This window comes from Etheostoma cragini, chromosome 19, assembly GCF_013103735.1.
Source record: "Etheostoma cragini isolate CJK2018 chromosome 19, CSU_Ecrag_1.0, whole genome shotgun sequence".
NCBI classification, from domain to species: domain Eukaryota; kingdom Metazoa; phylum Chordata; class Actinopteri; order Perciformes; family Percidae; genus Etheostoma; species Etheostoma cragini.
The window spans coordinates 2661510-2726434 of record NC_048425.1 but is presented as its reverse complement, the minus strand read 5'-3'; the positions used below and the strand labels follow the sequence as shown (position 1 = coordinate 2726434).

Genomic DNA, 64925 nt, shown 5'->3' with positions numbered 1-64925 from the left:
CACACACACACACACACACACACACACACACACACACACACACACACACACACACACACACACACACACACACGCAATGGTAACTATTGATCAGTGTTACTGTTTCTTAGTTTAGCAGTCAGAACTTATATAAAGAAAACACCTTTTACAGCAATAACACAAAAAACACCATGCAAACTAGCATGCACTGATGATAATAAAAAGTTTGATACTGTGATATTCTCTCTCTCTCTCTCTCTCTCTCTCTCTCTCTCTCTGGGTATCTTTGGTGGTAAACAGATTGATCTCCACAGATACAAACTGGCACAGCGGCTGTGCTTTCCTCCTTAAACCTGCCAGACAGCAGAAGACTTTTATTAGAGGTATTCTCTTGTACGTCGTGGGTTTGATTGAAAGCTGGAAGAATTTGACCTCTCTTAACAAAAGCCCATATACTCCGAAGGCAACAGAGAAGGAGAGAAAAGGAGTAGTTCACTTATTCTGTTGTTACATTAAAGTCCAACCAACAGTCTTTGGATTGGAAGTTAACCTAATGCACCAACAAGTAAGAAAAATGTCCAACAAAATAATAATAGATAAAAAAGTATGCATATGATCGTTTCCTGAAGCAAAAGTTTGAGATTTTTAGAGTTTTTTTAGACAGTTAAAGGAGAAGACCAAACCTCTCTCATATCTCTTTGTTAAATATGAAGCTACAGCCAGTAGCCTGTTAGCTTAGCACAAACACTGGGGAAAACAGCTATTCTGGTCTTTTTTGTTTTATCAGTGCAATAACTGAAGTGTAAATAAACAACTAAATGTACCCTTTTAACAAAGGGTTATTTTAGCAAAATCACCACAAATGAACATAAAACGTGCAGAAATGTTCCGTTTCAATGATTTAACTCTGAGTGCAATGAATTCAACAACACCTAATTGCTCCTACCTCGTCACATATGGACGCTTGGTCAGGACCCTTTGGCGTGGCTTTTCAACGTGCAAGGTACGGTTAGGTTTAGGCAACAAACCCACTTAGCTAGGAAAAGATCGTGGCTTGGGTATAAATAAGCAGGTTGTTTATTTAAAGCTGTAGTGCATACTTTCTGTTGCCCCCATGAGGAATTCTAAGTAATGACCACACTGTTGGTGCATCCACATGATACAAGCCCCCCCACAATTTGGTTGAAAGAAACCCAGATTTCTGACAGAGGAAGTTTTTGAAAATGGGTCAAATTTGACACAAGGACAACAGGAGGGTTAAGTAAGTTATGTACGCAAGTAAAACTAGGCCAACAACATTGATTTTTTGTTTCACACGGGACATGAATGGTGGTCTCCTGGGTTGAATTTTTGTTGTTGGGTTTGACCCATGCCCCCCCCCCTAATCAGGTTGACGGGGTTCAATTTTGATTCATAACAAGAAGACTTTTTATAATTTTTTATTTGATTGAATGTGAAGCTGACACTTCTCAAAGGGTAACTCAAGTGTAATTCTAGATTTTTATTCATCTTCAATACATCCCAAGTTTAATGTGTTTAATGTTTGTGTAGCACACTGATGAAACTGATGGAACAATCACATAAAACAGATTTATTTTTTAAACTGAAATAAGTACTGACTCCCGAGCAGAAAACTACAGAAGCACTCCTTTCTTTGACCTCCGTAATGATCCATTACAGTAATGTATGTGCCTGTGTCTGTGTGCGTCCGTGTGCGTCCGTGCGTGTGTGCGTGCGTGGGTGCATGCGTGTGTGCGTGCATGTGTGCGTGCGTGCTGACCTTTCCCCAGTGTTAGGCAGTCTGGGCCATCACAGGAGGTATTAATGGACTAATCACATTAAACAGAGAATCATTAATCATCTCCCCTCAACGCTGTCACTGCCATGTAACGCCTAATCAACTCTATTGTTTATACACACACACACACACACACACACACACACCCACACACACACACATACACGCATGAGCCTGGCACAAACACTGATGCACACACACACACATCCTGGACAGGCAAAAAAACACACACACTCTCTGGCATGAAACGTGCCATTTTGCAGCAAAAACACACCTCTAAAGTACTTAAAAAGGAGGAAATTATTTGACCTCAGTCTCTCTTTTCTTTCCTATCTTCTTCACATTTCCAATCGATTTTCTTAAGTTTTCTCCATTTTTTCCCATGTTGTATCCTTTTTCTTTTCTCTTTATATCTCCTATGCATCTTTTCTTTCTCCATCTTTCATTCTCTTCACTCTGCACACTGTTTTGCTGATTCAGCAGCGGTGTCATTAGGACACACAAACACACGCACACGCACACACACACACACACTGCATCTTTAATAATCACACTCAAAGCTTTAAGTGACACGATGCTGAACGAAGCTAAATACCCAAAAAGTTCATTTAAATTTTTATTTTAATCACATTTCCAACCTTGTTGCTGATTGGCTGTCATGTTACTGTGAGGTTCCTTGTGTTTTTGTCAATAAATCACTAAATGTGATTATATTTGAGCTGCAGTTTTCATGTAAAATAGTTATTGATCTGGTTAGAAAGTGAGATAATTTATACAACACGTGATACATATTGTATTAAACCATACATTAGAGATTCTATAATACGTTGTTGTGTTTTTTTTCTTAAAGAAAGAGGAATGTGTTGTTTTTTTTATTTAAAGAACAGCCAGTTAACACGGCTCATATATAACACCTCCTCTCACGCCCGTTTTCTCCTCCGCTCATCCAATCTAACCATCAGAGTCCTGCAAAGTGTGTAAATGATTAGACATGGATAGGGGGAGGAACGGAAGGAAAGAACAGGGGAGTTCCTTCACTGGGAACGCCGGTTGGTTGCACCTACTGACACAAACAACATCGCACAAGAGAAGAGAGAAGAGAACGAAGGAAGCAGGAGAAGTGATAGGGAAGAAATGAAGGTGACAAGAAAGAAGCTTTCATGGGAAGGAAAATTAAAGATTAAAGAGAGACAATAAAACATGTCAATTGGTTGCAAAAAAGAACATGTGTGACTGAATGGAAGAAGAAACAGAAGGAGGTGTGTAGGAAGCGGAGGATGAGAGACAGATTAAAGAGGAGTGCATTAAGAGCCGCTGTGTCTTTTAGCGGCTAACGTCTCATTTGTAAGACGAGAGACAGAGAGCTAACCAAGTGGAAAACACCATCTAGAAACTATGATTAAACCCTTCCACTGTAATGAGATCTACTCCAATCCTTTTAACACCATCCTTCACACACACACACACACACACACACACATTTCAATCCGAGATTTTTTAATATAAATTTATAAAATAAATTTAAGGTCAGACGTGTAATTTGTGTCAGTGTAACTGTGTGTTAATCACCTTAAGGACTCATCCTTCATAGTGTGCGTGTGTGTGTCTGTGTGTGTGTGTGTGTGTGTGTGTGTGTAAGATGGAGCTGTACACATCAAGTGAGGACATTTTCAGTTTCTAGGTTTGATTTTCCCGGTCTTTGTCTTGTAAGTACATTTACACAAGTAGGCCTACTGTACTTAAGTACAAATTCAAGGTACGGTACTGTACTTATTTTTATTTTATGCAACTTTAAACTATGTGCTTCACCACATCTCTGAGGTAAATATTGTACTTTTTACTATTTGTCCGACAGTTTTAAATCCTTTCCAGATGACAGTTTTTCCTCCCCATCCTGTCCAGTGAAAACCACGTATCTCCAAATGTGTTGATGTTGAATGTTTGTGATAAACTGAACGACGAAGCGTTCCTTAATGTGTTGAAACACGGCTGTTTTTCTGACACCAGGGAAATCTTTTCAGAGATGCGTGGTTCTACAGGACAGAGACACTACACACATATGATCATCTCATAGAATATGATGCGTGGCTGTATATAACTACCCCACGGTATATAAAGGAGTTAACATGAGCACAACCTTGATCATCTGCAGCAGAAAACGCAACAACACAAGACCATCGTTTTTCACATTTCACCCACTCAAGTTTTTTTTGGAGAGCTCGGCTAACAGTGTTGGAGAAAAAGCAGTCTTAAAAATCTGTGCCTCTTAATCTCTGTAATTGTCAAAGCGAAACCCTTTAAACAAACGTTTCACACCGACTTCCATTTTCTCGGTGTGAAATGGGCTCTTCAGTGGTCTTAACTGGCTTACAGCCGTCCTTCTGTTTCAAAGACAAATCCTATTTTCAGCTCTGATCAGTCAAGAACAGACGCGAGGATGTCTCTGTTTCAATATCTCATTTAGAGACACACAGACACACACACACACACACACACACACACACACACACACACACACACACACACACACACACACACACACACACACACACACACACACACACACACACACACACACACACACACACACACACACACACACACACACACACACACACACAGCCTGTTGCCACAGCTGCATTTGGAGACAAATCCCTTTTTCTGCTTTGCCCTTTCAGACAAAAACCACTCGTCTCATTTCCTAACCCTGCCTGTTGCACGAGATAAAGGAGGACTTTGGGTGCTCATTTATGTTCTCCCTGTTTCTCTTCACCTCCTTCCTCTCATCGTCTTTTTCTTTCACTCCTTTCTGCGTTGTCAAGATCAAATTATGCTCTCTGTGTTGGGACAGGACATAACACTAGTCTGCAATATGTAACTACAGCAGAAGAAGAGTAACACCTTTGGGCCTCAGAGGGACTGGAAAGTGTTAATACCAAGTACCTGATAAAAGGAATAGTTCACTCAAAAACAATATAAATGGTGCATAGTACTCACCTCTTCATGGTCCTGGTACATGCTTCTATCATCTGGTGTAAAGGACAGCAGTGTGCCCAAAAATGAAAGCATATCAGTGCAAACAGACTTCGATGGAGGCAGAACGAAAGACAGCAAAACAGGTTGTAAAACGGCCGGAAAAAAATCCAAAAATTCTAACCTGGTCTCACAGAAAAACAAAAGATGACCAAAAACTCTTCAAATCACATGGAGGTGGCATAATAATGTGTTAAAATGGCATACCAACGCCACGGAAACTACTTCTTCTTTGCTTCATAACTCGGTTATTTAGCGCTCTTTAAGAACAATTTTTAGTGTAATTTTGATTTGTGTATGGGACAAAAAAAATAGAAAATAAATAGATAAATGTAAAACATGTGTTAAGCAATTAAAACGATACATAAAAAATAATAATATTCAAAATAAAATAAAAAGGGACAAAACTACTTAGTTTTAAGCACCAAACTTGGTTAGGTTACAGTAAAGATTGTAGTCTGGGCTCAAATAAGTGTGTGTGTGTGTGTGTGTGTGTGTGTTACATAACTTAGGTTACATACTAAGTTAAAATAAGAACTAACCAAAATCAAACAGCGGTCTCCTGGGTGACAGTCCTGTGTTTGTTTGACCCATCCTTCCACTCGGACCTCCTCCCCACGCGGACATTGTTGCTCTTTGTATTAAGTCGCCTGACTGACTACTTTGACAGGACAGCTGAAGACATGAAAGGGGCGAGGGGGTGGGGATGACATGCAGCAAAGGGCCGCAGGTCGGAGTTGAACCCGGGCCTGTTGAGCTAAGGAGTAAACCTCTATATATGGGCGCCGGCTCTACCAACGGAGCTATCTGGGCGCCCCTGACTTCCTTTCCTTCTTAAGAAAGCGGTGCACGTCCTGGCTCACGATGACGTGGGGTTATTTGGGCTTCTTGAGGTACGAGTACGAACAGTGAGAACAGCTTGAGATCTGGACGTAAGGCAACGTTGAACAGGGGTGAGGCTAGAAGGGGGGCACGGGGGGGGGGGGGGGGGGGGGGGGGGGGGGGGGGGGGGGGGGGGGGGGGGGGGGGGGGGGGGGGGGGGGGGGGGGGCACCAACCTGACCGCCCCCCTGTGCCACCCCACTTAAAAACAAAACTGGAATCGCCCCTCCCATTGAAATGATATAATCCCAGTGTTCATGATTGGAGTACAGTATGACATCAATCAGACACATCTGTTACAGCTGAGACCAACGACAGCAAACAAGTCCTGAGTCACTGATCAGATGTGATTGGAGCGTTGAGGGAAAGCTAGTCGCATGATATCTGGTTACACAGCACAGAAATTACACGTTAAAACTGGACGTGTGTGTGTGTGTGTGTGTGTGTGTGTGTGTGTGGCTGAGGGCGAGGTGTGAAATAGAGTGGCACTTGTAAATGGATGTAACTGAAGCAGGTGATTAACCATCGAGCTTCTCGATGCACTCCCTCAGTACTGCAGCCGGCGAGGGATGAAGTGGATGAGAAGAGGTGGAAAAGGGGGAGGGGGAGAGAGTAGAGGGAGGGAGAGGAGAAGTAGAGAGTACAGAAAAGGAGAGAAAGATGGAAAATGAGAGTAGGAGGAAGCGAGAAAGGAAGAATGAGGACAAGCCGCAAAGATCGAGGAGGATGAAAGAAATAGAGAAAGATGAGATCATATCACGATGAAATAAAACTAAGACAGGACAAACCAAAGTAAAAAGAGAGAAAGAAAGAAAAAGAGGGAAAGATATAGAGAGAAAGGCAAATACTGAACAGAAAGAATGGGAAAAAGAACGAGGGGCGTGAGCAAAGTGGAGGGAAAATGAAAAGATCAGGAAGAAGGAAGAAGGAAGAGAGGAAGGAATGAGGGAGTGAAGACAGACAAATAGGAAGATGAGATGGGGAATGAGGAGGGAAGATGGAGAGAAAAAAGAGAAAGGAGAAAGAAACAAATACTGACAATGAAGGAAAGCAAGAGAGAAAGAGGAAAAGATGAAGGGAGAGAGAAATCAAACTGGAAAAAGGAGGGAAGGATGCAAAGAGAAGAGGAGATGGAGGTACTAAGGAAGAAAGAAAGGAAGGAAGAAAAAAAGAAAGAACAGAATGAGTAGAAGAAGATTGGGATGGAGTGAGAACATTAATGAAAGAGAATGAAGTTTCCAAAACAAGGAAAAAGAAAGACGGATGTAAAAAAAGAAAAAGAGACAAACAACCTGAAAGACATTGAAAGTGGAAGAGAAGAGAGCAAGGAGGAGAAAATAGAGGAAAAAGACACAAAGTCAAAGGATTAAGTGAGAGAAAAAGTACAGAATTGAAAAGTAAAATAAAGAGAAAAAAAAGGGGATGAAATTAGATAAAATGGAGACGGGATAGAACAACTGTTAAATGTAGAAAGAAAGAAATTGTGAAAGAAAGAAAGGGCAGACAACTAAAGAAAGAAAGAGAGAACAGCAGGCTCCCCCCTCCCCCTCTTCCCCCCCCAGCAGATATGATCTCCGTCATCAGCTTTCTTTCACTTTTCCCACATCGCATCGCTCCAATCAGACGGCCATTATCTCCCATTAAGGAGCCAGGAAACCCCGCGCTGATGCTTCCTGATTTATTTGATTTATTTCACCTTCTCCAGGCCTTAAACGACCGGCCTGACTGCGGCTACACGCACAATCGCAGATAGGTTTCAAAAATCAGCTGGGCTTAATGACTTCGGTTCCCAACAGCACAGGAAACAACTCAGACGGAGAAGGTCATCCATCACGGTGACGGAGAAAGATGCAATCACATCAACGTTTTGTATAAACACTCAGAAAAACAAGTTCATTGTTTCACTGCAGTCACGTGGGAGCTTTCCCATCGCATCATCATTGGATTTTTCTGTTAATCAATGCATCTTCTACTTTAAAGCTCTAATGCGTAACTTTTTAATATTAATAACGTCTGTTACGTCCGTTGCCAGATGAGTTGCTACAAGGCTAACTACGACTATCAGCTCCACACACAGCTCTCTCTCTCTGTGGTTCTCAGCATGGTTTGATCAGAAGATCGGGTCGGCCGGCGACTTTCACGTGTCGGAACAAGAGCGAAGATGATTAGCTCTTCTGAAGAGGGGTCGTGGAGCTGGGGCGCGGTGGATATGACACATGCCTCTGGTGTAGGAGACTCGGATTCAACTCCCACTGCGATACATCAACCGATGTGTTCCTGAGCAAGGCACTTAACCCCTAGATGCCCCAGAGGCAATTGTAAGTCGCTTTGGATAACTGCATCAGATGACATGACAGGACATATAATGAAGAGCCCATGTGGTTTTTTTAATCCTCCGTGTCCTCCTTGGCTACTAACAACAGCGTGGAGGAGGGGTGGTGCTTGATCACGGAAGGCTTGTATCATGTAGACACGGCAGCAGTTTTCTTCTTCACAGGGGAGACAGAAACTACGCACAACAGCTTTAAAAAGTCAGAAATTAGTCATCGGCCTAATGGCCATTACAATAGCATTGTTTCTTACCATTTATAAAGCAAATTTTATTTATTTATTTAATTCAGGACAATATATTGATGAACATGTACAGCAGTACATGTAAAAATGCCAGATTGTAGCCCGAGGGCTAATTTCCATCTGCAGTCCATTAGGCAGGTTGCAGTTACAATAAAAAAGGCAATAGACATACAATAGTAACATTTAGTATATAAAACAAGAAGTATCATCATCAATGTCTCAACAGCTCAACTCATCAAACAGCGATTTGTGTGACACATTCAGAAGGAACGAGACGGGACAGCTGAAGTGTCTTAATTCAGCTTCCTGCTTCTCATATTTCCATAATTAGGTTTAAAGCAACAGCTGACAATCTGTACACTCCTATTATTCAAGATTAAAAGATGAACACACAGCATAACTTTTAACAAGAAGGAACTATTGGAAATATGAAATAATATTGATGAGACAAAAGCTTGAAATTCTGCAGGGATGCAAAACATTATCTTCTTTGGCAGAAGAGGCTAAAGCTAAAATTGGTCACAGTGTTTGTTTTGAGCTGCGGGGCGGAGCAGGTGGGTGGAGTTTACTGTATCAAGGACACAGAAAGTCTCAGGTGATACGTTGGTGGGGATTTTAAATGGTTCCCTGTGATTGTCTCTCACACACACACACACACACACACACACACACACACACACACACACACACACACACACACACACACACACACACACACACACACACACACACACACACACACACACACACACACACACACACACACACACACACACACACACACACACACACACACACACACACACACACACACACACACACACACACACACACACACACACACAGCCTTGCTATTTGACTTTCCATACAGTTAATGGTTTGCACCTGTTCTGTTTTTGTGCAGCTTTTTCCAGCGTATCCTTCATCAGCACACTCACTCTGTGTGTGTGTGTGTGTGTGTGTGTGTGTGTGACCACCATCAGAGCTCTTTCTTTTTCCACAACATGTCCCTATCCTCTTCACGCTGCCTCTCTCTTTGCTTTATTTTGTAGAAATGCCACGGTCCGTGCACACTCCTCCAGGTTGGATCAAGAAGTCGACAGATGTTAAGAAGACTATTTGAATCCACATTAGACGGAGGATGTGACACTAACTTCTCATCCAGAGGTGATGTTTAGTACTTGATCGTCTCCGGTCTTTCAGTGACGGGACGGAAAGCACCCTGGCATGTTCTGACTGTTAAACCCTGATAGGTTTGGAGTTTAATTGCATTAAACATGACCCTTCTTTGCCTTGATGTGGAAGTGTGTTGCAGAAAATAAGTAGCATCCATAAGAAAGCAGTGGCAGCCGGCGCAGTGAGGTATTCCAGACTTCCTTCTCCACAGCCAGCTCCTCCTGGATTATCCTGAGGTTTTTCCAGCCCAGATGAGATACATTATCTCTTCAGTGTGTTCTGGGTCTACCCCGAGGTCTCCTCTCAGGGCCTGGAAGACCTCCAGAGGAAGGCGGCCCGTGAAGACGCAGCGGCTCTCTGAGCTCGCTGCTTATCTCTGAGGCTGAACCCAGGATACAGTCCAGCTTGCTTTACCCTAAAAGCTGTAACAAAACAACAGGAAAAAGATCTTTATCGTTCTGTATTCCATTAGAAAAAGAAAACTGGGGTGTCTGAACTGCATGAAACATGTTTTAAATTCTATGTATCAGCACAAATAAAAACATGTGTTAGCTGAAAATAAAGCATTTTGGTGAATTGAGATTGTATCTTTCATGAAGCTGAATAGATCGTTATTACTTTTTATTATTTGTTCACTAGTTTGAATATGTAAATTGTTAATTAACATGAGCTGCTTATTTAAAAATGTTTTATTATTGGCCCGGCACGATGCAGGTGTATCACCTCAGTGAACCTGCGGAGTTTAGAGGACGACACGCTGCTGCATCAGAAAACTATATGAGAGGGAAAGCTGTCAGTGTGTGTGGGTGTGTTTGTGTGTGTGTCTGTGTGTGTCTCAGGAGGGAAGCGGCAGCATAAAGACGCCAGATGCTACTGTGTCAGGCAGGTTAGGTGTGTGTGTGTGTTTGTGTGTGTGTGTGTATGTATGTGTATGTGTGTGAGACAGCAGAGAGAGAGGGAGGGGGGAAGAGAGCGCGCGAGAGAGATGGGTGAGTGGAGACAAAAGGAGGGAACTAGAGACAGGAGATGGAAAATGAAAAGTGTGTGTGTGTGTGTGTGTGTGTGTGTGTGTGTGGCAGATGGTCAGTAGAGGCGGAGAGGTTCAGGTTACAGTATCAAAATAACTACTCAAGTGTTTGTGTGTGTGTGTGTGTGTGTGTGTGTTTTGCTGAACTTCTTCTATCAGCTGATTTAGATTATCCTCAGGTCTTTACCTCCATCTAGTGGTCCCTTTGACATTTCTAACTCTGGTAACTAAGCCTGTCTCTTTCAACAGAATCCAAACAGACCCTTTAAAACCCCCAAAGTCACAACGACACAAACTAACTAACCGATGGAGGCAGCAGTAGATCGGCAACTCACGTCTTTCACCTGAGAGGTAAAAGTACTGTTTTTGTCAAAAGGAGTCTGGAGGCTCTGAACAGAGCAGAGATAACAGCTTCAGGGCTGACCGCCATCTACTGTAGCTTACACACTGATCATGGAGATGTACCTCATACACACTTCAAAAGATACAAATAATCCCTTAAAAACGCATGGGAAGCCTATAAAATGAAGCACATTGTTATAGATTAAACTGGATATTCACAACCTTTCTTTACTTGTGATCTTTCAGGTTGCAGTTTTGGCCTTGTGTCACGTTTCAGTTCCCCCAGTGGTAACTGCTGCTTAAGTTCCTGCTGTATATCCTAGAGTCATCATATCTGGACATTACTGCTATTTGGTCTTCTGGTTGCCAATAAAGTTAAATATAATATAATGCAGCCGCCACTTCTGGTTGTATGTTATAATATTTGTGTGTGAGTTTGTATGTATGTGTGTCAGTCATAGAAACAGACAAAGAAAATGCCTTGACCAACATTTTGTGTGTCTCTCTCACTAAGTCTCTCTCACTCACACACACACACACACAGACACACACACACACACACACACACACACACACACTAAGTGCTCAGTCCATGCTGGAGGCAAATGAAGGCATAGCACTACTACCCTACTTTAGGACAGGTCCGTCCTCTAAAAGCGTCCAGCCACCGTGAAATTCATATTATTTCCATGGAGGAAACACACACACACACACACACACACACACACACACACACACACACACACACACAGACACAGAGTGTGTAGCATCATCTCTGTGCTCTGAACATGCTTGTTTATGACAAAAACATGAGAAGAAAAGATCATCACATCTAACCAGACTTAATGCAAAAATCACCAGATTTAAAGATAAATACACACATCCATGCATTTGTCTGGTTGTTTCTTCCTGTGGATGTTTGAACTTCACTGTGCAGAAGGATTTCTGTGCGGCGTTTGACACTAGATGTCTGTTTACACATTCATCTGCTGCAGGAGGAAAGTTTCCCTGTGCTCACCACGTTAAATCTCACGTGGACGTACGAGCGGTCAGTCATCCAAAACCATAGCTGACATACATTATGTATTCAATTTCATAAAAATGATTCCTAACAATGTAATTGAAATTTTTGTAGAGAAAAGAAACCTAAATTGACATTAACTAGACATATTATTCCAAGCCCAGTATTTTTTTATGAATGCTCAAACTCCCTAAAAGTTTAAGTACCATAAAGTGTATTTAAGGGAGCAAAGACTTGATAAAATCCAGCTGCAACATTAAAGCCAAGAACATATTAATTACATATTAATTACATATTTGATAAACATAGCCGTTATAGCCGTTGTTATTCCAAATGGATCATTGAAAGTTTTACTTTTGGCACTTTAATGTTGATGCGGATACTTTTGTAGTTTTAAATGCAGTAGGCTACTTTTACTTGTTTCTACACTGTAGCCTAGTATTGCTACTTTTACTTTCAGTGTCTGGAAGCAACGTCAGCGTGTCATCACGCATCTGGAGAGCGCGCGCTCCAGCGGCAGCGACGGAGAGGATGAGGAGCGCGCGGAGCCGTCGTGCCGCTGGGACTTTTGGGAGATAGCCTACTCTCAGGATGATGGATATTTCGGGTGGTTTGGGTTGTTGTTGTTGTTGTCCTAAATTGTCCTGAGACACACACACACACACACACACACACACAGAGAGGGAGAGAGCGCGCGAGAGAGAGAGAGAGATGGGAGACGATCACCCGCGGACCCGGAGACTCGGGAGTCTCACGACCAAGTCCCGGGTCTCCAAGGAGACGAAGCTCCGACTGCGCGTGGTCTTTCTGGATGACAGCGAGCGCACGTTCGAGGTGGAGGTACGTTTGTCATCAATTGAAATAGTCGAATAGTAGACTTTAGGAAAGTAACGTAGGCGGTTTTATTTTACTGCACACGTGCATCCCTCTCTTGTTGATGACTATAACATGTATGATGCGTTCAATGTATGTCACATTGTTCTCTAAGTCCTGCTTTCACACGTGGATATATTTTTTTACCTTCTTCTTCTTTTTTTAGATTCATTTTCTCTCATTTTGTGAGATTTTATTTCTGTCCTTCCTGTAAAACATGAAAGAAACTTTATTTCCACACTCCATGTTTAGACTGGATTCAGGATTTGTAACTATAATAAACCATATTCATACTATATGATATATTTATATCATTTTGCATACCAGTGTACATTTCCACAATGAAATCAAATATGGTCTAGCCTATAAGACACTGTGAGGACCAGTGGTAGGCAGCCTACTTTAACTGCTACTTTACACGTCTTCTCCACTACATACCAGAGCTAAATATTGTACTTTTTACACTATTATTATCCAATAACTTCATACTTTTAGGAGTCATGACTGCGGCCTGGGCCCTCCTGCTCGTTAAACCTCTGGGCCTCACCCACCCTCACATTCCTTTACAGTGTTGTTGTCCTTATTGGACAATCAGAGACAGAAGACACTATAAAACGGAGATTAAAGAGACACAAAACTGAGGTTTATGGTCTCCTACCAATAAAAGACAGCTTTTCTTGTTTATGTCCCCTGGAATGTCTCTGTCTCTGCCGAACATTGATCAGTTTCCATTCACTCGTAGTCTCACTACAGAGGTCATGACTAAAGAGTTGAATCAATGCTTCAGTATAAGCGTTACAAAATATAGTCATAGTATATGTTGAAGGCTTTTTGTTCTAGACTGCAATAGATTGTTCGGGACAGACAGAAATATAGAGGATTGCATTTTTTATTAAAATATTAGTCTACATTTCTATCCTAAATATGAAGAGTTTGAATGAGTCAGACGTGAACAGCTATGAAAAGGTAACACTCTGCTGTCTATGAACCACCATGTGATCCACTCTCCAGCTGCAGAAAAGCAGAGTGACGGGTTTCCAACATGGTGACGCCGCCTGGGAGGCAGTAAAACAATCTAAAAAGGGACTTTCACTGTGTGTGTGTGTGTGTGTGTGTGTGTGTGTGTGTGTCACTTGCAGTATTGTGTTAGTAAAGTAGCTCCCATTTTCCACGGCCATGCTTTTTCTGTCAGTTTCCCAGCGGCCTCCGGGACGTTAGTAGCATCTTTAAAAGAGGAGGAGGGGTAGGAAGAAGGATGGAAGAAGAAACAATTACAGAAAGAAAGATGGATGGATGGATGGATGGATGGATGGATGGGTCTGTACTCCCCTGAAAAATGCCAACATAAGTCATTTGTTTAACAGCATTTACAACACATATTTATGTTTTTTGTGGCGGCGCCCTCAAGTGCCCGTAGTAATTATTGGCATAATCAAAGCAGGAAGTAAGGTGATGAAGTGTAAAAGCCGAGGGGGTGAGCCGAGCCTCTCTAAGCAGAGCTGCTATGGTGCCATTTGGATGCTAATTAGCCATCACCCGCCGTTAGCATCCCGTTGATTGCTTTTCATTTTCACGTCACTTTGACAGTGAATAACTGTACATCTGAAGCGTTTAAAGACTCTATTTGTCCATTGTTATTTTCTAAAGAAACATAACAATGTATAAAAGGCTTCATTACCTTGTAGCTCACGTTATGGCTCCGTAGCACACGTTTTTTATAAAAAGGCTAACGGGCAAACAATTGTGTCATTACCACTGTCGAACAGTAGAAGAATTACCGTAAAGTACATGAGAAGCTCGAAGACAGTTTGGACTTCCATCAGCTGTTTAGGTTTAATTACTAATGTTAACTCGCATGTTAGTTAGCATTTATTAGCCTGCGCCTATGTTATCTCCTAACATATAGCTACGTTCTCCATCTCTGCTAATTGGGAAGGATTCTCTTGCACAGCTACCAGAAGACTTACAACTTTCAGACACGTTGCCCACAGAAACCATTCACACACTGGCTGAGGCTGCCATACAAGATCATCTTCAGATGAACATTCATACTCTTTTACACAACAATCCTTTGATACTACATCAGATTTGAACCCAAACCACCACATTTTTCTAAAGAAGTAGCCTACCATTGGTGCCAAAACCTTACCAAACTGACTGCTTCACAACATTAACGCCATGTTAATAACAGTTTTCTGGTTTAGATAAGAGGAAGGAACACACTCCTGGGGGACGTATTAAAGGGTAGGAATAAATCACAGATAGCCTTGTATGTTTAAAGGACTTTTTGGGATGGATGGATGGATGGATGGATGTATAATACCCACCCTGTGATAAGTATAGAGTATCTGGTAAAGTGTGTGTGTGTGACAGACCAAACCCACACTACAACCATAAAATAGGTTTAAGGTTGTGTGTAAGTAAAACAGAGAAAGAGAGAGAGAGAGAGAGAGAGAGAGAGAGAGAGAGAGAGAGAGAGAGAGAGAGAGAGAGAGAGAGAGAGAGAGAGAGAGAGATGCCTTCAGGGCAATACCCCAATTAATGATCAGACGAGATGTGAAGGAAGAGAAAAGATGGATGCATGAATGACTGACCAGAGGAATGGTCGATAGACCGTAAAGTCAAGTTTTCTCACATTTAGTTTATGGAAACATACGCTTAGTAGGCTACTTATGATTTTGGGAATAGTAAAATAGATTGAAACCACAAAAAAAGACATTAAATGTGAAATTAGAAAGTTCCTACACTGGCATCAATTCTGTCTTTAAAAACCTTTCGACTCACTAAAATAAAACAGATCTTTCCGATTTCTATATTTCATAAGATGAAGCCTCATTTGAATATGCAAAGGTAACATTTCAAAAAATGTGTAATACATTAAACATAAAATAATTGTCTTAATGTAAGTAATCAACCGGGGGAATTGTCATGATGATACGCATTAGTGAAATGATTTTACATTTAAGGAAAGCTGTATTTCGTTGTTGTTTTCCAGCACATGTGAATGCTGCACAGGTGAGTTTCGAGTCAGCATTAGACGGTAAAGTTGCATTCCACTCAATTTTACTCTGTTCTGCTCTATTGAAACTAACTCTGCTCTGTTGTTCTGCAGGTGGCCTCTTGTTTCAGTAATCATTGGTTGGGCCTCTGTTCTCTTCATAATTGGTTACAGCTGCTATGTCGTTCTTCTACCCCCCCCACCCCCTCTCTTTCTCATGACAAGTTAATGAGGGGCGTCCAGTGACCCCCTCCAGGGCGCTAAATGCTGGCTAGCAGACAACAAACACTAAAAAAAACCTTGTGTCGTGGTGCACAAACATCTTGATAATTAGAGGGATGACAGCGAAGAAGAAAGAGAGAGAGAGGAATGGGAGGAGGAAGAAAAGGAAAGAGATTAAAGAAGAGAAAAGACAAAGCCTGAAGAAGAGAAAAGGATGAGATGAGGGGGGGGGGACATGATGGTAACCTGATTAAAAAGTATGCCGGTATGTTAACACTGACTACACAACTAGATATTGTATCAGAATTACAAGAGTTGCAAAAACAGCAACAAGAATCACACAAAAAATGACAAAAATATATAAAGATATTATTGGGCAGGAGTCAAAGTGAGCTTTCTACCCCAAGACTCAGAGTTCATATGACCTACAACTGAGAAGAAACTCTTCTTATGCAGAGGGAACTTAGTAATCTGGGGTCCCCTGAGTGTCCCCGGACTCCAGTTTTAAGAGCGTCTCAATTAAAAAACCCAATTATCCCTCTCACTCTCTTACACCATCTTTAATTCTCTCTCAGCAAAAGGTTTTAGGAGGAGACTTCTTCAACAAAGTGTGTGGTCATCTGAAGCTGCTGGAGAAGGAGTACTTTGGACTGGAGTTCAGACACCACGGCGGCAGCTACGTAAGAAGATCAAAAATCACACAAACACGCACACAAACAGAATATTTCTGGATAATTTGCCATATAATGTCTTTTCGTTGCAGGTGTGGTTGGAGCTGCTGAAGCCGCTGGCCAAACAGATTACATGTAAGTGCTCTTATTTTGAAATTAAGCAAAAATAAGTAGAGAGTCGAAACTATGATTTGCATCCACATGACTTTATAGATGTGCAGTAGCATGACGTAGGTGTGTTAGAAAACCTCCCAGCATGCACTGGGGCAATGCCATTATGTTTCCGTCAGCTCTATGGGCGCAGTTAGCGAGCCGTTAGATACTTCTTTTTATTTTCTCCTCTCTCTCTGTCAGACACCAGCGATCTGTTCTTCAGGTTTATAGTCAAGTTCTTTCCACCAGATCCTGGACAACTGAAGAGAAGCCTCACCAGGTAACACTGTCCTCTGATAGGATCCAGATTTTATCAAAAATTGTTATGTAATCATAGTTTGTCATTCATGCTTCCTTCTGTGTTTTGTGTGTGTGTGTGTGTGTGTGTGTGTTTGTGTGTGTGTGTGTAGATATCTTTTTGCCTTACAGATAAAGCAGGACTTGTGTAACGGCAGTCTGACCTGTAATGACAACAGCGCCGCCCTGCTGGTCTCTCACATACTGCAGTGTAAGCATTCAAATATTGCACAGGTGCTAAAGGTCCCATGGCATGGTGCTCTTTGGATCCTTTTAGACCTTAGTGGTCCCCTAAAACTGTATCTGAAGTCTCTTTTATATAGACCTTAGTGGTCCCCTAATGCTGTATCTGAAGTCTTTTATATAGACCTTAGTGGTCCCCTAATACTGTATCTGAAGTCTCTTTTATATAGACCTTAGTGGTCCCTAATACTGTATCTGAAGTCTCTTTTATATAGACCTTAGTGGTCCCCTAAAACTGTATCTGAAGTCTCTTTTATGTAGACCTTAGTGGTCCCCCATTACTGTATCTGAAGTCTCTTTTATAGAAACCTTAGTGGTCCCCTAAAACTGTATCTGAAGTCTCTTTTATATAGACCTTAGTGGTCCCCTAATTTTTATGTGTGTGTGTGTGTGTGTGTGTGTGTTGCAGCAGAACTAGGGGACTACGACGAGGAGCTGGACTGTCACCATTTAGAGATGAAGCAGTACGTCCCCAACCAGGAATATCTAGACCACAAGATCATGAAGCTTCACAGGAAACACAGGTACACGTGTTGACGTTTTCTCTGTGGATCTGTTGATTTTCACCCCAAAGACACCAAAAGGGAGTAAACGCATCTTAAAGCCTGCAAAACGTTACATCTATCACACCCAACGTTGTTTATTATATGCAATGGCATGAACTACACCCTTGGAAAACTTGATTACTTTCGCTACATCTAGGATAGTAAACTAGGTTTTGGTTGTGTATTTAAAAGCCTGAAAACTAACTAGTCTCCTGAAGGTAAGGGTCTGAGGTCTACCTGGCGTCATCCAACGTCGGGCAGACTGCTTCTCAGAATTTGTGAGCCGGTGCAGCATCAGATGGCGTTGCCACTCAGTGTGAATCAACTTTATTGTCAATTCTGCAATGTGTGCCAGACATCCAGAGGAATCGGAAATAAGTTTCATTCCAACCCTCGGTGCAATATGTACAAAAGATAAGTAATATATTCAATAAATAAAATTCTAAATTGTACAAGAGTACGGCCAGCCCAAATGGTATAAATACCTACTGAAACTATAAGAAATTTAATATGAAATGAGAGTGAAAAAGTGTTGCTGAGAGTCTTATAAAGTGGCCGGTGCTGTTCCTGATGGGGGTTGGTGGGGGTTCAGAGTCCAGACTTCTTGGGGGGCAGAGGGGAGGGACAGTTAACACTTCATTTGTTTGACGTCAAAAACGAAACCATGACGTTAACACAAACTCGGTGGGGTCACGTGACGTCAAAGTCAGAAAGCACAGTCCTCTTTAGCTTTATCTGACTCAGCTTTTCCACCGCGATGTGTCCATCAAGTCTGCGGCCAATAGACTAAGAGCTGGGTTATGACGTGACACATAGCCCGCCCCTTTTCATTCAGTCCCTTTCTCTCTCTCTCTGAAGGGGTATGTCTCCTGGAGAGTCTGACATCCAACTGCTGGAGGTGGCGAGGAAGCTGGACATGTACAGCATCCGGCCTCACCCCGCTCACGACGGGGAGGGGATGAGGATCAACCTGGCTGTGACACACTCTGGAGTACTGGTCTTTCAGGTATGTGGTTCCTGGTCTAAAAGACGCTTTCATAAGGGTTAACCATCCACAAAGCTGGGAACTAAAAGTACCACTGGTGACACCTCTCTACTCCAGCAGGAGGTGCTGTTTCAGCCATAGTAGCAGTTAAGCTGTAGGGATGGCAGTCTGTTGGTCCAGAGTGAGATATCTCAACAAATATTGGGTGGTTTGCCATGACATTTGGTACACACATTCAGTGTTTCCATAGGATTAACCCCAAATACTTTTGTGACCCTTGGTGCTAAGTGCCACCAACAAGTCCAAAAGTCCACATACCTTCATCTCAAATAAATAAATGTTGAAAATGTTGCACATTAAAAGCTGAGTGTGTTATGTCCATCATCTTGCACAAAAGGACACATCAATAGATTGTTTTTGTCTGTGCTTTCTAGGGGAACACTAAAATCAACACGTTCAGCTGGGCGAAGATCCGCAAGCTGAGCTTCAAGCGCAAACATTTCCTCATCAAACTACACGACAAAGTTGGGGTGAGGATCCTTGGATGGGTGGACTGGAAGTTGTGCGACTGCATTTGTACAGTACAGATATTGTATGTGTTTATTAATGCAAGTGTTTGTCCATTCAGCCGTTGTGTAAGGACACACTAGAGTTCTGCATGGCCAGTCGAGATGTGTGTAAGTCCTTCTGGAAGATGTGTGTAGAGTACCACGCCTTCTTCAGGCTGGCAGAGGAACCGAAGACAATACAAAAAAAACTGCTGTCCTGTAAAGGCTCCAGGTTTAGATACAGGTACTGTGGTGTTATAAAAGGTACACTTGGATTCAATTTGGATTTAAAGTGCTCATATTATGCTCATTTACCGGATCATAATAGGGTTTAGAGGTTGTGCCAGAATAGGTTTACATTTTTTTTTTAAACATCTTGTTTTTGTTGTCCTGCACATTGCTGCAGCTCCTCTTGTCACCCGGTGTGTTGAGCTCTCTGTTTTAGCTAGGCAAGGACTACTAGCCAAAAAGCATAATATGAGCACTTTAAATCTTACCAATTAGTTTTTTTTCTTCTAGTCTCTCTAGTTTCAAATGTAGTCTGTTTTGTTGTTGAAACATGTTGAACTGATGTTCAAAACGTACAGTTTGGGACACGGGGAACAACCTTTGGGTCTGTTTATGTCTTTCCCTTGACTAAGTCTTTACGTCATTAAGGTGTCAAGTCACTGTAACGGTATTTCATTATCTCAACACTAATAGTACTTTGTAAATAGTACTCTGTGCAACAACCAAAAGTCTAATCTAATCTAAGTAATCCTCTATTGCCTGAAACTGAGTAGTATAGTTTTTCTGTATTTAATTTGGGGAGAGCTTTGTACGGGAAACTTTACAACAAGCTTAAAAGGAACAATGATGAAGATATACTTTTTTTATGCGTTATTTATGTCGTGGGGCAGCGGACGGACGCAGAAGCAGCTGCTGGAGTGTATGGGATCAGGGGAGAAGAAGCCTTCACACTTTGAGAGGTGAGAATAAACTCATCGGCACAAGTCAAACGTATCAAGGTATACACACTGATTACGATGCAAGAATCGACACTTTCGGTGGAAAGGCGCAAACCGATCCACCAACCGATCCACCAACAACTACCACAGGAGCTTTACTACCACTGTATATTTTAGCCATTTAGAAAACAGATACAATAAACCTCAAATCCCTGATCACCTTCCTTTGGAGGTCTACGGTCAACTATATTAAAAGGAACATTTGGAAAAGGAATAAAAACAAGAGCTAACAACCTTTTTGTCTCCTTGCTCTTCATCCAGAATCTACGGTCAGTCAGACCGCGATCGACAGTGCCGCTCCTCCCCCGATCTCCTCACGGACGTCTCCAAAGAGGTAATAAAAGCTATGCATGCAATAATGTACATAAGAAGTATCGATCAATTAGCTAAAATAACCGTTAAGTTGAATATTAGCCAGTTAGGGTATTGTCGAGTTGGTTTTACATTTAGGAAATTGAATATCTTTTTTGGTTTTGGACCGTTGGTTGGACAAAACGGTCAAGGACTTTTTAGCTCCGGGATATATTGATTGGTATCTTTCTTCAGTTTTCTGATACTTTAGTCATTGATAATGTCAATAAGTTGTTATGTTTGTGTGTCTTACCTCCTCAGATGTACGAAGACTCCCACCTGTTCACCCGGTCAGGTCATGCCTCGGCGGTCTGCAGTCAGGATGAGGTGGAGCCTCATCATCGAGGCGTAGACAACGCCAAAATCTGTGGAGGAGGGGCTAAACGTAGCCAATCATCCGTCACTTCTCTTTCTCAATCATGTCTACACCAATCAACCCCCTCGCCCAAGATAAGATCTGCCTCCATAACTGTGATGGAGGACATGAGGGGCGGACGTATCGGGATGCAACGCCAAGCCCAGAGGCTAGCCGGTGTCTATGGAAACCGCTCTCGGCGTCGGCCCAATCCTCAGCCACACCCTGACGCCGCTCAGCAGCTGGTTCTTCTCTACCCAAACAGCCCTGCCTACCAGTATCACCCAATCCTCCCAACGTTCCCATTAGCGGGTTCCTCGCCTCTCAACCGACACCCCTACTTGACAGACTACGTTGCCGTTTCCTCACTGGAGCGTTTCCCGCAGGTAAGGAGGCAGGAGTATGTGAGGATGGAAGGCATATCGCGGACGCCTTTCTATCCGCTGAGATACGATTCGCCACCGATCTCGCCAATGAGGAGGAACCTCCACCCCACCGGGTCAGGCGGGCATGGATTGGCTCGGGTCTACCAGCCTGGAAGCAACGGCGCGAGGCTCCTGTGCGTTGGACATACGGAGGCGGGGCATTACAGCGATGACTCCAACTTCCTCCCGGGGCTCCCTCGCCGCGTTGCTAACCAACCAAATGTCAAGTTTAACCTCTCAAGGAGTTCTAAACCCGCCTTTAACCCCGCCTCTGAGTTCCGTCCCCTTGGTTACTACCCCCACCTGACACGCCCCTCCAGACCCACCTACCTCCCTCTAAACTCCTCCCCTCTGCCCAATCGACCCACCTCGCTATGCATGATCGGAGGAACCACAAGAAGCTACAGCGACTCAGACCCGGAGGTTTTCTATCCATATTACTGCCCACCACCCCCGAAGGGGAAATTGGTACGGTCTGCTGGACTAGCCAGGATGAGGTTCTCCTCCGGGAGCCTCCAATTGGACGAGGAGGAGGAGGAGGAGGAGGAAGAAGAGGATGGAGTAGCGAAGGAGAAAGCAAAAAATGTGTTGAGAGGCGAAGAAGAGAAGAAAGAAAAGACAGGAGGAGATGGGACTAAAGGTGCTGCAAAGATTACGGAAGTCACATTGTGAAAACTCGCAGGAAGCGTTATAAAATTTAAAAAAAAACATCCACTACAGACTGTAGAATAAAGACAATTGTAATAAATGTGATGGCTTCATATATAGGAGAAGTGCATTGTTTACTGTGTGTACTGGCAGTTGAATTGTACAGTTTTTGCCTTGTTTTAGTAAAAACCTCCCCTTCTTTGGTAGCCACATTATGGGTACAAGCTAGCAAATTAGGGGGGTTATTACTACGTGTCAAAATGATATCTATGTACTGTCACGGCATAACCACAACCCTAGGAAAACTTGGTACCATGGTCTAGGAGCTTCCAAGATTTGGTCACTTGTGCATTTGAATCTAAAAAGCTGTAGGCCTACACTCAGGTTGCCAGGCAACAGGTGGTCTATATCCACAACGGTCCACTTCCAGGATTGCTCCGTTACAGCTGGAAACTCCACCGAATGACTGGCCGGATGTTTGTTTCCATCCACTTTCTTTGTGTTGGAGTTTTGAGGACTCTGGTTAGCTGCTGCTCAGATCTCTGCAGGGTAAATCCAGACAGCTAGCTAGGCTACCTGTCCAATCTGAGTTTTCTGATGCACGACTAAAACACTGAAACGTACACATGTTCCACCAAAACAAGTTCCTTCACAAGGCAATTTTGCAACGGCACAGTGGCTCCGACCGGCGCCGACCGACAATTACCATTGGCTTAAAAGACATGCCAATAAACAAGAGCACAAGAGCAACAAGAGCCTGGCAACCAATCGGCAGATTGTGCCGTGACAGTAACCGCCCTAGCTGACCATCAAAAGGTCCAACAATGTGTTGTAGACTGGGCTTTAGCAACTGACCTGGTTACAGTTTCGTACACCTTTTAAGACTTCAATATCTTGTCGGTGTGATGCCTACGTGGGTTTGGAAAACTTATTGGATAACTTTCTGGGTGGTAGAATTCTGTAGAGAAATGTGAAGATTTATAATGTGTCAATAAAAGGATTATACAAGGAGGAGAAGATTTACAAATTAAATTCATCCGATATTTACTCTACAATTTATCATATTGTTGTTTTTTTTGTAATCAAAGCAATCAGATCATTTCCAATTCTTTAACCCTCATGTTGTCCTCAGGTCAAATTTGACGCTTTTTTTAGTTTTTTCATCACAAAAAGTGAGCCCTCGAAATAAGCTGAAAAATTCAACATTAGAAATATCAAATAACTTTGGAAAAAACATTTTAAAAAAAAGCACACACAACATTGAAAAAGTGATAAAAATGTCGGAAAAAGCGATAACTTTTTTTCATGGTTGTCGGGAAGACAACACAAGGGTTAAGACATTCTGATAATAGAAATTAAAATAAAAAGTAAAGATGTCAGAAACTACTTAAACCCCACATTTGGAACATTCTTTGTAACACTGATCAAAACATTTCCCTAGAGAAATCCCAATGAGGTAAACAATGAAACAGATGAAACACCTTTCTCAAATCAAACTTAAATATTTATTCATAAAACTCTAAGTCCCGCTACAAAAAAAAGTACACTTCTGTATAATCTCGTATCTTTCATTTTACATTTCCCCCACACAACAAGCACTTTCCTATCCCTTATGATATATAAAAAGACAAAAATATAAAATGACCAAGTCTTATAGTGTCTTTGGTACAAACTATCAGTAATATCTTTGATTACAGCTCCCTTCATGCTCTTGGGAAGGACCTGTGCTACTTTCCAATGATGGTTTTATAAACAACATCTTTACACATCGAGCATTACGTTAAAAATCAACTCTGCGATGATGTTTTTTTTAACTCAATGCATGATGAAAAAGGGAAGGACTCGTGAGCGAGTGGAAAACTTTGTGCATTTTTGTCTCGCTTGCAAATCTTGGAAAAATGTTCATTTTGTTTTATTTACAGTGTAATTGTATTCCAACTGGACACTCTTTGAACTACACACATCCCAGGAAGTCAATCCCAGAATGAAATAGGTGTATGGCTGTAAAACGAGCTAAATGTAACCCTGAAGTGTTAGACTTTGGAAGTTAGACCTGAACTGGACCTGGATCAGGGAACTGTAATATAAAGAATTACTAAAGACAACAAAAATATGTTATATTGGCATATAATCTGTCTCAAGTGCTACCGAACAAACATATAGACATCTACAAAGTCAAGAAAAGTCATGACTCACACCTACCACTGCTGATGGAGGCCCCCTCTTCTTTATATCTCTCTGTGTGTGGTTTCAAAAAAAACCTCCTTTTAGAAAAAGACTCACAGCATAAATAATTAAGGCACCTGGTGGTAATTTTAAGACTAATAATTACAAAGACTTACTTTAAGCAAGCCTGTGGCCCAAAAAAGGGAAAAAAAAAAAAAAAAAAATCCAACTGACTAGACTGTTTCTTCCAAACTTCAGATCAGTGGATTTAAAAAATAAAATAAAAACAGCTATCTTTCAAATCCAACTCGGGGGAGAAAAACAATCAACCAGCAACAGCGAGTATATATATTTATAATAGTGTATATATTACATTAGTAGTGTGTGTGAGTGTGTGTGTGTGTGTGTGTGTGTGTGTGTGTTTCTGTGTGTACAGCGAGGAGACATCGCACAGCAAATATCCTCGGTTTCCAATCGTGCAGCAGCGTCACCGTATGGAGACACAGTCTCTATTCCCATAACGCACTTCCTTCCTTTTCTGATCCATTTTCCGAGTCCTTCAGTTCATTGTGAATCTGAGAAAGAGATTAAAAAAGAAGGGAGAAAGAGCAAAATATTTTGGTCAACAAATGATATACGGTAATGACGATAAGGGGAGAGAGAGAGAGAGAGAGAGAGAGAGAGAGAGAGAGAGAGAGAGAGAGAGAGAGAGAGAGAGAGAGAGAGAGAGAGAGAGAGAGAGAGAGAGAGAGAGAGAGAGAGATTCCAGGCTGCAGGCAGAGGAGGAAGCAGAATTACACACAAATTTAAAAAAGGACCTTTTTATTTAAATTAAAAAAGGACCATTTTATTTGGGGGGCACTTGAAATTAGTTTGACAGTAATTTGACCTCTCAGAACACGGGAGTCTACGGTCTACCACTGCCTTGTCCGGTTGGTTTGTTTGGGTGGGTGTTTTAAACAATTACTAACTAACAAAACTAAGAAAGGCACAATAACAGAAACAAACTAACCGATGGAGTCAGCGGGAGAGCAGCAACTCCTGTGTGCTGAAGTAAAATGAGTGTTTTTGGCAAAGGAGTTTGGTGGTGAAGAAAGTGGAGATAACGAGATAAGTTCCTAATGGTAAAGGGCTGTCTGGCAGCAAGAAAAAGCTCAGATTTGTTTTTAAATATAGCGTAATATACACTTTTACACGTTTAGCTGCTGCCCCGTCCACAGCAGTTTGTTAATTAGCTTCTGTGTCGGTGATCCTGCCTGCTTCTCCAAACTCGGGGCATGTCGACCGTCCTCTACTGTAGCTAATGCACTGATTATATATAAGTAAAAATACAAAATAATAATAATAAAATAAGTAACAATGCAAAAGATTTGAATATTCATTTTGACAGCAAAAATTAAAAAAAATGGACAGAAAAACAATATAATAAGTTATAAAGTGAGCAAGCAATAAAAAGCTAAAACCAGGTAAAAGAAAAATGTACTTCTGGTACCTAGCAAGGATGTGTGTGACCATCCTGTCTGTGATGCCTGGACAGACCTCTTCAGCCAATCGGATGTTGCGTTCCAGCTCCTCGATGGCCAATCGCTGCTCAGAGTGCTCCTTGTGCTGCTGCTTCAACTACAACAATAAAAAAGTCTGATATTCAAAACCCAGACTGGGGTGATGGAGTAATTTAGCGGTGTGAACACATTGTGAGCTTTTACAGCCAGATTTACAGGCATAAATTGTAGATTGGGTGTCTCAGATTAAAAAAAGGATGGTTGTATATTTCATAGCTGGTGTGTGTGTGTGTGTGTGTGTGTGTGTGTGTGTGTGTGTATATCTATATCTATATCTAACCTCAGTGAAGACGGGAGAGATGACTGTGGTCAGACTGGCTGATTTAATCTGCTGATCCTGACCGTGCACAGGCCAATCAGAAGAGGAGGAAAACATGTTGAAAAGTAATAAAAACAAGTAGCATTTTATCTGGTGCAGTTCAATATGGCGGAAGAGCAACTAAATCAACAGATGTTATGTTTAACATGACAAAAGTAATAGTAAGATCAGTGTTAGACCTTAGTGGTCCCCTAATACTGTATCTGAAGTCTCTTTTATATAGACCTTAGTGGTCCCCTAATACTGTATCTGAAGTCTCTTTTATATAGACATTAGTGGTCCCCTAATACTGTATCTGAAGTCTCTTTTATATAGACCTTAGTGGGGAAAAGGGGGGGTAACCTTGCCCCTTATGACCTCATAAGGGGAAGATTCCAGATTGGCCCATCTGAGCTTTCATTTTCTCAAAGGCAGAGCAGGATACCCAGGGCTCGGTTTACACCTATCACCATTTCTAGCCACTAGGGGACCATAGGCCTGGGGGGGACGCATATTAATGTTAAAAACCTCATAAAATGAAATCTTCATGCCTTGGGACCTTTGAAATCCGTTGAGAAATTAATGTGTTGTCATTTCAAAAAGAGACCTACTCAAATTTTACAAAATGAAAAAAACCATCTCTTACATCGTCACAAATCCATTTATTATTGCTATTGTCCCCTTCCTGTTAAACTGGCCTTCAAACAAGAAACCACTGAAGGCTTTGAGCATTTTGATATTTTCTATAAGCATTTCGGGAAAGCTGATTCTTAAGTACACGCAGGTTAAAGACTGCTCTCATCCCTTATAGTCACACTGTAACACTAGTACTGACCGTTACATTGAGGACCTTCTTGCTCTCCGTCTTCTTCTTACGGACCGTGGTGAAGGACCACTCAGGAGACTCGCTGTTCTCCTTATTACTGGACTCACTTTACGCACACGCACACACACACACACACACACTTATTTGGGGATCCCCATTTCACGCGGCCTTCACATGATCATTGTACCATCTGAAGTTGTGTTTAATGACACAATGATAACAAATGATACACAAACATATGTAGTTTTTGCCCCAACCGAAGTAGTCCCATCACCTGTCTGAGTCGTCGGAGCTGCTGCCGCTGTGGCCCTCCTCCTTCCAGCGCCTGTACCTGTCGATCAGCTCGCTGAGGTAGGACGTCTTCTTACAGTGTTTGACGATGAACTTGTGTTTGAGGAGCTCTTTGGCTGTTGGCCGCTGCATGAAGAGAGAGAGCAGAGTGAGACCATCTTCATTTCAGCTTTTCAGTCAGAGCGAGAGACAAATTTCTGCACCGTTGCTTTCATTCCCCTGAACAGCTGTGTCTTGTCTACTCGTACTACTCTATTCTCGCTTGGTCCATCTTGTCACCTGTTGTGCTCTGTGCATCCTTTTCTTGCTAATCTGTTTGCTTCTGTGCAGTGTGTTTTTTTTTTGCCAAATTCTGCCTTGATTGTGTTGTCTCTCTCATTTTTTTGTTTCTTTGTATTTAAAAAAAGCCTTTTTTAACAACAAGGCCAAGATACAGATGAAAAATAGCTAATTCATGCATTTTTTTTAACCCACTTAAAATCATGTGCTTTGGGATTTTGCACGGCCCCCTTTCAGAAATAAACTGACTCAAATAGAATTCTGGACAATAAGTGGAGCAGTTCCTAAAATTGTACTTATCCTAAGACCCTTTCTTCTATGGGCTTCATATGGAGGAGAAAGGGAAAATAAGGAGGTAGAAGAGGAGCTCTTTGTCCACCAGGGGGAAGCAAATGTAGCAACAACCACACAGTAAAACGAAACTGGATTTAAATGAATGACAAGGAAACAAATTGACTTGGCTCAAACCTCGCAACTGTAAATACTATAAAATAATTAAGTTCTGTAAAAACACATGAGCTGTATTTTGCTGGGTAGAAAGTTTCACAATTAACTTTTCAATAGGAATAAAAAGCATATGACCTCAAACATCAAAAAATTACTTTTACACAGAGCTGTGATTTGTTATTATTGTAAAAAAGTGAGAAACCATGTTTCATTACAGTGACCGTAGATTGTGTGTGTGTGTGTGTGTGTCTGTGTGTGTGTGTGTGTGTGTGTGTGTGTCTTACGAAGGCAGGGTCCTTGTTGAGGCACGCCTCGGTGAACTCCTTGAAGCTCTTGGAGAAATCTCCGCTCAGCGTCGGGGGAGGAGACTTGGGGATGTGGAACAGCACTCGCATCGGATGCATGTCCGAGTTGGGGGGCTCTCCCTTGGCGAGCTCGATGGCCGTGATGCCGAGCGACCAAATGTCAGCCTGCAAAGACATGCACAGTCCAAATGAACAGACATACACCGGTTCCATCTGCGGTTTCTACAGAATCTGAATCATTCCCCTGAAAATGAGTCAGCCTGTTCAAAGGTTGTAGGTTTTTTTTTTTTTTTTGTTGTTGATTACGGTTTCCTAAGAAGATGAGAGTTTCCTCTGAAGTTAAGTGTCCTCTAATATTCTGTATAATTTCAGAAAGAAGTCCGGGTACACAACAGGGAGCAATTCAAAGACAGCACCAGACGTTATGAACAACACAAAAACACTCCCCTGGGAATATTAAATAAAACAGCAACAATAAAAAAAACATCACTGAAACAAAAGTTGTTGTTTTTTACCCAGGTAGAAAGTGATTGTTTTCATTATCCATTACCAGTTACCTTTGGTGATGAAAGGATTAACTGTTTGATAAAATGTCAAAAACATGTAATGAAATACCTTCAAATCGTTTTGTTTGACCAACAGTCCTAAACCTAAAGAACATCTTTGTTTATGATGCTGTTGTTTAGATAAAAACAAAGAAAAAGAGGCTGCATGTTTAAAAAATGGTTGGGTTTGAATCAGGCTCAGGCTCATAATTCCCTTAGAAAGAGAGAAAAATTGCACTTTTTTTTAAACTGCTTTTTCATTATTTAAGTTTTTTTACTCACATATTCCTCCTGAAAGTGACTTGAAATGTTAATTTGTTTAATTGTTGGATTTATTTGATGCATCTGAGTTCATATGTTGCTACAATTGCACTTTATTTATTGTAAGATTAAAGGGAGAAGAGCTTGGATGTTAAACAAGAGCTCATTTATTATTTTACCTACTACAGAAAGAAAGAAAAAACTAATACAGGCTCTTTTTGCACTTCCTCTGTTTACTCAAAGTTAATATTTTTGTATTCCTCTAGAAAGTGACTTTATTTAGTTGTTAGATTGAGAGTCTACATGTGGCTTCAGGTTACAAATTCATTTTACCTGAACAATTCAGGGTTAAACTATTTTAAAAACAGAGATGTGAATCTTATTGAAATTTCTTTGCGTAAATTGTTATTAATTGAGCAAGGGGAAAATAATCGCCAATTGAAAAATGAATCGTTAGATTCATTGAAAAAATAATCGCTAGATTAATCGTTTGGGTTAGTAGACTGGTGAACAGAGATTACATGAATGCAAACACACACACACACACAGTCCGGAGGTTTGTGGTTGAAAGTTGTGACAACCACTAACCACATTTCAACCCATACACTCATATAAACACACACTTAGATGTTGCATTGTTTCAACTTGCTCCAATGACCATGTGGCAGCCGATGTAACTAACACACACACACACACACACACACACACACACACACACACACACACACACACACACACACACACACACACACACACACACACACACACACACACACACACACACACACACACACACACACACACACACACACACACACACACACACACACACACACACACACACACACACACACACACACACACACACACACACACACACACACACACACACACACACCACTTGTAGCTGGTCAGGCTCATGTTACAACAGGATGCTCTGTGACTGTGTGACTGTTAACGCTGTTGGCTCATATACAGTTGCACATAACATATGGCAGCCTGTAGCAGGACACACACACACACACACACACACACACAGACAGACAGGCAGGCAGACAGGCAGGCAGGCAGGCAGGCAGGCAGGCAGGCAGGCAGGCAGGCAGGCAGGCAGGCAGACAGACAGGCAGGCAGGCAGACAGACAGACAGACAGACAGACAGACAGACAGGCAGGCAGGCAGGCAGGCAGACAGACAGACAGACAGGCAGGCAGGCAGACAGACTGGCAGACAGACTGGCAGACAGACAGGCAGACAGACAGGCAGGCAGACAGACAGACAGACAGACTGGCAGACAGGCAGACAGACAGACAGGCAGACAGACAGGGAGACAGACAGACTGGCAGAGACTTTTTGGTAGCTTGTTCTGACTGGTCAGGTTATGGCTGTAGTTTACGTAACTGTTAACGGTGTCCGGAAGCTGTCTTTGGTATTTCAACAAGTCACACTTTGTCTTCCTTCCCTTTACAGAAGAGTAAAAAAATAAAAATGCCAGAATAACCCAATCCCCCTTCCTACCACGTGCCACTTTCGTACCTACCTACAACAAATTTATACTAGGGTTTACAGCATGTTACCGTGAAGTTAACACTTGTCAGACTAACGTCACTTTGATTACCAGTCACTTTTTAAGGGCATTTGTTTTCATGTTTGCCATTTCATGAATGACACGGTTATCAGACACCACCAGCACACGGTGATATGCGAAGAGTGAAAATAAGAGATTACATAAGTTGCAGGAGGAAATAGGAAAGAAAACAAATAATAAAATTTCAACAAAAGGTATGGAGTAAAAAGAAAAGAATTGATTACGTTGTATGAGACCATCATCAAAAACCAGTACAATAAATACACGGTGAAGTCTGGTGAAAATAACTTTGTTCCAGACATTATATTTTGTCATTCCGTTCCCACACATTTTTGTGTCTGTTACTTCCTCTCTATTTGTTCTGTTTTAGCTTTAATGTTGTATGACACACAACATTAAAGCAAATAATGCAAAATTCTTAGGATGGAAGTAACACACACGCACACACAGACGCACACACTTCTCAGACATGTATTGACAGAAACAGAGAAACACAAAGCAGGTCAAGAGACGTCACCTTGTTCTGTCGTATGATAAAGACATTTGTTTACTTTGTTACTGGGTATCCCATCCAACTATTTAAACCAGCCTGTTTCCTTTGTGTGTGTCTGACTGCAGCAGGTGCAGCTATGAATGCATGGACAAAGAAAAAGAAGAGGGAATCCCCTCCAAATAAAACAAACATCATGACCATAGTCAGGAAAACCAACCTGTCGTAGCGAGACTAAAGGCTTTTCCAGATCTATATATAGACATACAAGTTACATTAAACATCAAATAATAGCTTCAAATCCTATTTACTCTGACTTTTACTAGCTGAAGTCTAGACAACAGGACACTGTGGGCGTTTCTAATACATGCAAATAAAACCAACATCACTGTGGAAATAATGCAAAACCAACCCAAAGCCGGACCCAACAACAACACCGTGTGGCGGAGGTTGCTACGGCGATAGCTAAATGCATTGCAAACATGACGCACGGTGTTAAAGCAACAGAGGAATCCCGGGCCAAAAAGTGTAGAGTGAAGCCGGAAGAGCTTCTTAATCAAAACGTGGAATGTGTGTTTGTGCCAACGAGCACGAATACATCTGTCGGTGAGTTTGATAAACTGGTCGAGACTTCAGGGCAAAACGCTTTGCAGACGGGAAAGAAGACACAGCCCTAAAATCTCTCCGCTCGACTGTGCAACTTTTTGTTTTTCTGGGTTGAAATGTAAAAAGATTTTTCCAACTTTTGTAAAATTTTTAAATTAATGTATTTATGTCGCTTTTTCCCTACATTATAATATACAGTATAGACTGTATATACAGTCTATACTGTATATATATATATATATATATATATTTCTATACATACACACATACACACCCAAATTCATTTAAAGTAGGGAAGTGATCATTTGTTTTACTTGTGCGGAGCGTTGCAGGGAACCTCCACGTTATTTCTGTGGACTATTTGGTTAAAAAGAAAGTCAAATTGAAGACATAGAAACTTTTTTGACCCGAGGACAACAGGAGGGTTAAATGCAGAGTATGGAGTAGATTGGAGCTTGAGAGGCCCGCAGCACTATGGTTACATTTACACGTTTTACATTTTGGTTTTAATTAATATAAACATTTAAATATGCCTGAAGATATACAGTATATAACCTTATCTCAAACAATTTATTCACAAAGATTTACTGTATAAGCATATTCATAAAAAAAACAAAACATTATGACAGACTTACTGGTAGCTTTAACATTAAACCATGATGTGTAAAATATCAACGTCCATCCATTTTTATTAATCCAGCCCATTTTAATATGCAACTAATTTGTCTCAACTATCTGTAGTAGGGGGTCCCTGCGCCACCTCTCTTTCATCTAAAGGACTCCAGACCCCTGCAGTAGACGAAGGTAACAGGTGTCCTACCTTGGAGTCGTAGGCGGACTGCTGGATGACCTCTGGAGCCATCCAGAACGGCGTTCCCACGAAGGTTTCCCTCTTTATCTGCGTGTCCGTCAGCTGACCGGCCACGCCGAAGTCTGCCAGCTTCACCTGGCCGTGCTCCGACAGCAGCACGTTGGCAGCTACGGAGAATTAACCACATCATTAGATTAGAGTCAACTTTATTGTCATTACACAGGTACAAGGAAACGAAATGCAGTTTAGGTCTAACCAGAAGTTCAATAGCAGTAGGTGCAGGATATACACTGGTTCCATAGGTGCAGGACATGGATATGTATTGAATAAATACAGAAATTAATATAGATATGGATATATCATCACGACGAGCGTTGGTTAAATCAAAGCTGGTCTCGTGCCAGTTTCTTTTTGGTGTATGCAGTTTTCATACACTGATTTTAAGACAACAGAAATCACCCTTTAATGCAAATGAAGCAGGTCAAATTGAACTTTAGATACAACGTAATATTGTATGTGGCATTTTCGTTTGTGGGGTGCAAATGTTTCACCAAAACAAGTTGCTTCCCGAGACTTTTTTGCAGAGCGACGGAGCTCAGCGCCGCCCAAGACCATTCTGATTGGTTTAAAGAAGCAAACAACCCAGGGTGCTTTCTTGTCCTATCCTGGAGTGAGTGAGTGAGTGAGTGTGAGTGTGAGTGTGAGTGTGAGTGTGAGTGTGTGTGTGTGTGTGTATGTGTGTGTGTGTGTGTGTGTGTGTGTGTGGGGTCCTAACCCTGCTCCTGTGATGATAGATCTGGCCAATGCGAGACTTGTGTATTAGCTACGATAGAACGGTCCGACTCCGGCACGCCCTCAGTTTGGAGAAACAGTAACAGGAGTAACAACACAAAAGCTAAACAATATACTACCTGGGGCCGGGGTAGCACCTAAACGCACTTTAGTGAAAACTATATTTAGAATATTTTCACAGCTTATCCTTGCTGTCAGACAGTCTCGTGCCAAAAGTTACCTCTTGATATATTGTAGTTTCACACACTGGTTTTGAAACAACAGCAATTAACGCAAATGAAGAAAGTAAAATTGAACCCTAGAGTGAGAAAAACCACAACAAGAAATTACAGTCTTTAAAATGACTCTGATTCCCAAAGTCTGTCATTTACTGGATAATCCGGGGAACATACGGCACAGTCGGATGTCCAAAACTGTTGTTTGTTTCTTTTGAGGGGAATGAATGTAAAGATCTACAAAAGAATATGATTACAGCATTCACACAGCCCTTTCTGATGGGGAATTATAGCTACATATATATAAATATATGTTATTTCTGCTCTCTTCAAAGCCTCCAGACTCTTTTGACAAAAACAGCCATTTAACTTCGCAGACCATGGGAGTTGCTGCTCTACCGCTGCCTCCATCGGGTACTTTGTGTTATTGTGTGACTTCGGTGGATCTAAACTAACCTCTTTAAACACCAATCTATAACCACATGTCTCATCTGTACCTTTGATGTCTCGGTGGATCTTCTTCTCAGAGTGCAGGTAGTCGAGCCCCTTCAAGATCTCCTTCAGCATGGTGGCAATCTGAGACTCATCAAACGGACCCGCCCGAAGCTACACACACACACACACACACACACACAACACACACACACACGATGCCACATATATAAAACCTTTATTCATAGGAACTCAAACACACCCTGTTTAGTTTCATTAAGAAAAGCCTCAACGCAGACAATTAGGCAATCAAGGACACAATATAAGCCTAACTATCCTTTTTATTTATATTCTATTCCAAGCTTATTCTTCCTGAACAGCTGATTCATAGAACTACACATTGGCTAACAATACCAACCACATGTTTTTTTTTTTTTTTACTTGTCTATTTTTTGGCTAGGGATGTTTTTGGACACGACTGAAAACTTTTTATTTTAACTTGGCTTTCAATTAATCTCATTCTTACTTTCTAAAAATTCTCATCTAGGTCTGCTGTCTAATTCCCTTGTTTTAAAATGTTATAATTTCTTCTTTTTTGTTTTTAAATTTGCCCTGACACACAAAACTGTTTTTTCTTGCATTTTTTAAACATGTCAGGTCCATACGTGTTTGTGTTATGTTGCGAAAGTGAAAATTAACGTCTGCCTCCTCTGTCAGCTGTAGTCAATGAAAAGAAATAAGAGGAGAAATCAGGCCAATCACAACAGCTGGTCAGTCTGACGTCATGCTGCCTGAGCTCATTACTATTCATGAGCTGGGTAAAGAATTCGGATAGCCAGGCTCTCATTGGCTAGCTGTTAGCCAATCAGAGTCAAGCACCTTAGCCCATGGAATATTAATGAGAACTGGCACAAATCGAGCTGAGTCTTCCCGCAAGCTTTCTCTACCACGCTAGAATGGCTTGAAACAAGGTAACCAAGGCATTTTTTCCACAAAAAATGTTAGGGTTCATGGTAGAACTTCAGACATTACCAGAAAGTAGGGAAATATGTGTGGCAGGGCATCTTTCAAGCACTTTAAGCTACATCCCTTTTGTGAAAAGTGCTTTACAAATTCTTATCATAATCATCATCAACTTTTGGAAAAACCTTCAATATTAGGATTACTTCTGGATGTATCTCTGCTCCATATCTATCTCCCCTCCCTCACTCTACCAGGGCAGGCAGAGGGACAAACTGAGCGGCTTTACAGTATGCATACTAAAAATGGATCTGAGAAAAAAGGCTAATTGTGGAGTGAAATTGCACAACTAGCTAAAACTAAAATACAAATGAAATACATTTAGGTGGCTTAGTGGAATATAACGTCTGAAATCAATTTTATTTTGCCATGTCTAAAAGTCAAAACTATAAAAGTAGATAGAATAAAAGTGATTGGAGTCTAAAGTCTAAAACTTATAAGACTTTTCCCATCACAAGTGAGGTTTGATTTTCTTCTCATTTTACGAACTGGATCAATAAAACACTCACCAAATCGAGCGCTGAACCTCCGCCCAGATACTCCATGATGATCCATAGTTTACTGCCCTGAAAGAGACAATCAATCACATTATGATTTTAATGTAGCCTTCAAAAACTAATATTTCTCCTTTCGATATTTAAACAGAAGGGTGGCTGAGGACCGATATAATGCCGCTGTGTTATGGCTTTTTTTTTGTAACTGATGATGTACAACAATTTAATGATTATAACAAAAAAACATTTTTTTAACCCTTATATTGTCTGCATTGTCTCAGTTTAGTACGTGCTAGGTTGTGGGCTACAGCTTGCACCATTCCATTTCATAGTACGCATACAAGCGGTTAACTGCAGCAGAACTCAGCTTTTCTTATAATATTTAAGGTGTATGCGAGTGTGCTCCTAGTGTTGTTTTATCACATTATAATGACCAGATCATGAAAAGATTTTACTGAAGCATTTCATAAGAGAGAGAGAGACAGAGAGAGAGAGAGAGAGAGAAAGAGAGAGAGAGAGAGGTGGATGCACTCAGAGCAGACAGCTGTCAGCGAGCCAGTACAGAGTTATGAATACCATGATTTCTCTGTGTGCCATGTAAACATCATCTCTCGTGATAAGCCTCATAACCACAATATTTATGTCCATGTTGAGAAACATCAGAGGTCGGACTGGGTCTTTGTTTTGCAAATATCAGTCTTTGCACCAATGTCCCAAGTCAAGTCCTATGTAGGGTTGCAGGATATTGATTATGAATATTAAGACAGCGATAATATTTTACTTACAGTTAAATACGAGTTTGGGAGGGAACCCACAGAAACCACGACACACGGCAACTCTGTTGATTAAACGATTTAGCCTCGACTGAACGTTACCGTTTTTTGTGCACTTTCAAAAGTCGAACTAAGTTGGAAGTTGTTGCATCTCCATATATTTATAATATTTTAGATTCAGAAGGTTCAAGTCCAAGTGATTGGTGTTAAAGTCCAAGTCGTTCCTGAAATTCTCAACTAGAGTCTAAAGTCATCAAACTCGTGACTTGAGTCTGACTCGAGTCCACGCCTCTGACATGAGTCAAACCACATGCTGGCTCCGCCCGTGGGGTTCGAGCGATACTCCGCGTCCAGTAACCAGTTTATCTTTAGATCCAGTCATAACAATGAACCTTCTGAATAGTAGATGGCTTGTTGGTGAAATAACGTAAAACTAATGAGAAGTATTACTGTGAACCGAGCAGAGAGAAGAACACAGCTGCTGATGGTCCTGTGTGCATTTACGCATTGTTATCATTAGTTGCATGACTCACAAAAAAATTAATAAATGTATGCAGTGTGTACAAGATTATGGCTGACGCCACCACTGAATTGCAGAATAGTTTGGAAAACAAAGGAAAAGCGTCATGCCTGTTGACATTTTGTGTTAATTGGCCTTGTGAGCGCTGCCATCGGCCGATGCAATAATCTCAAAACGGAAGTAATGGACCCGATTAATTAGCTGACAGATTTAAAGTTTTCCCTTTTAGGAACAATGTCATATTCACATCTTTTGGCATAAAGTGAACAGTTTGACAGAATGGAAATATAAAAACTTGTCCCACCTTCAGATAGGAGCCGAAGTACTTGGTGATGTACGGACTGTCGCACTGAGAGAGAACCGTGATCTCCTGCTGGATGTCCTCGATCTCGTCCTCAGCCTCCTCCAGATCGATCGTCTTGATGGCGACAACGCTCTGAGTGCGATTATCAATCCCTTTAAAAACCTGCAGGATGAGGAGGAGGAAGAGGAGAGAAGGGAGGAATGTATGAGGGGAATGAAAGAAAGATTAGAAAAGAGACAAACGTGAAAAGAAAGATGGTCAAAAAGGAGACAGGGAAGGCAGAAGCAAGAGGATAAAAAGATACAGACGGATAGTTAAGCAGAAAAAAGAATTTAGATGTAAGAAAAGATTTAGGAAAAAAATATTAAAACAAAAAACAGTAACTACAGTAAAGTAAATACAGTAATAATAAAACACACGAAATGTCACACACACACACACACGCACCTCTCCAAAAGATCCCTTTCCAATACGATCCAATTTGGTGAACAACTCCTCCGGATCAATCTGAGAACTCTGAGAGGAGGAAGAAAGGAAAAAGAGAGGAAGCCAAAAAGAGGAAAAGAAGAGGAAACAGGGAGAGACAAATGAAAATGAAAAGATTAATGATTAATAGGAGTTTATGTTAACACAACTGAATTTCAAAAACATGCATAAACCTATATTTGATCCAAACATACACACAGCATGTAGCATCACTTAAAAACATTAGATGTAATCATTTAATATTATCATGGTTTAGTAAGATGAATGTCCAACAAAAGTATAATACATGCTCCGTTTCTGTTGACTTTGCAACACGACATCCATGTTGACACACACACACACACACACACACACACCCACACACACACACACACACACACACACACACACGACGGTTAAAGATAACAGGAACTGAACACACACAGCTGCCTGACCACACACACGTGTGTGTGCACACACACACAAACCATACTTATCTCTGAGGGCTTTCCACTGACTTACATTCATTTCCTAAACTCTGCAGTCTTTGTTACCGCTGCGGTTTGAACACCGAGCAGCGACCTTACAGGAATCAATGTCACAGCGAAGAGCTCATAAAAGTAAACTCACGATCGGTGTTACCATTTCCTGCGTTAGCTTTACAGTGACATCTAAAAAGGAAACAACTGTGGGGGTTAGATGGGATATGTTATGATTTGCTCTGCAGGTGGTGCCAGAGGAGGGGTCACAATATTATTCAAATTAAATGGGTTCTTCCTCCGGGGAGCCAATGTGTCGGTGTCTCTGTGCATAGGTGAAACATCTTTTTACAGACAAAGAGAACGACTTCACCCAAATGTTCAGGTCTGTGTGTTTATGTATCATGTGTAACGTAGCATGACTGTCTGCGGTAGACCTGCTTTACTCCACGTCAGTGTGAACTGTGGAGAGTTTCAAGTGTTGCCATATCTCACACACACACACACACACACACACACACACACACACACACGCACACGCACACGCACACGCACACGCACACGCACAAAGATTTCATAGAAACACCCACAGAAGCATATGATATTCCTATGATACTTTTTGAGTTTTCCTTGTCTGACTAAAAAGGAAAAAACTCACACACTCACACACACACACACACACACACGATGTAGCCACACCCTGTCAGCAAACACAGCGGTTACTGTATAATGATACTTTTAGCTCGGTGCAGAGAGACGCAGCAGCAAAGATGAGAGACAGTGGCTACGTGTCATACTACTCTCTGTCCATGTTGTTTTCTTCTTCTTCTTCTTCATTTTGTAGCTTTCTGTAAACAGTCAGCATTTGTAGTTTCTTTTGGTGTACGTACAAGCTCCCAGCTCACATGGACTTATTATTAAGATAAACCACAATATAGCTGCAGGGAAACATTTATCAGCAAAGATCACAACTTCTTATGCATACCATAACAATAAAAAAAACCTATGATGAAAATGCCCGTCACGACATCCCAGATCCTGAGGTGACTTTGAAAGAAAATGATTCAGCAACTTCTTTGATGATCTATTAAATCGTATAGATTGTTAGTTGCAGCCACAATGAAGAGAAAAAGAAATGCAGAAATTATGAAAAAATGTTATTAAAGAAAAGCAGTGTTACCAAAAAGTAAATAAAACATTTCAGAACAAATAATTTGGTGCAAACATTTTTTATACTCCGACAGCCATTAAAAGTCGACATAACACTGGCATTTGTGTTTTTATAAGGCATCGCCAAAGCACAAATATCAATCACATCCCTACTGTAAAGATGCACAAGGACTTCTTTGTGTGTTTATTATGACGGAACAATATAATAACCAATAACGGGGTTTCCCTAGAGCTCTCTCTCTCTCTCTCACATCCACATTAAAAATAAGTACAGTTGGTTTCTGGCGCAGTAAAACGCTTTAGCGGCGGGCGATTCTTTTGCATACTATGAAATAGGATCCTGCCAGTTAAAGCCTACAATCTAGCAGACTAAACTGAGACAATATGAAATGTCTCTTTCTGTCTCTCACATGGCATTTATAAAACACAGGACAAAGACCTTATCTTTGTTCACTTTTCTCACTGATACCATGCACATCGGTGTTAAAAAGGGTACCTGTAGAGAGACTGTATGGCTAAGTTAGTTCCCAGAATTGGAAAGATTTCAAATGAAGTGAAGTGAGGACTCTTTGAACCAAAACACATCGTAAAAGTTCAGAGGTTAACTTCGACCGTTCGGTCTCAAAAACCAAAATAAAACAACAGAGGAGGAAGTTAAACATTCAACACAGGCTCAATCATTAATGTTAATAAATTCTGTACTCCTACACTTGAGGAGCAGAAAGTGTTAAAACTACCAGCTTTCAAAATTAAAAAACTATTCCAGTTAATGCTTCACTGCAGGTCAAATGATCTCTGAAACATCCGTTAGACACGCAGTCTGGGTTTTTTACTGATGGCTTATCATTTACGGCCATTCAAGCTAAATTACACTCAAATGCAAACAAACCTACTTTCCCATTTTGTTTTCTAAAAAGGAGTTTGGTGTAAATGTTTAACCAAAGCTACAATGTCAAGACAGCTTTTAGATTATGTTGCTCATTCTGAAAACTCCCTAAGCCCTCAATCTCCCGGCTTCTTGTCGTCTGTCTCGACTGTTTATCCATTAACTTGAGCAGAGTGTTGGATAGCCAATCGGTTGCCAGGACCACTGGATAAACCCCATTAACTAATAATTACATAGTGTACTACATGGACCGTCAAGCAACTGTGTTTACATTGTATTCATGAAATCAGGGCTGCAGCTAATGATTCATCTGTTGATGATTTATTTTCTGAGCTAAAACTTAAAATCGGACCAACAGTTCTGTATACGGGTGTGAATCACCAGACGCCTCCCGATGCCATATCATCACAATACTTATGCCACGATACAATACTATTGGGATTTTAAACATATTGCAATACTCTTGCAATTTATAACCTTTTTTCCAACTTTAAATTTTTCCCAATTTTAAATGATGACCCCAACAGAAAACTTTGTCAATTTCTCTGTTTGTTCATCTCACTTCATGAATAAATCTTCACAAACCAAATGGAAAAAGCAACCCTCTTGGCGGAGGTGAGTTTCATACCATTCCATTAATCCAACATAAAACATGGTAGTTACTTGTTCATTATCTGGAAAAAAAAACAATTTACAGTATGTAAACGTAGTTTCCCCATGTGATAGTATACACGCTAGAGCCCGACCAATATATCGGCGGGCCAATTATTATTATTTTTTTATATATTTATTCATCAAAATAATTTATAATAACAAATGATTCTGAGAAATGAATATTTAAAAACTAAAAACGGTAGGTCAACAATGTTTTGAGCGTTGGCGTTGCATAGTCTGTCCACCAGAGGGCACTCGACAACGTCCCTGTTGGCAACACAGATTTTTACTTTTGTTAAGGTGTTTTTGTTCAAAAGACTTTAAGTTTCATATCTTAAGTTTGTATTTTTATACATTTCATTTAACAGACCTACAATATATTTTGATGTTCCTCTGTTCTGTTGTGACTATAAAACAAATTATTATCAAATCGTTTTAGTGAGAACTCATAAATAACTAAAAATAGGTAATATTAGGGAAACCTGTTTGTTTTGTAACGCGTTTGGTTTTTTAGTTTTTTTGAATATACATATTGGCCGATATATATATATATATATATATATATATATATATATATATATATATATATATATATATATATATATATATATATATATATATATATATATATCGGCATATAGGATTTTCAAAAAAACAAATATTCGTATCAGTCTTAAAAATCGTTTCAGTTGGGCTCTAATACACAGTATTACAAGACAAACAAAATAAATAAAAATGTTATTGATTTTTGTTATTCTACCAAATCGATTTTTTTGCAAACCCCTATCATATAGTCTCTAAGATATAGTCCCCGCAGCACACTTTATGTCACATTAGGCCGAGTTGTGGCCTGAAACAGTGAGAATGGACACACACACACACACACACACACACAGGTAATAAGAGACAGATTTGGGTCAAAGCTACACAGATACTATAGGGAGAGAGATGAGTTTTACATGTCAGTGAAGGGAAAATGCAAATATTTAGCTGCATTCAGGAAAACTTGGACAAGGCTGTGGAAACTATGTGCAAGTGAGAGAGAGAGAGAGAGAGAGAGAGGAGAGAGATCCATGTTTTTACTAACGAGTGGTGTCCAAATAAGCGAATAAATATAAAAAGAAGCTAACTGTGTGTGTGTGTGTGTGTATTAGAAGTCAAAGGTCACAGCTGCTGGAGGAGGAAGTACAAACACAGGGTTCTCAAGGCCCGCATCATGTGGAAATCTCCCCACTCTTGAAACATTTCCTGTTTCGTTTAAAGTCAAAACCATGACATGATCCGTTGAGTCGTGCAGAATTAAATCCTTTCCCAAAACACAAGATGGCTTGATGTACAACAAGTCTGGTTTTCCCTCTACTGTATTAGAAGAAGCCAAAGTTCACAAATGTTTAATGGATTTTTTTTTACAAAATTCTTATTTTTCCTTCTTGTCAAGAGTTATATGTGATGATTGATACTGTAACCGCGCTCATGCCTGTACACAAAAACGTGAAGCCAGAGCCCGCAGCCGGTTAGCGTAGCTTAGCATAAATACAAGGGGAAACAGCTAGCCTGGCTCTGTATAACATAACAAAACGGTGTACCTCTAAAGCTCACTACAGCATGTAGCCTATCTCATTTGTTTTATTGGGGCTTATGGGCCGGGAAACTTCGGATTCTTGTACGGATTAAGATCTAAAAACAAAACAAAATCTACTGACTGGATTTTCATAAACCCCATTATATTTTGGAGCGGATCCAGTTCACAGGGCAACTTAAACTCATTTTTTTCAACTTTCTTTAACTTTGTGAGACACGGCATTTGCGCAGCATTGATTTGGTGTCTGAATGATCGGAAAAACAAGTGAGATATGTGAGATTTGAGGTCTGTGCTCTCCGAGTGCCCTTCTCATTTCATTATTTTATTTAGCTGACAGCTCTTTGTGCATATTTGGGTATTTCTTTGAATTCAAACACGTTGCCTGTGATCATGAGTGGAACGGGGACTTCAATGACTCGCAGCTCTGCCCGATCTCAATCTGTTGCCCAATTGGACTCGACAGATGTGTAATGTGACTTGCTATTAAACACAGGAGCCTTTTGTGAAGACATGTGACTTCTGTTTAAAAGCTCTGGTGTCGGGAAACGTCAATGTCAACAAATAAGAAAAAGGTAAAATTGCTCTGCTATGATTCAGAACCGCAGAACAACTGACTCACCCCCCAAAGCCCAAACTCACAAGCAGCCGGCTGCTGTTTCTTTCTCACCCAGAAACACACACGCACAAGCACAGTCTCTTTAAGGTTTCAGTCTGGTAGGGCCAGTGATTGTGACACATTATCTCACATTATGTCATGACGGGATGCTTGACTTCTTAAAAAAGGTGCAGTCGCAAAAATGACAAAGAGCCGGAGAAGAAGGGGACACTCCCTGGTGTTTGATCAGGGCCCTTCTCCGTCACGGACACACCTGCAGACGGCGTCCCTGCAATGCCTGGAAACACCCTGTTTGCACTTTAGCTGGTGACAAGTAGCTTCAACGCCAGAGCGCGGGAAAGTTTAACTGAAAGTGAAGAATGAATCCCCTGCAGGAGTTACAGTTCAGCTGGGAAACAGGAAGTCCTCTCTTTTCAGTTTTTCTTCATAAAGAAGGGTCGGAGGTGGAGCTGGGCCACATGGAGAAAAACTATTTGTTTTATGTACATTGCCATGTGTGATTTTTACGATGTATTTGGTAGGGTTGGGAATCTCACCTCACGATTCAATTCAGAGGCCAACAATTCGATGATAAACCAATTATCGATGCAACCATTTTTAATGTATGTTGCAATGTTAGATTTTGACATATGCAGTATTTGTCACACACAAGTTTTAATGAAATGTTTTGTCTACTGGGGTTTTTATTGTGTAGTCATTCCATACTGAAGCATTAAACATGCTGAGTCACCTTCTCTCACAGTGATCCTCCATGTCAGAGGCTCAGTCATGTTTAAAGGTGGAGAACATGCAACATGAGGTGGTCAGATGGAATGTGATAAAAGTAGTGGTATCACATCAGCAGCCTCTTGTGTTTTGCCTAATTATTTCATGCATGTCTTATTAGATCATGTGTATGTATAAAAATGTTGCACGGAAGCCCAGAAGTAAGAAGGAGGGAACAGGATGAGGAGGAGGGAGGGGCAAGCTAGTCTCTTTTTTAGTTTATAAAATACTTTAAACGTCAACAAGAAGTAACGTCATCCAACGTCGCTTAGAGCACCTTTAATGAGAATCGAGACTCCAATCGTTCTAGAGAGAAGCGCGATGGAACTAAGAAGCGATTATTTTTCCCACCCCTAGTATTTGGTCAGATAATGCAGAGTTGACTTTTGGTACTTTCACAAAAAAATGTACACAGTGAGATTTGAGATGAGTAATTAGGGCTGCTTTGTTGAGTGGTGTTAAGGTAAAAAAAAAAAAAAAAAAAGACAGCGGTGGAGCGAGCAAGAGAAGGAACAGATAGAGAGAGAGAGAGAGAGAGAGATAGAGAGAGAGAGAGAGAGAGAGAGAGAGAGAGAGACACGTGCTGCTGCTGCTAAAGTTACATAAAACAAAGTGAGTTCCCTGTTGCTGTGCACCGAATTCATGTTTTCTTGTTATGAAAACGACACGTCTGGCTACTCTGCTCGTAGGGTGTTTTTCCAGAAAAGTTGAAATTCTTTCCTATTTCTCTCTTAAACTGGTTTCAGAAACACATTTTGGGGACATTTTTTTAGAAAAATATGAGATTGTGTTCTGAACAAGCCGCCAGAAACCAGACCTACGTGAGGCATTCGTCCAATCAACGGTTTTCATTTTTGGGCAACAGTACAGATTAGCGCCGCCTACTGTCATGGAGACGTATTACATCTCTTCGCTTTGGTGTGTCCCAAGAGACTTTTTTGACCAACACGGGGAGACTAATCAGTCCAACGGGCTTTTCTGCCGAGTGCCGGCCGTCAGCGGGACAAAACTCGAGGGAGGCGTTTAAAAAAACTCCCACAACTTTTTTCAAACACAGTTAACTCCATAAGATTATAATGTAAAACAGACATCGGCAGCTTGAAAAAGACGTCAAGTGCAAACATAGCAGAAATTAAGCCGATCAAATTCTGAACCTTGGTTTTTTTTCAACTGTGTTTTGTCCACTTCTGACTGAGTGCTGTTTAAATGTAGCAAACCTAAAATAGCATTCAGAACCATCACAGGACACTAAAACGCTCCACTGGCACACAAGACACTAAAAGTAAAACTAACAATCAGATGATAAGCATCAATAAAAATGTCTCAGTGTACCCAACCATATGGAGTGATTCCAAAGGTTTCCCATACACGACCAGTACGTCATCAATCAATTCAGCAACAAAAGGCTAATCAAAATGAGTCAAATCAGCTGTAGACAACACAGTGAAACAACTCCCCAGTGTCTCAGTGCAACATCCATCAGCAAAGCTCAATCACATTATCTTTCATAAAGATACGATACTTTAGATTAGCTTAGATCTGCTTTTTTTGCATTTTGTGGTGTTGACGTAAACTGGAGAGGCTTAAAAATTGTAAAAACTGAAGGAAAACGGCCTCTGCAGTGACTCTTTAGATGAAGTTTTTGCCACAGTGGCGAAGCTAGCATGCGAATATTTAGCAGGTTACGTAGAGTTAGGAGCTAACAAAAGGTTTAGGGTTGGGCCATATTTACCGAATTGGCATTTGAAGATGTCCACGGTGCGAAAACACTATAATGGACAAGAACATTGTTAGAGGGTGAGGTGAAAGACGCTAAAACGCTCTGTAAAGCTGAGGGGAAGTCGGGGATAATTCTGTGTGGGTTTGTCACTATCAGTTAATCACTTCTTAATTGGAGGTTTCACATATAAGATTTCTCTCCACCGCCACCTACTTGTGCACGTCCAAAGAAAAAATGTAATAAATTAAACCAGTTAGCTTACAGGCAGGTAGCATGCAGCTAAAGACACAGGCTAACGTTAGCTTATCGGTCGCCTGCAGCTTGACTTTTCCAGCAAATTTGGCCACTGCCCTCAAAAAAAGAAGATAAAGGAGAAACAACAGAACCGGAAAATCCAAATTATTGTTCAAAACCTTTGGTGAAAACTGTTGTTGTTAAGTACCCTTCTAACATCTGGTAGCTCTTATTGTAGTATTGCCATTGCTGCTGAAAAGAAAATGTTGAAATTGAAAATATAACAGAATTGTGGATTTGGAGAATCGTGGCACCCCTGTTGTTTATATAAAATATTGATTATAGCAGCTTTAAGTCGAAGGCCACAGTGATTAAGATCATTATATTTAGACAAACAGCCAATATGTGAAAATATTGGTAGGCGTTATGATGTATATCTGAATGAAACACTTAACTTGTAGGCAATTACTCAACTGTCACAGTCACTTAATCGACTTATTGAGTTGTTACAGCGTTACACAACACATTCCACAATGCCTCATCGGTCTTCTTGGCAGGTAAAACTGATATTTTTGTCAGCCTTGACGCTGCAGCAGCTGCCGCCGGGTGTCAGGTGCGTGACCCACCAGCCGTCGACAACCTTCTTCGCCCTGCCCACCTGGGACGAACACAGCAGGCGGAGCGAGTGCACCGCCAGCCAGGCATCCAGTCCCACAGGTAGACACACCTGAGAGCAGGCCTAACAAGAGGCCGCATGAAGGGTTGTGTTTCACCCACACCTCAATCTAGGGATTTACCTTCAATAAGGAAAAACAAGTGTAATCCTAGAATACATTTTTTGGCTTATCACACAAGTCAAATGTTAAACCAGGTATATGGCAGAAAATCAAAAGATATTAAACAATGTTAAGTCACAAGAGGTCATGAAAGTAGTATCTTAGAGGCTGCACAGACACACCTAGTATACGGGAAGTCCAAATAAAACTCATATTAAAGCAGATATGAAGCTATAAATAAGGCTAAAACAAGTCTAGGACACACTGAGTCACTATGGGAACATTACAGTGATGCAATCACACATAAGTCCTCTTCATGAATATAACAAGCAACTACAGTGCCAAAAGGGTCACTATTATGTCAGAATGGGTTGCCCCAGACACATAAGAAGCAAATAAAGGAAAATCTTAAGAGGTTTTAACCCCATAAAGTCACAGTAAACTCAATATGGAGTCTCAAATTCACACTATAAATCACTAAAGAAACAATAAAGTTATTTACTGGCTTCAAATTGTGTTAAATCAAATTCTTTTTTCTGGTTTTATCGGATTTAATGGGTTTCAATTTGTGTTTTAACTTGTTTCTATTAAAATGTTATATTTCCACCTAGAGCTGGCACTATATTGAGATATGAGACAAGACATTGTCTCGCAATATGGCATAAATGGTGTCTTTTCCTGGTTTTAAAGGCTAAATTACCTCCTTAGTAACTATATCTACATTACTGATGAGTATTTATCAAACTCCTTAGGTAAATATTTTGTGAAAGCACCGATAGTCAACACTATCGTTGCGGTATCGGAAGCGATATTTGGTCAAAAATATCATGATATTTCATTTTCTCCATGTCGCCCAGCCCTGTTTCCACCACAAAAATGTGTATCTGTGTGTGTTTCGGGCTTGGTTTCTTCTTTGAGAAGCACTTTGGTGCAAAACTTCCAACTCACAATCATCATAAACTGGGTTTAGCGTGCTAAAATACATATAGCTAGAGCTTAAAAGATACAAACACCCCAAGTTCACTACACAGATAATATAAAGAAGCCTGGAACAGAAAAGTCCCAGAACAGTGCCATGTTATGAGCTTTTATGGCGATATTAGCAAACTGGAGCGGAGAGAGAGAGAGAGAGAGAGAGAGAGAGATGACGGTTCATTTAAATGAAGAGACCTGAAGGTCATATCTCACACATAAACACCAGGTAACACTTTCAAGATATATCGGAAATGGCCTGTGGTGGCTCAATGCCTTCCTCCACTTTTCACAGACTGGTTCAGTTTTGCTCGGTACGACGCCAAAGAAAACACACCTGAAAAGCCTTCAAAGTCCACCACGGGTCCACCTTCTAGCTTACCTGCATACCAGGAACTTCCATGGTTACTTCGAAGTATGAACGCCCTTTTCCTCCTCCAGGTTTGTGTGTTTTTCTTCTTCTTTGAGTCGTTCTTCCTTATGATATCCTCTTCGAGCTTTATCCCCACACACAGTTATGAAGTCCACACGAAAAAACCGATACACTTCTTCGAGGTGGAAGTGAAGAATCCGATAAGAAAAGGCGGTTTGTTTGGAGTAAAAAAAAAAAAAAGAAATGAGCAAACTGCAGACACACACATGCACACGCGCACACACACACACACGTACTGTGAGAGTCTACAGCAACAAAAAGTGTTGAGCAAACGAGGATGACGAGCTGGTGACTGCCTACTTCAGGGGAGGAGCGCCAGAGTGGGACATGTCAGAGTCATGCATGAGGATGTCTACCGCCACCTGGTGTTTATATACTGGCAGTGATTCTATCTATCCATCTATCTATGTATCTATCTATGTATCTATGTATGTATGTATCTATCTATCTATCTATCTATCTATCTATCTATCTATCTATCTATCCATCCATCCATCCATCCATCCATCCATCCATCTATCTATCTCATGTTATAGATCCAGCACAAAAGAAGCCTTTTTAACATAATTAACTGGCCCTTTAAGGACTACTCAAGCCTTATTTCCTACGGTCATGAAGGCGGCATCAGGTTTCAGCATGACGTCACACGGAAGCTGGGGGCAGGGGGGCGGAGCCCGGCAGAAGATGGCGTTCTTTCGCTGTAAGCGAGACCCCTGCGGTGTTATCTGTCTGATTTTAACTTATTTCAGCGTGTTTTACGCCGACTACGTGGTCATACAGTATGTCCTCCTCCCCGCCTTCACGGACAGGTCTGTACTTTATGTTTTTATGTCGTTAAAAACGTTAAAATAACGACATGGCGGCTGCCTCTCTGCCCTGTCTCCATTCATTGACAGCAGACGAGACCGAAAGCTTCCTCGCGCTTTCCTTCTTTCTTTAAAACATAACTTGTTTCTCTGACACTGACACATGTTTAGATCCACTTAGTTGGGTGTTTGGCCCGGTTTTGTACTCAGGTGACACCAGATGTTTTTCATTTGTTTACTAGTGTTTACTAGTATCAGTCAGCTGTTACGCTCTGTTTGTTTACCACTCACACATTTAATAACGTGCTTTAGTTACTCTAGGTGGCATTCAAATGTTAACCTGCCGCTATATTATATGATTTTTTTGTAATGATCATCAGTAATGTGGATATAATGCCTAAGTGGGTAAAAGCAAATAAACATAAATAATATTAATAATAACAAACAGTCTGGGAAGTTGAGACAATGACTTTAAATCACTTTATTGTAATTTAACCTGGAAGTGGTGTCTTTAAATCCAGGAAAAGAAAACTCTTATGCCACATTACAATATTACGATATCCAAAATCTAAGACAATATCTAGTCTCAAATATCGATATCGATATAATATTGATATATTGTCCAGCTCTAATCATAGTTATTGCTCATTTTTTGTTCGTTAACAGTGTTAATTGTGTCATTAGTTTCCCCCTTTTAATTAGTTAGTTATATGTGTAGTTATTGTTTCATTTCTCACCGTGTTTTCTTTACACTTTATTCCATCATAAGTGACAATAATTGCTTCTCCAATTTGCAGTTATTTCTGTTTTGAATACTTGTTTCAACAGCACATTAAACTTGGAGATGCATGTTTTGCTTCTTTCTGGCAGGTTAAGTTATTCGTTGCAGCCTAACACAAAACGGAAGAATCGATAAAACAACATATTGGGTTTGTTGTTTTTTCCCCGGGAGTAAACCAGCTGTTTTGTGCATTAAGTCTTTTTTTCCAACTCTCCGACAGTGTGTGGTCTACTCTCCACGGAGCAGTGTTCAACCTGATTCTGCTGCTGCTGCTGGCCTGCCACTCCAAGGCTGTCTTCTCCGACCCGGGTCAGTAACTGTGTGTGTGTCTGTCTGTGTGTGTCTGTGTGTGTGTGTGTGTGTGTGTGTGTGTGTGTGTCTGTGTGTGTTTGTCTGTACACACAGAACACATTTAAAACCCAGAGAGATCACAAACTTAAACTCAGGGAGTAAAACAAACTTAATGTCTGAAAACATAAATAAATACATAATAATAAAATACAGTCATGGCAAAATACAAAAATTAGTAAACCATTTTTTTTTCAAGTTTTGTTTTTACAATAGACTTAAAAGAAAATTTCCTCAATCTGGCAGGCGCTTCCAGATCCTCAAAGCTGTAACCTATCGGCCTTAACGATCCTTTACCGACCGGGCTCTAATAGAAAACACTGTAATGTCCCCGAGGGGACATTTGTCTTCGACATAGTGCTTCAATCTGTTGCTTCACAACATAAACGTGTAACAGGAAAGAGAGATTCTAAAATCAACATGAAATAAAATCAGCATGAAGTCAACAAAGCGTCCTAGACACACAAGGACACACACGACTACACAGACAAAGATAAATAATAACCACGCAAACTGTGTGCATCACTTTTCAGTGTCCCCTGGAAACGTGCGCTCCTACCTGCAGTGTTAATTCCAGTTAATATGCTTATGTCTTATGTCTATTTGCGTTGTGTTGAGGTCTCAGGGCCACTGTAGGAAACGGGAGAAACAATGCCGCTTTACTCAACCTTTGTGTTTTAATGTGTGTGTTTGTGTTGTTGTCCAGGTATTGTGCCTCTCCCTGAGACCGCCATAGACTTCTCAGACCTTCGGTCCCAGTCGTCTCGCATGAATGACCGGGTAAGTTGCGAAGTTAAAATCCTTCTAATCCTTCTAATCTTACTAATTACCCAAAGTTCAGCCTGTTGTTGTACTGATCAGTCAAGCATGACTTGTTCATGATCTTTAGGAAGCTGTGTAGTACACGACAGCACAGAGCTACATGTCAGAGACGTTCCACTTCAGATGAGGGGATTTTTCCAGCCTGTATTTTTGTCGTGAATTAAATAGGGACCTGATGACTAATAATAGAGTGGTTCTCTCTGATTATAAGTATAATATTAACAACTCTGTATTTATCTCATTGGGACTCTGTATTTACATCTGAGCAGCTGTACTTGTGGCTTGTAATTATGTGCTCATGTTTAATGACAGACGTCTGTAAAGTGTGGCATAGTCTCGCATTGCCAGACCTCCCCCCACAGCGCTGTGGAAGAGGGTCTGGCTAGTCCACACAGCATTCTGGGATGGAGGAAAAAGATGCTCTGGTTTATTGGCATTTCTTTAAACCAATCCCAAAGCTGGATTATTGGTGGTTGAGTCGTACCTGTGGTCCCGCTGTGTCCCAGGGCTGCGAAGGCTGGACGGTGTGCAGTCGCTGTGAAACCTACAGACCTCCCAGAGCGCATCACTGCCGCGTCTGCCAGAGGTGTATACGCCGCATGGACCATCACTGTCCCTGGTGAGGAAACACACACACATCCCTCCATCTTCTCCGGCTCACACTCTCCTCTTCTCCTCCGCCATGTCTGTTGAGGAAGTTTGCACAGCTCAGACTTCCTCAACTTCTTCCTCAACTACTTCCTCAACTTCGTTTCATCTGCTTTTGTACTTTGTGTCTCAGGATCAACAACTGTGTCGGAGAGCTAAACCAGAAATATTTCATCCAGTTCCTCTTCTACACCGGTGAGTACATATACTTTACTGCATCTATTTACTACATCAAATACCTTGATATTGATACCACAACGTTAGTGTAGTGTTGACTATCGGTGCTTTCACAAAATATTTACACAATGCGAGATTTGATAAATAACCATCAGTAATGTAGATATATTGACTTAGTGGGTAAAGGCAAATAATAAAACAGTCAGGTATATGCAGGAAATGACATCACTTTACTGTATACTACTGTTTGCTATATTTTGTACACTTATCTATCTCTGTACACTTACCTATCTTTGCTCTTATCTTTGATGTTAAACTGCAATCTCCCTACTGTGGGACAAATAAAGGTTTTTCTTATCTCATGCAGCCTTTAAATCCAGCAAAACACAACCCTTATGCCATATTATGATATCACGATATCCAAAATCTAAGATGATATTTAGTATCATATTACGATATCGATATAATATCAATATATTGCCCTGCTCTACAAGATTGGAGATAGGATTTAAAAGCCGGACCATCACAGTGTGGTATTAGTACTTTTACTTCAGTCAAGGATCTGAGTACTTCTTCCACCTCTGCTGCTGCCACCACTACTCCTGCAGGTAACGCGGCTGATACTCTAGCTGTGTGTGTGTGTGTGTGTGTGTGTGTGTGTGTGTGTGTGTGTGTGTGTGTGTGTGTGTGTGTGTGTGTGTGTGTGTGTGTGTGTGTGTGTGTGTGTGTGTGTGTGTGTGTGTGTGTGTGTGTGTGTGTGTGTGTGTTTGCGTGCAGGCATGGCCAGTCTGTACTCCATGGTGCTGGTGGTGTCGGCCTGGGTGTGGCGGATAAGGAACGAGCGAGACGGAGACGCAGAGAAAGAAGGAGAGGAGATGCCCAGCAAGCACCTGATAGTGTGAGTCCTCTAGGGAGTGGAAACTCCGACGTATGTACTGACGACGTGTTCCTGTGTAAAGCTAGGTGATATGTTATGTCAGTGGTTCTGATTTTTCTTTTCTTCTTTTCTTGTCTTGTTGTTTCTCTCCCTTCCGTCTCGTAGCGCCCACTACATCATCCTCCTGGTGGAGTCGGTGTTGTTTGGCGTGTTTGTCATGGTCATCTTTTACGATCAGGTACAATATCTCTTTATATACACACACACCCACACCCACACACACACACACACAGATACAGATACAGTAAGATCTACATGCAGGGCTGTGCCATTGATACTGGTTTTCAGAGTTTCAATCCCCTACACACCACTCACCCCCCCTCCCTTTAAGTGAAGGCCTGTTCCCTGGGCCCGATCAACGTGATGAGCGGGGAGGTTCGGCTCCTCTGCTGACCGACACCTCATGTTTTTTTCTTTGCTCCTTTCTTCGCTCACCGCTTTTTCATTTAACCCCTTCATATGCTCTCCCCCGACCTTCACTGTGAGCAGCTATGATTTTTATCTCACTTCTAGAATATTTCTTGTTTTTTCTGTCTGTGTGAGTGAGTTTGTGTGTACGCCATTACAGCATACACACATACACCCTTGTAACAGAGTCAGTTCCCAGTTTGAGATGAATAAAGTCCATCTGTCTATATGTGTGCTCTCATACAGAGACATAGTTCTCTGATACTTTCTCTCCTCTCTGTGTCCCGCTCCAGCTGGTGTCCATAATCACGGACGAGACTCCCATAGAGCAGATGAGGAACAGGCTCATGATGAAGGACAGAGGCTCCTCAGCTTCCTCCTCTTCCTCCTCCTCCTCCTCCTCTCAGCCGCCTCACCACCCCCCACACACCCGCAAGCCAAAGCTGGCTCTGCTGCGGGAGGTTTTCGGACGAGGTGGGTTTGTGTTTTCCATCTTCAGTTTACTACGTAGCACTTAGACCATCTTCATCAGACTTCTCATGACCCTTTCAAACCACCGGGTACCAGTGACAAATATTTTGTTCATTTCATTCCATTAGAGTACAACCACACTTCACAAAAATGTCATTAACGTTACCTGGTAAATAACTCTTTTCTGATTTTCCATCCTGCAGAGTTGGCATTCAATTTCATCCTGGGGGGTATTCAACAGGTCTTAACCCGCTTGTTGTCCTCGGGTCAGTTTGACCCAGTTTCAAAACGTTTCTACATCAGAAAGTTGGGTTTCTTTCAACCAAACTTTCAAAATAAAATTAAGATATAATTAAATTAATTGATTAAAAATAAACCACTCTTACTAAATATGTGCATTTTATTCAATCTTATGGCATTTGGACCAAAAAAAAAGATAAAAGGACAGAAATGAAATAAAAAGCTTCAAAAAAACGTCACAGAAAGCGCAGCCAAAATCAACTTAAGTGACAAAAATGGACGGCTGTGGGGAAGCTCACACCCTGTTCTAATGCTCAGTCCTTGGCTCAGTGGCCAAGCTGTTTCAGCTGTTTCAGCTGTTTCAGCCGTTTCAGCCGTTTCAGCCGTTTCAGCCGTTTCAGCCGTTTTAGCCGTTTTAGCTGTTTCAGCCGTTTCAGCTGTTTTTAGCTGTTATAATTTCAAATTTTCCTTTTCAGGTTCGGTCTTTTGCTGGCTTCTTCCGCTCCACTCCAGCCCTCCGTCGGTCGGCGGCATCATCTACCACGCTCTGCCCGACTACGACGTCTGACCTTTGACCTGTGAGGGCGGGAAAAGGATGGGGAGAGAGGTTTTGTGAGTGAGCGTGTCTGTGTGAGCAGGAGAGAGAGAGAATGTGACTTTTCTGCCTAACTATGATGTCTTATCTTTATCTTTGGACCTGAGTACTGAAGAGGAAGGCCAAGTTGAATGAATGAGTGAATGAAACATGTGTGATTTTATCACCCAGGACCTAAAAGAGTTCCGCCTCAGTCCCCAGACGCATGCATTTCTCCCCCATCATGAAGGAAGAGCTCCGGCAGCTCCCTGTTTTGTCTCGATCTGTAGTTTAACTACCAGCGGGCTGGACTGCTGTGGGGGTAACAAGGCTGATATGCCTTTTGTTTTACACCCTAGCTGCTGATATGGGATGTACTTGACACACATTCTTTGCATTCAGGACCAGATTTAGTAAGAAAATGGGGCATTTATTAACATAATAATAGTGATCCTCCAAAACAATGACTTCAGCTATCTTGCAATGTAAACAAAAGTGAAAAAATAATTTTTGTATTCCCTCGTGGTTTGGATCCGGCCCAAAATGTAACGGGTTCTTCATTGGCCCACGCTACAACCTTAGCTTTTCCGTTAGCCTGCTGACAGACAGACAGGCAGCACAACCAACCTGAAACATAATCTCCTTGGCGGAGGTAATAAGGATAAAAACACACCTTGTTTATGCCATTACATGTTAAAATGCCGCAACATGTGCCTAATTAGATCTGTCCCTCTGTGTTTTCTCCAGAAAAACATCCAACAGCCTCGGAAATAACATTAGGGCCTTCGTGAGACACCAAAACTGTCCATTGGAAACAACAGTGATGCTAATAATGGTACTTATTATGCAAGAATGTGTATGCATAGGTGGGAGAAAGGGGGACAGCAGGACTCGTCTCAGTATCGCCCTTCATGTCAGGCAAACCCTGGTGCAGTGGGTTGATGATTCTCTGGTATTAACCTTCAACCACCAACTAAAAGCTACTAAAGGAGGTCAAACTGCCCTTTTGGTTCTTAGGGTGATACATTGGCCCAAACCGTTTGTTACTGAATTATTATTGTTTGTAATTTTTGCTTTTAATAGAATCAAATTCTTTGTCCCCGGGTAATATTCGAGCCAAGCTTTATATAGTTACTGGGGATTCAAACAAACACCAAAGGACATAATAGTTCAGTGTAATATTCTCAAATCAACCCCTTGAGCTCCAGATATTTGTTAAACAACGACATCTAGTCAATTTTTTTTTACAATATTTATGTTATGCACTAACATTTAATTAGCTACCTGTCCTCCACTACACCCTGCGAGTTAATACGACCAAACTGGTCCTGTTAAATCTAAACAGGAAGAAATAAGATGTGTTCATGTGGTGCCTCGGGGGTTTGTGAGCAAACAGGAAATGGAGAATTCTGTTTTATTCAATTTTTTTCCCAGATTCCTGCATTTCTTTTTGAAGAAGTTTGATGTGCTAACTAACTGAACCGTGTTACTACACCTACAGATTTACACTACTTCTACCACACACACACACACACACACACACACACAAACACACAAGATTTAAAAAGGGGGATGCTGGTTAAAAAGACAAGTATATTTTACTGTCTTTCTTTAAGTAATTGTATTTTTAACCTTAGAAAGAAAAGTATTAACTATTTTAGGTCATTCGTATCCCAACAAATCTCTCACACACACACACACTCACACTCACACACACACACACACACACACACACACACACAAAGAGCCCACTTCTCAGTATTCTGCTAAATCTCAGTAAAGGGACAGTTCTTAACTTATTTATTGTTTCTAACTATTCCGTGGAGTTAACTCTACTAATACCTGTGGGTTTGTATGTGACGGGTGAAGTTGCCTTTCCATCCTGGTCTGCTGCTGCTGGACAGACAATAACACAGTTAATGTGTAACAGACAATGCAGCGGTGCTACAAACTATGTGTAACAAATACACCATGAATCATTGTAACATCTACATGTTTAAACTGTGGACAAAAGACGGAACAAACCATGAAGTTAAATGTACATGAAGTATATTTATTCCATTATAAAAGTAAACAAAAACAGAAAAGGTCTCTATTCTCCTTTCTGTGTCTCACCCCTTTCTCAACTCATGTTCTTATCCCCACCTAGGATAAAAGAGGAGAGAGAGAGAGAGAGAGTGCAACACTTTGTTTTATTTTAAATTTTTTAGGGGGTGGTGGTGTTTGAATAAGAAAAAACGGGGTAATTTGTTCTGTTTCAAGAAGACTTAAGGATCCTGAGGTAGATTAGCGTTATGAATAAACATCACATACCTTAACTAAAGAAAGACAACCAATCTACACAGGTTCTTTTAATGTGTACGAAAAACGCAGACGCAAAGGCAACTTCACCCGTCTGCATGTTTTTATATGTATGTGTATATATAGTATTTCTGTGTTTCTGTGTCTGGGATGAACGTTATGACAAGTTCTTCAGTGGATTTAATGAACTCTCCATTTGAAAAAATGTTCCTCAGATGTTACAATACTGCCAGTTGGGAGATGATGTTTCCTCTGAAAAGCCCGTTGTTTTTATCTTGAATCATGTGACTTAAATCACACGGAGTGATCTGCCTTTTTTATTGTACTTTCACATGTTTCAAGAAAAGCAAGTTACTGCTATTTACCGATATTGACTCTTAATGGAGCTGGGTTTTAAAAGCTGTCATTTAACGCAGTAGGTGTAAACCTTGGAGAGGCGCTAAAGAGAGGCATGCCGTGCTGTCATAGGGTTTGTAATGATGCATTCACACACTTCTGGACAATTGGGTTCCGTACATCAGGCTCTGGTGGCGCTGTTACAGGGGGTTTTGTACTGTAACTTGACAAAACTTAATGTATTCCCATTGCTATGTTTTTGAGTTTAACTTTATCCTCCTTACTTGATCGGCACCCCTGTATCGCAAAAGAATCGAATCGGGACCAAAGCATCCCGATTCAGTCACGATACACGGGTGCCGATTCGATTTGATTACAATTTACATCTATTGTAGAAGTATTGCGATTTCATGCTATTGAGTATTGCAATTTTCTTGTTTCCTTCTTTAACAAAAACAAAAGTTGAACATTACACTTCTAGAGATAATATGACACATTTCCAAAAATGAATACGTTTCTCAAAAGCATGCACATCACATGTCGGCGTACTTTCTGCATCCGTCTGTTTTGCTGCAAACAGACACGATGTAGTCGGCATCTAACGGAAAATATTTACGTCACTCATTGGTAAAAAATTAATTAAAAATATATTTAAAGAGAAGAATTGATTTTAAGAATTATTGCCATAAAAATCAAGATACAAGATTCTTCTACGGCTTTTAAGTCAAAGACTCCCTAACTAAGCAATACGGAGCAGGGACCCCTACTACATGTACTGTATAAAACTAAGTTGCATCATAAACTGGGCCTACAGTAACGTGTAGGGCAGCCTAGAGCCTTCATACATACCTTTTTTGCATAGAATATTAAGCTATTAACACAGCCTAATACTTGATATGATTTTATAAATCATGTTTTAAAGGTAAAACATACATGTGGCACAGTGAATCCTTAGCATTAACTGTATCTGTGGATGGCTCACTTAGTCACTTCAACAATATATGTTAAGATTCATGTGAAGACCTTTTCATTTTTGAAAAAACTTTAAGAAATGGACAATAATTTAGAGGCCCCCCCCCCCCCCCCCCCCCCCCCCCCCCCCCCCCCCCCCCCCCCCCGTGCATTGACTCTAAGGGCCCCCTAGGGTTCCCGGACCCCCTGTTGAAGATCCCTGCTGTAATGGGATTTACTCAATATAGAGCGGGTCAGTATTGCCTCCACTGCTGGTTACTGCTACTTATGTTTAAAAGGCAGCAAACAGCCTCATTGTGTCCACCTGTGTTGTTGAATCCAAAATGTGTCCCCTCTTTATTATTATATTATTATTATTATATAGTATTGTGATCCTGGTGTCAACATCATCTGTGCAACATGTTTTAATTCAGCTCATGGTGTGTGTGAATGCATGTTTTTAAAACCCCATGATTGCAACGAAGCGACTGTCCTCTAAGCTAAAAGATGCCTTTTTTCTGTTGGTTTTTACACTCTTTGACTGCAGGAGGGTGCTAACTAGCGCTGACTGTGTCTCGTAACCGCTGGTAACTGCTCTCCATACACTTCTTGACAGATACTTCTGGCCCAGGCTTGGTTTTCATTAGCTGTACATAGGAAGGTTCATATTTTATATCGGTGATGTGCAATTCTCAAGAAGGGAAAGTTACTGAAACTCAGCATTTTTTTTTAATTGTGATCTGGGTAAAACAAAACATTTTTGTGGATATTTATGACGTGTCATTTGATTTTGTTTTTCCATGAGTTTAAAATTTGTGGTCAAAATTAAACAAAGACTTACAAGGGAATGTTTGCTTTTGCCCTCAAATCTAAAGCACTTGAATTTCAGTCAAGCGCACCCCTTGACAAACACCTGAAAACATTTCCAACAGTTTTTTGTCCAGGTGTGTGTGTTAGTTAACTATCAGGGTACTGGCTTGCTTGTTTAACTCTCTTGAAAAATGCAGTTGATTTGCTATGTTTTTGTTCTGTTGTTATTAATGTTGCTCAACAGGGTGCGCTTGTTTCGGTTCCTCTTCAGCACTGGATCCATCAGTTAAAAGTCCAACAAAAACAAACAACTGTTAGCTGAAACCAAACAAGTGCACCCCGTTTTGCTGTTTTACTTGACAGCACGAAGAAATGTGTGTACAAACAAAGCGGGGCCTGAAATCAACACTTCGCCATCAGCCAGCATTCAGGTCTGCTCGCCAGTCGGACAGTCCCAAAAACCTAGAACTTAATTAACAAACGTTCGTTAATACGCTCACTCCCCGATGTGAGTCGAGCGCAAATTGGAGTCCCGCGTAAGTCACTTTGCGATAAGTAGCATACAAGATGCTAACGAGAGACTTCTGTAATGTCAATACAGTAAAAATGCAGCTACTTAACCAAGTTAGTTTACTGCTGGCTACAAGTTAGCATCACACACAACAGAGACTGTCAGTTGAATGATGTTTTAAGCAAATGTTAGCAATCTAACCATGGCTAGCTAAAACGTTTTTGAAATGACTGCTAGCTTAGCTACAAGTTAGCATCAAACTCAACAAAGGCTGTCAGTTGAATGGCGTTTTGAGCGTTAGCAATCAAACAATCATAGATAGCTATGTTTTTGAAATGATTCCCAACTTCTGTTAATTTTTCTAGTGAGAAAGGTTTATTATTTCATTTCAGTATGACATGTTATGCTGTAAACCGTTTAAATCTGAGCATGCCCAACTCAAATCTGCACTCGACTCACATTGGGGAGTGACAAATGCTCCTCTCTAGTTACAGTGGCTTTTATTTGTCGCAAAAACATTTTATAATTGTTCCGAAAAGTAGTTTACTAATCCACAAAAACCTCAACCAAAGAAATAAGATACCACTATTTGAAAAAACTGATAATGCTCCATATCTCAGGTCAATAAAGGATCATTTAGTCCAGAGTTAGTCTTGACATTTCCTCCTATCAAAACCTCCAGCTGGTACAACGCTGTATTTGTTGGCTTGTTGGCCGAAGACAAAAAGTTAGTTTCACGCCCTGCAAACCAAACCAACAAAGAGTTTAATATCATGTGGCTTTATGATGAAAAAGTTTACAACTGATGTGATGTTTTATTTATTGTTACTATCTTGAAAACAGTGACCTGTGTTTTATTCCTAATGACATGCTGTCCTGGCTCGTTCAACTGGAAGTAAAAACCGATGTCTTTTAAACTTCACTGGCTTCTTTTGTCCTTTTTTTTATTCCAGGGGTTTATTTTCTTCAAATGAATTCCAGTTTTGGGGGTTATTACAAAGACAAACAACAACACAAACATGTAAGGACACATGAATGAATAACAACAAGGATCGTAGTTTAATGGCATTCATATGTCAGATTAAGATATTAAATATAATCAAAAAATGTATTTTATTAGATTACGCAGCATATAAAGTAATTGAAACTAGCTCCTCTTTATCTATATATACAGTATGTATGTAAATATATACTGTATATACTGTATATATATATATATGCAGTATAAATATATATGTACTGTGTATATATATATATATATATATATATATATATATATATATATAAACAAAGTATAAGAACAATAAGAAGTACGTTAAAGTATGTGCCTTCTACTACAATCTATTAAAACAATATTTGAAAAAAATAGATATTTATAAAAAATATGTAGACTACAAAATATACACAGTGTAAATAGAAATGCTGAAAACTGGGATCTATGACCATGTGTGTTAAAATGCAAGAATAGTATAATTACATTTAAATTAATTAAGATTATTATTTTCAATATTAAGCTAAAGAAAACCGCACTTATACATACCATGACAGATCCATCGTTGTTAGTCGTTTTGGATGGAATAGGTCATCAATGTCCCAAAGAATGTAACAGACAGTCAATGAATACAAACCCTAACATATAGAGTGTAAGGTGTGTGTCTATGTTAATCTGTCTGTGTCCCGAACAAAGAATCTCTTATAGGTCAGACAATGAACCAGGAAGTCACCATTATAAGGAAATTTCTCATGGTAACGGGATAATGATCAACCTGGACCAACCTTTTGTGTCTAAGTGACAGAGGGGAATAACAGTCTTAGACACTGGTCCAGTATTAAGAGAGCTCGCTGCACTCGGCAGCAGCAAAACAAGCTATATAAATTAATAGGGCTGTTTATTTATAGGGAGGTCGACCTTTCTGTTGCAGAGTAAGATCCTTTTTTATTTTAAACATAACGTGTTCGTTAAAGCCCCCAGACTCCATGTAAATAAACCGTCATTTAAGCATCGTAAAACACTCTTCATTCAAAGTCGAAAGAAACTATATTAAACCATGAAAATACCTTTTTGGGTAATTTTTCCACTTTTCCAACCATCACAACTCGACACATAGATTACCGATTTACATGTAAATATTTTGGCTCTATACATGCTAAAAGTATTGTTTTTTTTAAAAAGGAGTCTGGTGGGTTTAGCTCTAGCCGTCTCAGAAGACCTTTAGTGGACCAAACTGCAGCACCGTCTGTGGGTGCCCCTTACAGTGTTCACCTTCATACTGGACCAATTTAAAGATTGTTGTTCCCTACAGTCATTTACACACAAAACATAGGAAAAATAGGTCCAGGTTGTAAAAAAAATGGTATTGACCCTTTACCCTTTTTATTTTTTTTGAAAGGTTTTGCTTGAAGTGTCTATAAAAGTCTTTGTTACTTTAAAAGTAAGTGAAGTTGTTTGTTAAAAGGTAACCTTACATCCTTGAGTGTCAAAATGTCCAAATTTAATAGCAACAAGTTTTATGCAGGTTTCATTTTTTATCCCGAGATCTCCCCAAACCGTTGTAGCATCTTTAAAGTTTTTGTCAAACTTTGTGTCCCCTCTACTTTTGCCCAATATAATTACATTTTATGCATTTGCACTCATTTTTAATTTCTTTTTGGTTTTTGTTTTGCGTTCACATTTTAACTTTTCATTTTCAATTAAAGTCTTGGTACATTGTTAACAACTACATTTTCGGTATTTATCCATTTGACGCGGGTAAAAACAAATAGATGAATGGCAAAAAATTAGGAACATATAGAAATGTGGTCCACCTGACAACAATGAATACAAAGAAGAAGAAAGATAAACCTAAAACACACACAAGATTCTCAGATATGAATAAAATCTAAACAGGCACTTTGTTGATTTTTAATCCAAAAAAGCCACAAGCACATCCCAGATTTTACCTTTAAATCTTCCTTCACTGACTCATGAAATACTACCAATGCATTTACCCATGTTCTTATCCTAATGCCTTAGCACATTTCTGGAAGATGTAATCATACCAACCATAGTAACACAAAACATACATTTTGATTACATTTTTAGTTGACATCTGAACCATTTTTATAATTGCTTTTGAATTAATGCTAATTAATAACAGAAGTCAGTGTGTAATGCCAGTGTAGAACCGTTATAATGTTTCAGTTTTACTCTGAAACACCTCACAGAAAAACACAATTCAACAGCACCACACATCTCGGCCTCCAAAAAGACCCTCATATTTAAAAACTCAACAGTATAACCTTCATTTATTTCAGGGCTGTTTATTAGACTTAGACTAAACCCTCTATAATTATATTTTCCTAGCTGTCATTTTAAGTAAACACACCTTTTACCTTTCTGTTGGCTCCAACATAGTCATCTAGAGCCAAAATACTGTCATCAATATCAAATGTCTGTTGTAATCAGACACATAATTCTTTCAGATCCAAAACCAGCTCAGGCAGTGGATCAATGACACTGCATCTAAACCACTATTGAAACAAGCCTCAGGGCTCCATTTTCAGACATAAACTAACACCACTTTTCTCTGTGAAGACCACAACGAGCAGACAGACCGGTTCTTTACAAAGAGCCTAAACGATGGTTTGGACTCTGGTGACATCTGTACGGTATGTTTGATGTGTCTCTCTTGGCGATGGCTCCCACAAATGTGATGACTGTAAAACTTTGAAACAGACAGTTTGGTTCAGTAACTTATGACGGTGAATAAATGCTGTAACTCTGAAAATGAAGTTGTTGTTTGAAACCACAATGTGAACCTCTCTTCGATTATTGTTTGTACAATTATGTCATGAATTATGGACGTTTTTGAACTTAATAAAGTAGAAAAATACTGAATACTGTAAGGGGTTTGTCTACCAAACTTAACACAATATGGGATATGTTTTTTACTTATGCTAAAGAATTAGTATTATCCCAAATTAACAGAAATTCATATCATGGTTTGTGTGTTGCTCATTTTTGGGTTTGATTTACTTACTTATTTGTTGTGTTGCCACCTAAGTTGTGACCTACAGTAGCTATAATTGTGTGTTATCTGTTATCCGGTTTGTTATTTTTTTTAATCATGCATTTATTTTTGTAAATGGCTCTCCTGTTTTTGTATTAAGGACACTTTTGTATGTAGACACAGCTTTACATGTGTCTATGTGTTTAGCATGTCAGTATATATTTTAGTGGTATTGATATCTAACACTCTTTATTACAAAGATAACCATGAAGCCATAATGTAAAGTTTCCATTGGACAAAAACATTTTAAAACACACCACAACAGGAAGCTTACACATTTAAACAGTGAACTTCTTGGTATACATCCATGGTATTTAAGCAATATAGCTGATCTTTTATCCAAATGCTGCTCAAACCCTGTAAATATGTTTAGACTTGTTGAATTTGACAGGAAACTGAATACATTTCTTTGCAGGGGTCAATAAATGTTTACGTAAATTATGTTTGCACACTACTCAGAAGGCGTAAAGTAGCATTTAAAGGCAGTCCATATCTCGACAGTTCATCTCTGATCTGGAAAAGAAAAAGAATATGCCACTAAAATATGATCATGACAACCATCAGATATAATGTTCTGTGTAAAGGGAGCTTTGTTATATTCTAGGTCCTTCAGTTGTGTAACTGACTTACAGCTGACACGTTTGCATCTAGCCTAGTTTTTTTCTTGTATTTATTACAAATACCATAGCACCACTAACATACAATTAAGAAGACCTATTATGCTTTTCTGTATTTTATGTCATATCTATAATGTTACAATGTTGGATGTTCATATTTAACATTGCCAAAGCTTTAAATAATGACGTAAAATCATCTTTAAAAGTAATTTCCATGAGCCAAAACCTTAGATTTCCTCCTGTTCTGAAGGGTCTGGTTACATCAGGTTTTTCCTACTCTAGGGAAGGGAAAGCTGAAGTCTTGGCTATTGATGTGAATTACTCCCCAATTTCCGGTCACATTCCTGCTGGAACATATCCTGTTGTGTAGTATTTTGTTTAAAGCCTTTATTTGTGATTGTTGACGGTACAAAGTGCTGCTATGTTTCATTACAATCCACTGGTCACTACATAGCTACATGCTAACGCCAGGGAAATCTGTAATCTGTAATCATGTTAACCTGTTCCCAATTCCGGATCATATTCCTGCTGAAAAATGTCTGGTTGTAGTATTTAGTTCAGAATTCTTTTTTGGTTCATGGTACAAAATCCTGCTTTATACTCTACTCACAAAATATAGTTATGCACTTTGAAAACTGTATATTATAGGTCTCCTTTACACCTGCATCTAGATCCAGCAGGTGCAGTTATCTAAAGCTTTTAAATGCTTTGATTTCTGATAAAAATAAGAAGAGTCTGACCTGTTGCATGACAGTAGTCCTGATGTAGTCTTCAGACAGCGGAGATGGAGAGGAAAGCTTCATTTTCAAAAGAACAACAACTAGAAGCACAGTGATTCAACATTACAACACAGTCCAGAAGGGTGCTGAAACTGAGTAAAACAGACTTGACTTAAACAAGGTATTCAATGTTTAAGCTATTCAAATTCCATTGTTCTCTCTTAGATTCTTCACTTAGCTATGTATAGAGTATGTCAATAAAGAGATGATTATAGAGTGTAAAACATCAACATTTGTCATACTCACATGGGTTTGAGATGATGTTTACATCTGTTGTGACTTCAGGTGTAGTAACTGGTGCTGGACTTGCTGTAGTTAGCCTAGTGGTGGGTAATGTGGTCGGTGGGGTAGTTGATGTTTGTGGGGTTGTTGTAGTCGGCGTGGGTGTGGTTGATGTGGTCAGTGGGGTAGTTGTTGTTTGTGGGGTTGTTGT

The 64925-nt window shown here is 40.5% G+C and overlaps 4 protein-coding genes across 4 annotated transcripts in view; 2 read left to right on the top strand and 2 right to left on the bottom strand.

The window, feature by feature from the left end:
- Positions 1 to 12491: 12491 nt before the first annotated feature.
- LOC117935007 (FERM domain-containing protein 7) lies at positions 12492 to 22214 on the top strand. Its single transcript, XM_034857093.1, has 12 exons — positions 12492 to 12671; positions 16500 to 16604; positions 16688 to 16730; positions 16950 to 17028; positions 17159 to 17256; positions 17698 to 17812; positions 18692 to 18839; positions 19253 to 19348; positions 19447 to 19610; positions 20266 to 20334; positions 20635 to 20707; positions 20986 to 22214. The coding sequence occupies exons 1-12, from the start codon at positions 12543 to 12545 to the stop codon at positions 22174 to 22176; spliced, it is 2310 nt and encodes a 769-aa protein (XP_034712984.1). The 5' UTR covers positions 12492 to 12542; the 3' UTR covers positions 22177 to 22214.
- A 1840-nt stretch (positions 22215 to 24054) lies between these two features.
- stk26 (serine/threonine protein kinase 26) lies at positions 24055 to 48187 on the bottom strand. The gene is made up of 12 exons (XM_034857180.1): positions 47876 to 48187; positions 37622 to 37690; positions 37175 to 37336; positions 35593 to 35649; positions 34129 to 34237; positions 32634 to 32791; positions 28306 to 28491; positions 27279 to 27421; positions 27014 to 27110; positions 26161 to 26223; positions 25811 to 25938; positions 24055 to 24893 (listed from the first exon to the last, which is right to left on the bottom strand). Exons 1-12 carry the CDS (start codon positions 47894 to 47896, stop codon positions 24878 to 24880), a joined length of 1209 nt encoding a protein of 402 aa, XP_034713071.1. The 5' UTR covers positions 47897 to 48187; the 3' UTR covers positions 24055 to 24877.
- Positions 48188 to 48597: 410 nt separating this feature from the next.
- On the top strand, positions 48598 to 54441 carry zgc:77880 (zf-DHHC domain-containing protein). The gene is made up of 9 exons (XM_034857210.1): positions 48598 to 48735; positions 49734 to 49822; positions 50568 to 50641; positions 51190 to 51302; positions 51465 to 51526; positions 52286 to 52406; positions 52551 to 52623; positions 53147 to 53327; positions 54041 to 54441. The coding sequence occupies exons 1-9, from the start codon at positions 48611 to 48613 to the stop codon at positions 54130 to 54132; spliced, it is 930 nt and encodes a 309-aa protein (XP_034713101.1). The 5' UTR covers positions 48598 to 48610; the 3' UTR covers positions 54133 to 54441.
- An 8897-nt stretch (positions 54442 to 63338) lies between these two features.
- LOC117935206 (salivary glue protein Sgs-3-like) overlaps positions 63339 to 64925 on the bottom strand; it is a 1977-nt gene continuing 390 nt past the window's right edge. Inside the window, exons 3-5 of the mRNA XM_034857344.1 lie at positions 64739 to 64876; positions 64454 to 64533; positions 63339 to 63609 (exon numbers count right to left, since the gene is read on the bottom strand). Of these exons, the coding sequence (XP_034713235.1) occupies positions 63535 to 63609; positions 64454 to 64533; positions 64739 to 64876 (293 nt within the window). The 3' untranslated portion in view covers positions 63339 to 63534. The remainder of the gene's footprint in view (positions 63610 to 64453; positions 64534 to 64738; positions 64877 to 64925) is intronic.

Excerpts from the sequence above, each read along its gene's own strand:
- LOC117935007 (XM_034857093.1), top strand. The coding sequence starts at position 12,543 with ATGGGAGACGATCACCCGCGGACCCGGAGACTCGGGAGTCTCACGACC. Across the intron at positions 16,731-16,949 it reads GCTGGCCAAACAGATTACAT|ACACCAGCGATCTGTTCTTC; the intron begins GTAAGTGCTCTT and ends TCTCTCTGTCAG. Across the intron at positions 17,813-18,691 it reads AAGCTTCACAGGAAACACAG|GGGTATGTCTCCTGGAGAGT; the intron begins GTACACGTGTTG and ends CTCTCTCTGAAG.
- stk26 (XM_034857180.1), bottom strand. The coding sequence starts at position 47,896 with ATGGAAGTTCCTGGTATGCAG. Across the intron at positions 35,650-37,174 it reads ACTTCGGCTCCTATCTGAAG|GGCAGTAAACTATGGATCAT; the intron begins GTGGGACAAGTT and ends TGTCTCTTTCAG. Across the intron at positions 25,939-26,160 it reads TCTCTCCCGTCTTCACTGAG|TTGAAGCAGCAGCACAAGGA; the intron begins GTTAGATATAGA and ends TTATTGTTGTAG.
- zgc:77880 (XM_034857210.1), top strand. The coding sequence starts at position 48,611 with ATGGCGTTCTTTCGCTGTAAGCGAGACCCCTGCGGTGTTATCTGTCTG. Across the intron at positions 50,642-51,189 it reads CGTCTCGCATGAATGACCGG|GGCTGCGAAGGCTGGACGGT; the intron begins GTAAGTTGCGAA and ends GCTGTGTCCCAG. Across the intron at positions 53,328-54,040 it reads GCGGGAGGTTTTCGGACGAG|GTTCGGTCTTTTGCTGGCTT; the intron begins GTGGGTTTGTGT and ends TTTCCTTTTCAG.